General features: G+C 39.4%; 2 protein-coding genes and 1 long non-coding RNA gene across 4 annotated transcripts in view; 2 read left to right on the top strand and 1 right to left on the bottom strand.

The window, feature by feature from the left end:
- Positions 1–5,530, bottom strand: part of LOC124273550 (protein rolling stone-like) — a 5,674-nt gene extending 144 nt beyond the window's left edge. Inside the window, exons 1-4 of the mRNA XM_046708834.1 lie at positions 5,126–5,530; positions 2,710–2,941; positions 712–822; positions 1–544 (exon numbers count right to left, since the gene is read on the bottom strand). The exon at positions 1–544 is cut by the window's left edge and continues 144 nt beyond it. Coding sequence (XP_046564790.1) covers positions 138–544; positions 712–822; positions 2,710–2,941; positions 5,126–5,203 — 828 coding nt within the window. The 5' untranslated portion in view covers positions 5,204–5,530 and the 3' untranslated portion in view covers positions 1–137. The remainder of the gene's footprint in view (positions 545–711; positions 823–2,709; positions 2,942–5,125) is intronic.
- A 35,357-nt stretch (positions 5,531–40,887) lies between these two features.
- Positions 40,888–48,102, top strand: LOC124273480. The gene is made up of 4 exons (XR_006897662.1): positions 40,888–41,098; positions 42,906–43,035; positions 44,962–44,997; positions 47,893–48,102. It is a non-coding gene; the product is annotated as an uncharacterized LOC124273480 (long non-coding RNA).
- A 3,709-nt stretch (positions 48,103–51,811) lies between these two features.
- Positions 51,812–57,308, top strand: LOC124273535. 2 transcript variants are annotated; one of them, XM_046708818.1, is made up of 4 exons: positions 51,812–51,893; positions 54,127–54,254; positions 56,302–56,520; positions 57,222–57,308. In XM_046708818.1, exons 2-4 carry the CDS (start codon positions 54,197–54,199, stop codon positions 57,272–57,274), a joined length of 330 nt encoding a protein of 109 aa, XP_046564774.1. In that variant the 5' UTR covers positions 51,812–51,893; positions 54,127–54,196; the 3' UTR covers positions 57,275–57,308. The 2 variants fall into 2 exon arrangements, with proteins under 2 accessions (XP_046564774.1, XP_046564781.1); XM_046708825.1 differs by lacking the exon at positions 51,812–51,893 and having other exon boundaries at positions 53,987–54,254.
- Positions 57,309–72,089: the final 14,781 nt, after the last annotated feature.

Raw genomic sequence — 72,089 nt, 5'->3', positions numbered from 1 at the left:
ACAACTGCGATAATATAACATTAATATGTGATTTAAGTTTGTTAAAATGCAATATGTGACCTTATAAAATCATCACTAATTCAAACCGACAAATTATTGTAATTTTCCTGAGTGATTCTTTCCACGACAAGTCTTGTTCAAACACGTGCACATTCACTGTCACTTCTTTCAATCGATGAATCAAGAATCCTTGCATCCTCGTGGTTTTTCAGCCATTTTGAACGTACGTATATTCTGAGTATGTGGGTGAAATACACCACCAAGTACAAACAAGGTAGAGCCACAAAGGTGCTCAGAAACACAAGAGGTAGAGTCCGCTTCAGTTTGGACCAATCAAGAATCTTGTAGATATACGGTTCTCCCTTGTCATTGGTCCCTCCAAGTATGTGATATACGACACTGAAAACTGTGTAGATGACGCCATAGATTACTGGGTAAATCACGTGATACACACGAACCGGCATGGCGATGACGAGGAGGTTGGAGAAGACGTATATGGAGTTCATGCCGTGGAGGATGAATCTTAGTAGGGTCAAGTGTTGATCTGAAAGATGGTCGAAATATATATATCTCACACGAAGTCGTTCCCGATTATCAGGTGACTAATTGGTAGAAACACAAACACAAGTACTTGAACGATAACACGAATCAAATTCAATTAACTTAATTCACGTGAATGGACATGACATTAAGAAACAACAATGTACACACCCTTAAAAAGGAAGATCCAGTAGATGGCGCTGATGTGTAAACTCCCTTCAGTGACGACACTGTTGAGGAGCCAGGATACCTTTATGTACCACGGCAGATGTGACGTGTAACCTGAAGACGGAAATGTGTTAGTGTCGTTATTTCTTAGTTTTCCAATGTTTTAAAGTAAACTTGGACATTCCGAACTACTGCGTTGTCCGAACACCCCTCCTTTCATTTTTGGAAATGATCACGTGTTAATATATGTATTTTGCATTATGAGGACTTGTAGTCGATCTGTATGTCCATGATGATATTACCCTGTTGAATTGTTCCTCGCGTTCTATGTGGATAAGTGGCACTTGTAGCGAGGAATGTTGCCATGTAGACATTTCCTCCAGCTAGAAAATGCAATAGTGCGTTCCTCCTTCGCACTGATCGTGATCGATCATTGCCTCATTTGTCAGGACTACAGTCAGCCCAGTCGACTGAGCTGCACGGAATTGCGTCCCTTGGACACTACGGGAACATACTGCAGTTGGAAATAATCCCAAAACACCCGATTGTGGTTTTAGGTTTGTCAGATTTATACCGAGGCTTCACTAGAACATTGTTCAAAGCAATCATTCACAGGGTGGCTATTCTCGAAAGTGTCCCAGCTAAGACAGATCCTAACTAGTTAGGACAGGAGTTAGGACATCCTACCGTTAGGATAAGACCCATTCTCGAAACGATCCTATCCCTGTCCTAACTTGAGCTACCGATCCTAGTTAGGATTGCGAGCTCTTCAGTAGGTGAGATAGAAAAACATTCATTAATTTGGGGATTAACCTAAATATTACCCATGATTCATTCCATAAAAAGCACATATATACGGGCAACTACAATCTCGTTTACAAGATAAATGGTAGACTAGAAATCGAAGTAAAAAGCTTGAAAGTGGTGAAATTCAGCTTTTGGTGCATTTAGTATAACTAGAAGAAATTATAATTAATTATTGTTATAATTAAAATACACATCTTGTATCCAGAAAAATAGAGAGAATTAGTACTTGCATAGATTTAACATATTTACTGAGATTTTTTAATATCTCTTTGTTCGAATTACCATACAGTATTGTTATATGTTAATATATTCGATATTTTCATCACATTATGGTACTTTTGAGGTTTGTGAATATTCATTTATTTGACAAGGAGATAACATTTTTACTTCAGAATTTGAAAGTCTGCCAAAAAAGCAAGAAGATATGTCCAAAAAATATTTTCATTTTATTTGTTTTTTTTTAATGAAAATCATGAACTCTTATTATGTGTCATCTCACAAACTGAAAATTCACTAAGGAAATAAACAGGAGTTACTCCCCCTATCAAGTTGGCCTTGACATTGACAATTCACGGCAATGTGACAGAAAAGAGCAATGTTGTGATTAAAATGGCCGAGAAGAGGTAAGAATTGAACAAATGTCTTTCGTAGATCTAAAGAAAATGTGAATTGCAACAAGTGTGTCTATTCATGACCGATAAATTGATAATCTAAGCACAAAGAAGTCATAAAAACTATGTGCTTTTGTAAATTCAGATGTTATTTAGGTGAGTTATTTTGTTTGACAACGTCAAAACTGGTGAACAAACAAGAACCACACCTTGTTGACTTCCACTAAGATAGACTTAGGACAAGTCAGAACCTAGTATTTGTCCTAAGTTAGGATATCCTAGCGCTAGGATACTTTTTGAGAATAAGGTAGGACACCTATCCTAGACCCTAGGATCAAAGTTAGGATATCCTAGGGCTAGGATCCTTTCGAGAAAAGGGGCCCAGATTTGTCAGCATTCTCCTTCTTTTCATATATAGCCCAAGTCAACGACCTGTTTTACTGGGTGTCCTAGACCCGCATCAGATAGTCCTCCTCACTCAATCACTCTATGCTCGTAATGTTTGCAGGTCAAGCCGGACTGTAGCGTGTAATAGATACTATACAAATAGTAACACCTGATTATTACTAAGTAAACCATTTACCCTTTATAATGTCCTGCCTGTTGATCCTGACGAACACGACGATGACTGCGTCCAGGACAGCACTGATGGTCAGCAGGAGGTAGGTCCAGTTGGTGAGGTAGATGAACCACACAGTGCCACCTAGCGGTGATGACGTCACTTTGGTGGAATACACCATGCTACTGACCAGCCAGGATGTATGAAACAGAGCCCAGAATATCCTCCAGGACAGGTACAGACGGGGGTGGCCCCACTGAAACAGACGTTATACAATCATATCAATAGATTGAGTACACTCACGGCACCAGTCCAGCTGTACATATAGATCTCGACTTCCACGCACAAGGTCTTCTGCAGGTAGGGGAAGGCCTCACTACAGACCTTCCGTCATTCACGAGCATACATTCTCCATTAATTTTTGCCGTTTTCATTTTTGCAAGTATTGGATTATGTTTCAACTTGTGACAAAGAAGTATGCCATAAATATCTGAGCACTTACACGTAAATGTATATTCCAGCTGGTCGACAAAATATTCTAAACGGTACATCAATTCGTCATTTATAAGGCCTACCTGCAAGAAATGACACATACCACAGGAATTCTTTCCAAACACTAACGCATTTACCCAGCATGGAAAGCTTTATATTCTATCACCTTCAGAGGAATGTTTTCGCGTGGGTTTATTTGTTGTATTGGTTGTACAGTGTGTTCAGCCTGCAGTAGATGTAGGATCTATGTAGATGTGACATGTACACACAAACTACTGTCTTCCCTCAAGTCTGGCACACCATATACTTGACGTATAGGATCATAAACATACTAAACATACTCTGGCAGTATGGACGACTTCACGATACTTACTAATCAGTGTGCGAAATAGCCACTGGCCGCTAGCCCGTGGCTAGTAAAAATCCGGTCGGGCCAGTAAATCTCCAAGTCACTGGCACGACTGACTAGCGAATTTTCATGGGGTCACTTTGTAAATATATCACTCTCTCCGACTTACTAAGTTATAATACACTTTTAAATCATGCAAGATTATGGCCTGATAAAAATGTTCATCATACTAGCAGCCTAATGATGAAACCCGTGTCTTCATTCAAATTTCGTACTAGTGAATTATTTTGTGGGCTGGTAACTTTCAGGCATAGCTAGCCCGACTGGCTAGCAAAATTTGGAAACTATTTTGCACGCTGTTACTAATTATAGATTAGACGTTGATTGCCGGGTACCAGGACTGCAGTCCTCCATGAACTGATCACATTGACCAACCAGAACGTACATTTGGAATGTTTTAAGGCATTTTGCACCTGCTTTATCGTACGCCAATTTGAGGTGTCAGAGAGACACAGTTGAGGAGATGTTTGTTGTTTTCAGTTATCAAACTGTTTTCACGATTACATAAACAAACAGTTAGTTACCAAAAGAAGTTTAGAGTCAACAAATATTCTGGCATTATAAGAATGTTGCCGAGAAAAGGCAACGTCATAAGAATGTGTGCCTCGCGGTTGTACTTGAAGTAGACAATATCACATTATACCATCGTACCTTGTATCAGAAACAATGTCTCAGTAGAACACCGTGGTGCTGGCATTGTGGTGACAGAGGGATATATAGTTAGAAGTAGTCGGTATACATATATGCCAGGTATTTGTACGTAGTGGAGGGTTTGCCCCAATTTTCCCATTCCTTCACATAAAAATGACTATTTCCACTGACATTTACTCGAACTCCATAAAACTTTTAAAACGGTATTATTAAGTGATCTGGGCTAAATTCGTATCCTCCCTCTGATCAAGGATCAGAATGTCGTTTGTTGAGAACTTGTTGAGGACAGCACGACACATACATGTACAATTTATTCAAGTCCCTTGGACTTCTACCTTGCGATATTTCCTTAACGTGAGTTGTGGCGGTGGGGTAGCCTAGTGCTTAACGCGTTGGCTTGTCACGCCGAAGATCCGGGTTCGATTCCCCACATTTCTGGTGTCCCCGTCGTGATATTGCTGGAATATTGCTAAAAGCGGCGTAAAACCATACTCTCACTCATTGACAGGATTTTCTCACTAGGAACCTGCAGTAGAGTTTATGTCATGTCAAGAATAATTTTCAAGTAGTTCAATAAAAGCAGTAAAAGAAGAAAAAATAAGGGATGTGTATCATGTTATTATTCAACACGTGCTTTTAGAAACTAAAATATATATACTTGGGGATTCCAGGTAAGAATTTGTCCCGAGACACATATGCTTGTCGTGAGAGCTGACTCGAGTTATCGGGTGATCCCGCTCGTCACTGGATTGTCTGAGTCGGCCTTGAATATGTACCGGCAACGACCATGAAGCAAGAACGAATATTGACTAGTGCGACGTTAAAAAACAAACAAGCTTATCATTTGAGATAATGCTCACGGAGGACGATATTTAACTGAATACCTACCTGGGATGTGACAAATCTTTGAGGTTCATTGTGGCCCAGTGCAAAGTTGCACGTACGGAATTCACTTCTAATACCCATGACAAAACATCCACATCAGTATGTCACATCAGTATCCTAGATTCCAGAGTCAGATAATGACAATGAAACGACACTTGCTCAACAAACAAAGACTCTCTCCCTTTCATCAGCTACCCGATAAGACATGGCAATTTGTAACCACACCTGAAAGTACGGGTTGTCTGAGCAAGATCATCCAAGGTCTATCTCAAACACGATAAATTAACAGAAATCAACATTAATCCTGAATCAAAGAAACATCCACACGTCCAATATCCACACACATTGCCACTACGAGTTGTAGGCTGAGTGTGCTATTTCATTCATGAGCGGCCAATGTCAGGTATAGGCTGCCTCCAACCATCTGGCGCCGTGAGATGCTGGCATCATTTATATACTCCCAGAGTACTGGAGGAGCCGCCAAACAGAGGCACTCGGTGGCAGTTGGGCTGCTGAAGAAAATGTAGTGAAAAGGTTGATGAAGAGTAGTATGAGAGCGAGCGAGATAGGAAACGAGACGACTCTCGGTTTTGTCCTGTTTTTGTCATGTTGTCATGGTGTCATGATGCATGATAAAATCGTGTTTTATTACAGGTTCCGAAACATCTGAAGCCGTAGTGGTGTCGATTGTGATGCAAAAGCTTAACAAAGGAAAGAAATTACTGGCAGTTCGATTTCGTCTACAGGCCACGTATTTGCTCGAGTTGTCAAAGTTTACCAAGGCAATTCGCCTAGGAAATAACACGTTTTTGTTTGTTTGTTGTTTAACGCCACATAGCTCTATGACGCCGGTATGTAAATAATCGAGTCTGCATAGGTCAGTCCAGTAATTGACAGAGTGAACCTCGATATACACAACTGGAATACGATAACATGCATCACCTTAGTCCGCGAGTCCCATTAGTCGCCTGGACAAACGTGGGTTGTTGAATACCAGTTCTAATCCAGATATTCACTGGTCACAGCTTCAGAGATATTGCTGATTAAACATCGTTCAATAATCATCAAGACCCGTGAAGATCCGGGTTAGAATTGGTCTTCAGTAACCCATTGTCGTAAGAGACGACTGACGAGATCGGGTGGTCAGGCTCGTTGATTTGGTTGCCATATGTCATCGTATCCCAATTGCGCAGATCGATGCTCATGCTGTTGATCACTGGATTGTCTAGACTCGATTAGTGACAGACCGCCACCATATAGCTGGACTATTGCTGAATGCGGCGTAAAACAACAAACCAACCAATAATCATCAAATGGCTAACTCACTTTCAGGAGTTACCCTCCAGTCTTTGAATATAGGAGGCGAGTTACACTTGTTCATGTCTGCACTAGTCTCTTAGGTAATAATAAATAGTTTAAATGATAATTTCTATGCAGCGAGGAATACTTTCCACGAGAGAGTGTAGGGGAGGACCTCCCTTAATGACGTGCGATATTGTAATAGCTTCAACGTTTGCTTTTGGCGTACAATCAGACATGTTCTTTGTACCGGGATTTCAAAGGGCATGTAATGATTCTTGCTCCGAAGGCCAAGGTCACAACATCGATTCCTCAGTAAAGGTTCAAACGTTTTATGATAGGCGTGAGGAGGACAGTCTAAACTGGACGCATCAGTGGTGTAAGATGCAATTACCTGTTTTGACTTGAAGCAAAAGTTCCTGTCGTGTTTTAGGTGAACAGATACCTTTGCATGTGTTTATGACGTTTCAACCGAAGCAATCAGTACCCTGAGATCCAAGTCACTCACAAGAAGAGTTGCTGTTTTATGCGTTCATGTAAATATTAAATAATGTCCGTCAAGTCCGCCATGTTCAGTGAAGGTCAATAGAAATTATACACCTGGAACTGGCCATACATTTACTAACGTTATCCAGTGGTATCTATTAAACAAAATCATTGACGTGATAGATGTAATATCCTCCATACAGTCTGTTTCAAGTACTTCAAGACCATATAACCGTCTCTTGTTTGTTTCTTGTTAAACCATCATTAGCAATGGGTGTATGGGCGGCAGTTTATGTATGTATTTGAAAGTAAATGATTCAAGCTTATCCTTACTTCATATTAAGTAATTATACATCGCCCGATCATTGCGTCTATTGTAGATAAGTGATAAAATGAAATGGGGATCGCGTTTGGGATGATTACACTTACTTAACGACATGTATGCACGTGTGTGTTTGTGTGTGGCTTCTTGTTCTCATGCCGGTTTCAAAATCTGAGATAGAGTGTTGCGGCTTCATATAGGTGTCCCTGTCAGACACGAAAACATGGCAACCAATGCTTGTGTTAACCTTATTGCTGAACTTTTTAAACAAGTACTATCGTTTAGCGTCATGCGTAATAGACAGACGTGTTGTGGAAACAGACATGAATGTTACAGACAAAAGTGTGTTTGCCACGTGAAGAAGAAAGGTTTTCCTACGGTAGAATCTGTCACCATTCTCGCAAAAAATGTCTGTCAAACCTGTACTTTTTTGTTCTTATTACTATTCACTATTTTAAGTATTTCATATTTTAACGAGTTCAGATCTGCTAACCATTTCACACCCTCGAGATACGTCAGGACACATTTTTCATCTGTCATATTCAACAGCAAATTCCAAACAAGCTGAAAGCCGGCCAATAATAGAATTTGAGAAACTGATAATCCAAGTTAAACATATTCCATCAGAATGAAGACTTATGATTATTCTTTATGTAAATATTACTTAAATAATATTCAAGCTCTTTCAGCTAACCAAGTACAACTTCACACCTAAAGTGCTTAACAAAAATTCATTATATATATATTAGTTATATACCATGTAGTACTCATACGACAACGTCAACAGAGAACAGCAAAATTAACTTTGACACCCTGGTCTTTCAGTACAGTTTTGCTTGGCATTGTCTGAAACTAAAATATTTGCTCAGCGCCAATGCGATTTGCCAGTCTGCTACATCTGTGATCGAATCACATGTGTACGGGTGTATTTTCCTCAAGGGATGTCTTCCTATCACAAACATGTTTAACCATAACGTTTACATGAAACGATCAGTAAACAATGATATGTCACCTTGTTCATAGCGTGTTTCCTGTGTACTGTGTGCAACACATCATCCCATGACCTCTGGGGTGGATATATTAGCAAGCAAGCAGTAAAGCCTGTGAATCAATCACAACGTTGGTATGTCCGATCACTTGTGTCGCTGTAAACCATGGCATGCAATAGAGATAATTCTTTGCCAGAGAATAACCAGTCTTACTTTTCCGAAGAAACAGGCACCAGAAATCACAACAACGTTGACAGGTGAATGGACGAACCACTGAAAGTGATAACACCAGATGTTCGGAAAAATGGTAAATGTGTTCTACAGATACGATAGAAGCCGCCATCTTCATCTGCATAAAAATATTAAACGTTTATGTTTACAAAATTATGGAAAGGATGAACCTAAAACGAATCTAAATCTAAACTCTAAATAGACAGACCCGTGATGGACTAGAATTCTGGGCCCAAGGTGTAGCGTTTCATTTTATTTTGCCGAAACAAAAATCAGCATATGAATTAATGGACACCACCCGAATTAAACCCATGTATTGAACAGATGAGCATCTAAGCGGTTGGACATTTTGAAGGGCGCCTTAGCGTAGTTGTTCAATGACGTAATGGCACAGTCTCATCCATTTAATTATATTCTGTCTTTCCTGAAAATGAATGACAAGATGCAGTGAATAGCATGATTTTATGCGTATATTTTCCGGTAGACTGTCTAAGGCGCCAGGCTAGTAATCCAGCGAGCTTGAAGGATGCCGGGTGTCAAAAGACCTTGGATTCAACTTTGTGTGCAGACTCTTTCAGTGTTGTCACAACTCCTAGTGTACAGTACACAACCCTGTGCACTTAAAAGAACCCACGAATCCGTTGGTAGATGACCAGATGGTGGCCACATGAATACGTGCAAACACCTTGTTGCGGGTACAGCAACGTGCAGTAAACTTGGACATAGTGCTGTGACTATGTGTCCCAGTTCACCCAGCTGTGAATGGGTACCTCGTAAGGGTGGAAAACACACATTAACTCGATGCGCCTAGTAGGCAGCAAGAGTTGTATGATCCCCAGGGAGTTGAGATTGAAAAATACGATATGCCGTTGTGATGGATATCCAATGATCGAGGGAAAACAAAGCGCCTTTGAGCAGTTGTACTGGATATCGGCGCTATACAAATGTATGTATGTATGTATGTATGTATGTATGTATGTATGTATGTATGTATGTATGTATGTATGTATGTATGTATGTATGTATGTAAATATGTATGTATGTATGTATGTATGTAATTGAGATTGAATGTTTTACTGTGTAGCTGAATTGAGATTGGTTCATCGTATGTGAATGAATACTCATGGTCTGACGAGCTGATACCAAGTTGTTAACATAGTTGTTAACATATGCCAGAACACCTAGCTCTGTCGAGATAAATACGTATACCCAATTATGTGAATTTTACATCAAGATGTAATTATGAAGTGTAAACAAGGCAATGGATTTATACAATGTCCATGGGTGCTCAGCGCTGACACAGACACAATATCTTATGCGATATGTTCGCAGGGCTCAGTCCTTCTGTAACCATTCTGGTTTTAGTCCATCCATGAGTGAGTGAGTTAAAATTTAACGTCACATCGGCAATATTGCAGCAATATCGTGACGAGAACAGTTGATATCAATATTCAAATCAATAAATGTTTGGTCCATCCATGATACAACCCAGAATATGTGGAGGATGTCACTGAATATTATGATTAAATAATCCTTTGGATTTGGCACATAAAAACCATAGACAAACCTAGTCATTTTGTGTATCATACCATTGTTGTCCCTATTGACATCAATGGGATTGACAAGGTCCAGAGAAAACACTGCTTCCGAGATGTCGCGCTTGCATCCCAAGTCCTAATTACCAAGTTGTCCTATTCCCCATTGTTAAATTGTGCCTTAGTTTGGGCATTTAACTGGCCATTATAGAGTACCCGGCCTTGCTGCTTGGAACATACCAGTTCTGACACTGCAGAGGTCACAGTGTTGAGCGGGGGAGTCTCCATATTGTCCAAAGAGGGTTGTATAAGACTCTGTAGACTCTCATACTGCCAGACATAACTTAGAGGACCAACTTCAGCTAACATACCACTTGAGCCAAATGTGAATGAGCCGGATGTGCATTCTGATGAGTCTCGGCAAACATGTCTTTGAGAATTATAAGCATCTCGTGTTGTTCAGCACGACCCCATGTACGTGTGTGCTCAAGGCACTATGCTGGAGAGACATTATACCAATTATCGTCTCGTGCTCCTTCACATATTCGATCATAGTGAGTAGTATGTACCCAGTGCATCAGACTGGGGTTGAATGTTTGATGGAATCTCAACAGAAATGAACCTTTGCTGAGGTCAAGTGTGTATATTTGTGTATGTTGATTCAGCAGACGGTTGGTTAAAATATCAGGACCAACTGATTAATGTATCTATATCCATGTGACATTAATGTGAGTGTACGAGTACACGGCCGTCCCTGTTCTCACATCTTGACCAACACTGTGGGCAACTGTTGTACCACTATTCCTCTCATGTCTGTAGAAACTGATGCATCATAGGATATATCTTTCAGTTGAAATCTGTCTAATTGGCTGACAATAGATTGAGAAGGTCTTCAGTAATTGTTGCATTATTGCTCGAAGCATCATGTTTATAAATATAAATACCATTTCCGCACTCCAGTGTTGATAATCTGTCTGACAGACATTGTTCGAGAAAATAATAGTATATATGTAAAACTGTTAAAACTGTCAGCAAAACACACGTTTTACATCTGGTGTCATTGAGAGTTGTTTTTCCATTTCATATCATCTCGGAGGATATTGCTGATGCAGCGGTATAAAAAGCAAAGCAAAACAGAAACATGTATGTTTATGTAATTGACGAGCGGATATTGCCTACTATTCATCTTGCACATAAGGTAACAGAAAATGGTTTTATTAACGATTCATGACCTTGTACCACTCCTGGCACATGTTACCATACTATTTGTACGGTACCTGTTACAGCAGTGTTTGACACTGTGCAACTCAAAAGGAAAGTCAAACACTGAAGCTTATACATAATTAACTTGATCATTCCTAGTGTCAGTTTACCGCTGTGACATCAGTATATCTAACTGTACGTCGCATGCAGGCAAGGTTACAGTCCGTCCTGGATGATATATGAGCATGAACTACAATGGTAATAGGTAACAGTGCACAAAGTAAGAAGATACCGAAGTATATTATGTCCCAGATCCATGTCATTAATTGACTTTAAGTGATCAATTCGAATAATTGTCATCATTATTTTCCTTGAAGAGGTTGGATACCGTGGTTTGTGGGCATACCGTATGCGACGGGATGTTACAGTAGGAGCGCGTGTTTATGTTACGCAGTTATTTCCCTTTATCTTGCTTCTAATCATACTTCATGATATTTTGGCCACACACGCATTTATCCAGACTGACTGACTGAGTTTGGTTTTACGCCGCTTTTAGCAATATTCCAGCAACATCACGGCGGGGGACACCAGAAATGGGCTTCACACATTGTGCCCATGTGGGGATTCGAACCCGGGTCTTCGGCGTGACGAGCCAACGCTTTTAACCATTAGGCTACCCCACCGCCCCGCATTTATCCAGAGGTAACCTGGGCAAGAGTGAACTCCCCTTATCAAATTTAATTTTGATATGCTGTTTTAATTGGAGATAATGTTGATACCCTCTGGTAACATATATATATTTTTTTAATATTAATCTAGTGTGAATTTACTATATAAAAAACTCTTCTTATTATAAAATCTTATTTTCATTGATGAATCAATATTTCTTTATAAATTCCTGTTCTTTTTAGAAGTTAATTAATGTGTCAAATCCTACATACGGCCTTGAAAATTGATTTTCCAGCTTTATTTCATATCAATACTGAAATACCTTTATAGAAAAACCACATATTGAATAATAAAAGTAAATAATTTACTTTTAAGAGAACTTTTATTGACATATTACTTTTTTACAGACGGTGCCACAAGGGGGCGCCACTTGTCAAACAAATGCTGTGGTGACTTGCTATATTTATTACATAATTAGATTCGGGACACATTTTTCTACAAAATGATACCAAATTTAGCAATTTCTTGACAGTTTGATATTTAGTATGCAACCTCCTTAATGGAATCTATTTTGACAGATAACCGAGTACGATTTTGTACAATATAAACAACAACAACCAACAACACTGAGAGAACAGCTGCACATGTCAAGTCGACTTATCGTGATGCAGGGTCAGTCTGACCCAGACAGTGCAACATGTAGGTGTACTGGGAACGGGCAGGTGCATCTTCGTCAGAGCATGAATTCCGTTTTCAGAAACCGCAGATATTTACACGGTAGAAACGGTCTCTTGTCCGTTTCATTTGCAAAATGACCTCCAACTGTGACTGGGTTAGGGTTTATCCTGCTTCATTTAAACATTTTCACTTATAATGGACTATGCTATTTGTGTTCTCATGAAAACAGAGACCAACATGGAACTCCATCTAAATATAGAGACAAAACAAACAGAAGAAAGCAGCAAAACGAACGCAGTTATTATCAAATGCAGATTAAAACACTTTATTGTGTTATGAAACTACTTTATTGCTTTTTGTAAGAAGAGCAAACTTCAAAACACTCGTGTGTGAATATAAAAATGAAAGAAAAAAGATATGATTCATATATATTCGGCTTCTATATTACCGTTGAATACCAGCTGTGTAATATGATTTACACACACGACGAGAGAACCTTACAGTATAAAGTATAAAACTCATGCTTTAAACATTGTAATCACGTTTCCCATCTGTGTTGTCTTCTTTCTGACTGTCAGTCCAGGTACGAGGTGATCATAATCGACTTACAAAACAAATGTCGGTTGTCAATATCTATAGTATCTGCATTGTAGTATAACGAATTGTTAGCTGTTTACACACAAGGGGTTGTCCATCTATAACAGGTCATCTGACCCTTCTGGAATTCATCTTCATCTTGTATCTAACGAAAAGGAGCCGAAAGATGGGTGACGTGATCATTATTTCATGCTATGGTATTGAATGGACAAGGATGATGTTATAAATGTACCCTTCCCTTCGATTGTGAATTTTTCAGATACAAGAATGAAACTGTCCTTTGAGAGTTGACTATTTCACAGGGTGAACAATAAGGAAAGATGGTTTAGCAAGTCCTCATAATCATTAATCAGTGGAAAGTACCATTTTGTACAAACGTCTACTTTTCTTTAATTCAGCGTTTGTTTAATTATACTTCCACCTCAAACCTAATCTGTCTAAACGTGACTCACATCGGTTACGTTTCATCGTCCGTAGCCGCTGAAGTAGTTGTTAACAGATGAATGCCTGCGACGCGAGAGACAATGTTTGTACGTAACGCGTGTGAACGCTGTAGTATGTAACAGAATGAGCTAACTGATGTTCATGAATCAGAATCAACCATTGATCAGTGTCATGGTTATTGTTAGCAACCTCACCCGATGTAAAACCTTCTATCTCTGAAGTGGATAACACCTGCCTATAGTAGCTTCAGTGTTTGTGATATGTGTTATCCGGTTCTGTTTCTAGTACAAAGGTATGTGGCACTGCTTTGTCTGGAGATTGTCCAGGAATCAGTGAGAAGACTTTGTGCGGGGCTGATGCACCTGTTTCCATCATGGCAGGGTTCGTTGTCTCTGCAAAAACTTTAAACAAATTATTTTCCATTTCGTACAATTTCTAACAGGTTACAGATCCCAAAACGTTCTAATTTTGTGGAATGTTTTGTATAATGGCTGTTTACGCGTGATCGGTATGAAACATGTATTGTACTCTGGTGGACTTTGGTTTATTACTGGCACCGAGGAAGGTATTGGTACCTACCGGTATGTCAACACCAGAGACAATCAGTTTCCATGGTCTATAGAAACTCATTCCATTCTGCGTAAAAAGCAAAACGTAGTAAAATTATAAATGGGTAGCTGAACATTAGTGAAGTCACAAGGTGTTCGTGGAGAAGAAAAGAACAGAAAGAAGCCAAAAGATTATTATCAAAATATTCCACCGCATCCGGTGGGTCCTTGTGTTAATTAGGAATGCTTAGGTAATACACATAACACACGTGCTCAAAAGACAAAATAACGGTGAAAATTATATGAAAGGATTGCCCCCAAATCAGTGGTGACAACAGGTTTCAGATAAACACATGTAGTTCATCAACATTACGCGTGGATCTGGCGCTGTTCACGACGGGTGGTGAGACTACTACCAGACACAATGACTATCTGTCACGAGTGACTATATATAACTAGTTGGAAAAGAATGACTATGTGGAAATAATCTATCATGAGCTGACTTTTTTACTTAACACTGATAAATGATATCTGGACAGAAAAAGTGTTTCACAGCAGTCATAATGCATCCATTTACACAAAACAACGCTTACAACGCCGCTGTGTTGTAAGAAAAATGTAAATTTAGCTCCCGTGATGAGAGAGCACACATTACAGTATGAACGAAGAGCTTCATGACAGGTGCGTCCAGGAACTCATCAGGTTATGTCAGACAAACACTGGTTGGACAGGTAAGCAAGTGTTTGTGATTTTACCAAACCAATAAGGCCAACAAATGCTGAGAAAAAAACTTACAGGCAAGTTCATGTTGGTGTATAATGAACTAAACTAAAACGCATAAGAAGTAGTTTAAGCTTGACGTTTATTAATATCGTCCTGTCGTCACTACACCTGTGTTCGAGACAATAGGGGTTCAGCTGGACATACATTCCAAACGAATATTCATGCCTTAGTTTGATACTTCAGATGAGGATATTATGCCTATTATAGAAAAAGCTATTGTCCTTGTCGGAATCAGCCATGATTATGGTACAGGTATATGGTGATTTTCGTCGAAAATAGAATCTTAGGTTTTGTTGCTACTATCTATATATCATGAGTGAGTGAGTGAGTTTAGTTTTACGCCGCACTCAGAAATATTCCAGCTATATGGCGGCGAGTCTGGACCAGAGTCTGGACTGTGATCAACAGCATGAGCATCGATCTACGCAACAGGGAACCGATGACATGTGTCAACCAAGTCAGCGAGCCTGACCACCCGATCCCGTTAGTCGCCTTTTACGACAAGCATAGTCGCCTTTTATGACAAGAATGGGTTGCTGAAGACCTATTCTACCCCGGATCTTCACGGGTCTATATATCATGAAAGAATCCAAACTTGCTGGATAATTTCATTTGTAGAAGAGTTAAGACTGGTATAGTATGGGTACGTCATGATATTATTGTTCTGAAAACAACTGCCTAACATATAACCATACTGACTCTACACAGAACATACATGCATGTACCTCAGTAGAAGTGTAACACCTCTTCGACCTTATCATATGTATTCATCACTTTCAGCTATCATGCAGTAACGTGTATAATATACCTCGTGGGGTGGATGATAGCACTGAGGACAGTCTGATGACATTCTGATGGCGACGTCATCGGTTGCTGATATGACGTCATTCGAATTGTACAAACTCACAACCATGGCCATGTGACCATGCCAGCCATGTGGGCACCTTAACAAGCATGTCACAGACTGGTTAGGTCACTGCATTACTGGTGACCCCTTGCCTCCAGTGGCTGCACTGAAACACAGGATACACGGTCCTAACATGTTCTACACGATTCCACCATCACAAATTGCTGTATATTTATCAGTCTAACGCCAGTTGTGGTAATCTTCAGCCCAACACAGCAGCTGCTATGGGTGGAGGTCATGGTTTAGTGGTTTCTGGAAACAAGGCTATGGCGGCTTAAACTGTCAAGGAAAGTGGTATCCGCGCCATATTATCCCTGCAATTAAATAATTAACAAATTGCAGGACACCAACGTTTCATGTGTTTTCATGATCATCCTTTTCCATCTGTCACCTCTTGGGGAGTGAAGGTCATGAGTGTTAATCATCGTGATATCCGGACTGATTTTCCAAATAGCAAAACTTTGAGTCTTTGAGCGGCATATAGATGTGCTACACATCAACTGCTTTATCGTTATGGAAGGCATTATCAGTAGCTTCATTAGTCTTCATTTGATCCTTATTGACACCTAACGTACAACACAAACAGCGACGGCAGAATGTGTATAGCGAGTAATTGTTCTTGTATGCCGCGGTGTCCTTACGTATATAGTACACGTGTCTAGTCAATTGTAATATAATGGTTATTGTTGTTGATGTGATAATTTAAACTATTAATCAGTTCGATGAATATACAAGTTATATCTATCAATGTCACCACATGTCATCATCATTTTAGGAGTGAAATTATGTCGTAACTACTTTGCGAATGTTTCATAGTTTCCTATCGTATGTATCATGTGTATCATACATCCTGAACAGTAAAGGATCACAGAGTGCAGTTGTGTCCTGACATGTGATACATTCATGCAATGTGGGGTCCGCCCATTCTACATCATCATCACGCGTCGCTTTCACCACCACAATCTTCCCCTCGACGGTAATGACCGATGTATGCTGAAAGAGTTCAAGAAAATGAGTCTTTTTCTGTCCATTATCAGTTTTACTTACATTTCACAGATTGGAAGGTGCAGTGGGGTTTCACGCTCTTTGCAAGATACTAGCCCACTAGGATACCATGCCGCTGTCTAACATCCAAGGCACATTATACTGAGTACAGGTTGTCACCCTTTTCATCATTTAACGTCCTTTGACATGACATGGGATCAGAACATACCGGGCAGGTACTCTATTGACGGTGCACTGACTGCATCATTGACATTAAAACTGATGGTTGTAGTCATATCAATGGAACTGACATGTAAATGCTGAACAGTGTACTAAAGTCTCTGAGAGGATGTCCTCTGTGTGAATGTCCTTTCTGTATAATTGGATGTGATATAAACCTGAAGAAACAGAGGAAAGAAAAATATAAACAAATTCACCTTTCTACAAGACACTGTAACCTGACACCAGTCATAGTCGGACCTGCATGTGACTGTCACCAGGCGATCTACCTCCGGAAGCGCACACAGACAGAGGAGAGCTAAATTTGGTGCTTTCACATTTTCTGTTTTTAAATAATAATGCAATGAATATATATGTTTTCAAAATAAAACTCATTTGGACTTTGTACTTAAAATGTTTATGAATGCAGACTTGATCTCGTCACTATATGGCTGGAATTAGGCCGATGTGACGTGAAGCCCAACTCAACAAGAACAGACAGAGGAGAGAGGTGTGGGGAGACTGTCTCGTGCGACAGCTGCACGGCTTGTGTGAAGTGAATGGAGCACTCAGGGGAACTAGATGATGTTGAACTGCGTTTGTGTATGAAAATGAGCGCGGAGAGGAAGTTGGGATATTACGGCATAACTTATAGCTGGTCTTACCACGTGTGGTATATGATGAATGTACGGGAACACACCTCAAAAACCATTTGTAAAGTAAGGAATTTAAACCTCATTAGTCCAAATATCTGTTGGAACGTAAGTGCTGAAATCTTAATGACGATATTTTACTGTGATCAAATGATTGGTTAATATGTTATTGGAATGATGCTTTTTTCAGAAATCGTCGATTGGTTTTTAAATTATCTCATTTCTCATCATCAAGTAATTTTTTTACAAGAACTGATAAGCGTGTTTATCAAATATATTTTTTAAAATTTAATCACATAAATGCAATAAAATATAGTACTCAGACCACACACAGCATATCGGTATATGCTCACTTACAAACTTGAATTTTCAAGTAATATATCATATGGAATATGTTTTCATTCAAACAGGTTGCTTAAGTTGGGCGTAAGTAAATACGCAGGATGATAATTTAGTTATAAATTTACATTCAATGTACATATACTCCTCAAAAAGTGAAACGCAAAGGTTATACTGATATACTTATCTGAAAGACAGCACACAGGCGAAAAGTATAGGTACAGTTAAACATTGGAATCCCGACACATTATAGACAAAATACCCTTTCCGCAGCCATAAGGATCTCTGCTAAAAGCAGGTGGATTGTACGAGTCCAACCTTTTCATGATCATTTGCTTTTATAAATCGTTATCAAATAATGGTGATGGTGCCCGTAAAATGGTGACACTCTCCTGTACTGTCATTCACTGTAACCTTGTTTATTCAATACATAATTGAATATTATACACTCGTCTGTGCTTTATTTTGCTGGTTAAAAAGGGACTCACCAACCTTTTATCTCAGTAATTTCTATGCCGTTGCAACACTTCCGACTATATTATGAGCATGTGTTTAACGGCACACTCAGAATTATTACAGTTAAACAATCTTATGAAGAAGGCTGTGATCTGTTTACACAAACATGCGTGACGTGTCGCGTTAAAAGAAATGTAACACTATGTTTACTTAGCGACCTCCCACCATCAGATTATTGTGTTTCCTAAAGTCAATAGAGCCCCATTGGTTGCATTTTCAGATTTACATAAAAAGAACTGCAGATAAAAACTTCATAAAAAATTGGATGCTGTGGAAAGCGATTTGTGATATCGAACCAAGTTACATGTACTATACCAAGGAACATAGATCATGAACATACGAAGGAAGGAAATAGTTTAAGGGGAACAGATTTTAACAAAGATTATATATTTCCTTTTCAGGCTTGAATGTTCAGTTCCTAACTGCTGCGAAAAGAGACAGATTCATTCCACCAGCACCGCTTGTTCGCTGAATAAAAATACCTGCCGCTGCTATTCAATTTTAGCTTAAGAGATTCGTAAAACAAAAACGAAAAAACAAAACAAGCAGGACCTATAGACTTTACAAGGAAAGTTTAGCTCGTAGTGAGTTACATTTACTTTACACAAAGGGTTCACTACGCCCGCACGTATTAATTATAAGCGACAGCTCTTTCTCATTAACAAACAAGTATGTGACTGTATCATAAGGGAGTGTATATGAATCAAAGCTTTATGGAGGAATTTGATTTTGCGTACATGACAATAGGCTTGAGTATAAGGAACCAGAACGCCACAATATTCAATCACTTTGCATTATTAAGTGAGAGCCTTGAGCTGGACATGCTTGGGGACAGCTGTCTCGGGCTTCTCATTGTGACCCAAGCTTCTTTACAGCTGTACATCTTGGACATAACTAGAGTTGAAGGACAACTAAGTTCTATGGATAGTCAACTTCTTTATTGCAATGAGTGCATCGTTTCGGTGTAGGTACTAACACCGTTATCAAGCAAGTACCTACACCGAAACGTCGCACTCATTGCAATAAAGAAGTTGACTATCCATAGAACTTAGTTGTCCTTCATCTTCACAACTTCTAAAATGCCTCTCAAAGAAAAGAAAAATAATTAGAGTTGTCTCCTGACCTCGCCTTCGTTTGTCTCTGTTAGATTGATGTATTGAGTGAGCATCATCAGTACATCATTAATAATAGACATGGACTGTGTGATCTCACCTAATATTCTCATTAAAGCTTGTACAATTCATATCATCAACACTGGGTGGAGACGGCTGGTAGTGTTCCACTGACACGACGTTCTGGTTTCTTTCAATGAAGGTTTGACATTGGTGTCAGCTTCATCCGTTATTCCGATCCCCCTCATCCATAATTAAATCGTGTTCTGACAATTTCTGTTGTAAGGTTATTGATCAATGTAATTAGTGACAGTATTATCAATAAATAACGAGATTCTGACTGTCAGTCATGCCAAACTGGAAATGAAAAGATGGACGTCGAATTAACAAAACGCCACTCTGATTTGTATGGGTTCGTGTTGGAGGCGCTGCAAGGAATATATGCGATGTTTAGTATGGAGGTGATTTGAAGACATGGGAAGTTACTGTCTGAGTGAATGAGTTTAGTTTTACGCCGCTTTTAGCAATATTCCAGCAATATCACGGTGATGACTCCAGAAACGTGCTTCACACATTGTACCCATGTGGGGAATCGAACCCGTGTTTTCGGTGTGATGAGTAAACGCTTTAACCACTAGGCTACCCCACCGTCCCTGTTACTGTCTGGAGAAGCATACCCTTTTCTATTCTTGATCGCATATAAATAACGATGTATCTTGAGGATGAATACACCCAGAACGTGGCGATTGGAACATTATTAGAGAAAGTACCTAGTTATGTCTACTTACATATTCGTGGCATAAACCAACTGTTATACAAGTACAGGTAACGTATAAGCAGTGAACATATTTGTTTTATTTTGGGGCTACCTTCGGGTAAAACAAAACTTTCTCCAAACGATTGGCTTCAAGTTGAAATATGGTAACGCATGCAGCATGTAAGTGTCAGTATTGTACAGAATGGATGAATGCACAGTAATGAAAATCCATTCTCGGTAGCTTTGTACATGTCTTGTCTCTCCACCTCCTGAGTAGATAAGGTCTATGAGAACCATTCGAGTATAAAGTATTGCATCTCATCTTGATATGGCCTCTCGCTATCAGTCACTGGGCTGGCCTCTGTATGAATGTGTACCCAACAGATGTCATTAAGGATGTAGGCTTGTGACGTAACGCCAGAGGTGGGTCTGACACTGATGCATATTGACACAAGCTGTTCGGGAAGATGGTGAGCATGTCCTGTCTTATCGATAGCACCAGACCCGTATACATTCGTCACTGAAAAACGTGTCCTGGGGTACGAGGTTTGTTAAGTCGATGTGATGAGCAAGTCTGGGATAGCACAGAGCATCACTTTGGAGAACTCGTACCATTTTTGGTCGAACTGGACCCAAATTTTGGACGCCCCGTACCGCACTCTTTGTTCTATACTTTCATAAGGTCATTTCTGCAGTGTAGAAGATAAACAATCCCAAGTCCTATATATTTCCATTGGGAAATTCGCATTTTGGCTCACCAGTCGTCCGTGTGATATCCAATATTAGGGTACGAGTTCTCCAAAAAAGATTGGGTACGAATCTCAGTGGTTACGAATTGTTCTGTTCCCCTTCCATTGCATGTGAGTATAGAAACCTCGATGTGGACATATCTGATGGTTCCAGTCATGTGTGTATTCCTCCTGGTATAAAGCTATGTAAGTACCTATAATAAATGGATTAACAGATGGTCTTTTGCACAGTTCTCGTCAAAAATTCATTTCTATCTACCCACGTCTTTCAGCATTTTCACTTTATGTCTGACATAAACTACATTAGTTATCTACCATGGACGTATTAAATTTGAAAACCAGCAATGTGATATATTCACCAAGTGTATTTGGAATCAACTACCGACGGCACACACAACCAAGGACCGTATATCTCACCAAGGCACTGACAGCCTACAGATATAAGGAGTGAATAACGAGGTGAACAGACACATCCTTTACACTATAATACTGGCAGTTTATCAGAACCTAGGTTTAGGTTAGCCAATGCATCAAATACCTAATTAGATTCTTACATTTCTGCCACTTCCACGTACGTATATATAACAAGATCCTTCAACATACCTCGAGTGCCTTAAGACTTCCGAAACATACAGAAATATTGAGTGCATGACTGAAATATATCGAATGACACGTGCAAGTGTACTTAATCGCAAACATGGAAAATAGTATTGATAATCTATACTCAGCAGCAAAACAAACGTCAGTACGAATTCAAAATTAGATAGGCACTGTAATCAAATCATTACAGAAATGGACATAATAAGCGGATCCAAAACATTTTTGTGTACAATATCTTGACACATCAATGAATAACTCAGCACAATTTCAAGACATTACGTGAACGTTTGCAGTCCATTCAGACTCTTGACTTGAGTATCTAGTGTGACCACCACGAGCGGCAATAACTGCAGCACAGCGTCTATGCATGGAGTGCACCAATCGATTGATGAAGGTCATTGGCACCTGGAACCACACTCTGAGAAAGGCCTGGCGCAATAAATCGGCTGTGTTCGGCCTTGGTAGGACATTATTCAGTCTCCTCTGAATTTCATCCCAAAGATGTTCAACTGGGTTTAAATCAGAACTAAGGGCTGGCCACTGCATAATGTTGACACCGTTCTGCTGTAGGAAGTCCCGTGTAGCTCTGGCAGTATGGGCCCGGGCGTTATGATGCTGGAAAATGTTGTTTCGGTGACGTGCGAAATGTGGTATGACGTGGGGTCTAAAAGCTTGGTCGATGTAGCGCACCGCTGTGATGCCGCCTCCTCTCCCTGGACCAAGGTTCTGGAACACAACAGGACCCACTCTCTGGTTCAGGCCTATTCCACCCTTTACCATGATACTTGCACCTCCCAATGAGTCTCTTTCCATAACACATTGGTCTGAGTAACGCTGGCCACGTCGTCGCCATGTTCCTGTTCTGCCATCTGCAGCTGATACTCAGTACCGACTCTCATCTGTGAACAGAACAGTCTCCATTGCCTGCATCGCCGGTTTTGGTATTGTAGGGCAAACTGTAAACGTTCACGCCGATGACGAGGGGTGAGGATAGGTCCACGATAAGGTCTACGGCAATGGAGGTTCCCGCACTTAAGACGTCGGCGTACTGTATCAGTACTGATTGGTCTTCCGTGTGTTCCCACTGTCTGGTGTGCTGCTTCGGATGCCTGCACGAAGGGATTCTGTACATGCTGTCGCACAACATGGCGGTCATGTCGTCTTGTGGTCACCCTTGGTCTGCCAGTACGGGGGCGATCATTTGTAGTGTTGGTGGCCCGGAAACGTTGCTGCAGCCTGTAGATGGTCCGAACGTTGACCTGGAAGTGATTGGCAAGGGCTTGTGCAGTGTTACCAGCTTCAAGTCTTCCTTGCGCCTCTTCCCTCTGAACTGTCGTGAGAAGATGCATCCTGCTGACGTTGTAATGTGAATGTGTCAACCAGGTTTGGGGGTGCATTTTATAGGGCTGGTCCTTGTGAACAGCACGTGCAACATGAGTTGCATGAAAAATACGGAGAACACTGTACCAGCCCCGAGATCAGGTTGCGTTTTTGAGACCATTTCCTGGGTTCCATTCTGAGTTTGGGAAGGAATGTCTTTGCTCAGGTAAAGTTGGAGATGTAGTCAAAAATATACAATAAAAAAACCACATTAAATGAGTTTACAGTTATGCATTCTGCGAAGGAAATTTCCAAACTGACGTTTCTTTTGCTGCCTAGTATATATCATTTCAATATAATCATACAAGAAAAATTAAATCATATTTTTACAAACCATCGATACTGATGCTGATACTTTGTACAGACCCTCGATACTGATGCAGATACTTTGTACAGACCCTCGATACTGAAGCAGATCCTGTGTACAGAAACTCGATACTGATGTCGACACTTTGTACAGACCTTCAATACCTCCTCAATCCACTCGGCTAATGCACAAATCTGGAGTAGCGTGTATGTTACACAGATGCTCCACAGGTTAGGTTCCACAAGGAAGGATGTTTACAGGGCTGTGGTTTGATTTACGAACCAGGTCAAACACCACACGCTACTCCAGACACACGGAGTTTAACATCCCACACTAACGCCCACATACATTGCCTGGGTACCGTCAATAAGTGTATCGGTGTAAAGGCCAAGAAAGTAATACGAAAGGAACCATCTGCACTTTTTTCAAGATTTGCAAGAATGCTACCTGGCATCAAGATACTGTTGTATGGCAGAGAATAGGTTATACCCCTTACCACCTTTACACAGAAAATACGTACACTCCTTAGGGTCGTGTGTGTGTGTGTGTGTGTGTGTGTGTGTGTGTGTGTGTGTGTGTGTGTGTGTGTGTGTGTGTGTGTGTGTGTGTGTGTGTGTGTGTGTGATATGATGTTTTTGGAGGAGCATGTACAATGTGAATGCTTTATTTTTTAATATTCAAATGTACAAAATTATCTCTAAAAGATCTTATTGATTTGACACAGTCTGTCGAAAATAGCTCTATAGTGAGGTATGTCATACGCAAGTCATCCCACCAAGCCAGGTATAGTAACCGCTAACGCTAAATGGGTCGCTGTCTTCAGGTGGAGTATGTAACACAATACAAACTTACCATTTGGATGACATGGGTATTCTGCCCTCGAGCGTAACTTAATATCAGACAACAAATGCTCTCAACAACGTTTAACGATCAACTGACTGACTGTAGGGCACAACCCAAACAGTAGCTTATAGACAGATTACTATTATTAGCTATTCTCCAAGCTATTCCGTTGACAATGTATTGTTGTATCTAATACCACCAGAAGATAAATAAGTGACCGGCTCCTTTAGCTGAAAATTGTGTTGTTGTTTGTTCTCAGTTCATCCACATATATTTATAGATACACATGTTGTATTTTGCGGACATATTGCTGTCCAAATTATCATGATAGATTGTCGTTTCTTAAAAAATGAAACACATATTTTACACAACTGGTAACAAAAGAGCTGTTATTGTCAGAAGTGCTGACAAGATGTGTTCTCTGGTGATGGACAGCAGCTGTAACAAATTATAATATCGGCTTGTAAAGTAAGATGAGTTCATTTGTTGAAAGAACTTTTTATATGACTAATGTGGTTTCTGCGTAAAACACCAAGATAAATTGGTGAGTTCCCTCAAGATAAGGGCTTGACATAAGATATGAGAAGTATCTAAAACTAAGCATCCAAAACATACAACGATGGATTAACGCTACAATCTTCTGCATTATGCTGACTGACCAATGCATGTACGTACGTCCCATCATACCCATTGAACCCGTGTTTCACTACTTCCTCTCGTGTTTCCTTGTTGTATTACAAGGTACTACAGAGGAACAAGTACAGCGACCTAATGTGTTACTGTCCCCACATAAATCTGACAAGCTTAGCTATCACATGCCCTCTATCTCTACAGTGCCGTGAGAAAGTACGCTTATATCTCCTGTAGTAAACATCCTCTCTTATATACTCCACCTACGTCGGAGTAATGAGAATTTCCCTCGTTTTATCTTCACGTAATATGCTATACATTCAACAGCTTATCGATGGAGAAGTCCATTTGTCGCCAGTCAACAACCGTTCTTCTACTTTATGAAGACTAAGGTTATCATGCTAACAAAGCCATGTTTAGTGATGTTCGCCAAGGAGAATACACATTTGGTATATATGTAACATCAAATCGTCATCGCCGGATAATTATAATTCTAGTTTATCTGCCGAAAGAGATTCCGTAGCCGCCACAGCTACAAATATATCAGTGATTACAAGAAGTGTTCGAGAAGACAGTACACATCTCCTCCTATACCTAACACTCGAACTATTTTCATAAAAATATAAGTGTTTGTATTTCATGTTTAATGACGCATCCTGCATTGCTGTTGCTGTACGACGGTGGTCTGTAATCGACCAGACAATCCAATGATCAGTATCTTATACTATGAGTTATCGTCGTGCTACAACGCAGTGGAGCTGAAAGTATATTGCTGGAGGTCGAGGGGACATTCGAGATGACGAAATCTCAGTCTTATATCTTGTCATTCAGAACAGAATGAAGAACCGACATGATCTTCATATGATCCGCGAGAATCCCGGGTAAAACTGGCCTTCAGCAATCCAAGGCGATCGGATGATTAGACTGGCCGACTTGTTTGATGAATCATGTCATCCCGTTGCATCCGATGATCACTGTTATCACTGGATTGTCTGGTACAGACCCCACTGTTTACAGGCATAAAGTAGATGGAATATTGTTGGTTATACAAATGTGTTAATACAACCGAACTGATTTACAACATATCATGTTGAAATGGTGCTCATTCAGCATGGTTATGTGATCCTCCTGGGTCAGATAAGAATTGGACTTGTCTAAATATATAGCAGGGTTAAGGATAAAGAAGCGATAACAAATGCTGATGTTGCACACGATGTTTACGCAGGTGTTCAATAGCATGTATCCATTGTCACGTTTGTTAGGTTTTTTAAATGCTGAATATGTTTTTTGCCAAATGCTGCCTTCTTTGGAAGTTTTATAGACATTTCTTTTGAAACCAACATTTTTAGATATAAAATACATAGCTTTCTTTCGTGTTAAAACAACACATTATATCTTCCGTTGCCTTGCCATGATGCCTTCGCTTGCAATGTTATCGGACACATTTAAGAGTGTCTTCACGTGTTATGGTTCCCACTGAACTCAATGTCTGAACTTTCAAAATATTTTTGCAAATTCACTTCCATCCGTCAACCCGATATCATTCTTTGAAATAGGTTTTGATTTGATCTTGACACGTTACCTGATCTATGATTCGTATCTTGGGCGATAGTAAGTCTCGTGTTGCCACTGTTGGTGTTCATGGAAGACATAGTCACGCCTTGTTATGGCGTGTATCTGCTGGTTGCCACTGTTGGTGTTCATGGAAGACATAGTCACGTTCCCCAGTTGCATTGTATCTCCACATGGAAGACATAATCACGTTCCCCAGTTGCATTGCTCATCGCAATGTACATGTGTAGATCACAGTGATATATCAAGCTCCCTTTTTATCAAGGTTGTCCCGTGTTGCCCTCAAACAATGGCGTACCCATGGATGCTTGTTCCAGGCACCTAATTTCAATTATTGGTATTATTTATTGTCCACAAATGACCCAGGACACTTTGAGAACATGCCCATCGAAAGGGAGGAGAGCTGTCAGTGGAAGCTCTTTGAAATATGCACTTAAGAACGAGGCTTGTGAAATCGCAGCTCTTCTCGTCCGCAAACATTTGTCGCATATAACATTTTAAGAGGATTAAATAATATGATCCTCTATCGATAATATTATATGAATCTCCCATCTTAAAATTACTGGATAACTTCACGTTGTTTCAATCCAACATCTGCTGTAGCCAGTAAATCAGGACCTTTAAATGACAACGCCATCCATATTTCAAAGGGTTAGCACTACATTGACATGCTGGCGATATTAATCAGGCTTTTTGTCACAGTTCAATATGGTGTGTGTGTGTGTGTGAGAAATACAGGACAATATGAGAAGGGATGTAAAATATTCTCATCTTATCTTACCTAACTAGTGCTTCAGCGTATATCATCTGCCATCAAATGTCATAGACCACCACAGTTTATTGCCTTCACTTCCTGTAAACGCGTGAAGCCCTTGAGAAATATTACTCTCAAACTACTGATGCCAGAACTGATTCCAGTTGATATACGTCAAGAACGTCTTCAGGAACTACTTCAACACAAATATATACTAGGCACATAAAGAAAGTGTGCATACAAAATTTTAAATCTAAATTTATCAAACATAAGGATGTAAACTCAGAGATTAGTGACACGTATCCAACATGCATGCACGTGCCACGTTCCGTGACGTCAGTGGGTTCGTCCTTGAGACGTGCAATACGTTGTTGCACGTGCATTCCGGGAAAGAGAAACAGAGCAAATGAATGCCACACAATACTGTCACTTTGGAAAGCTCAACCCCTGCCCTTGCGATCGTTCAAAAAATTAAACGGCTATTGAAACGCATAGCATGCCAAGGCTCACGTCTGCACAACGTCATGAGGCCATAGGATGGTCCGTGGGGGGAATGTCTCAACGACAAGTGGCTGCACATTTCCACTGCCACCGGAACACCATTTCTGCACTAGTGAGACGCTACCAGAACACAAATGACGTCATCGATCATCCACGTTCTGGACGTCCACGTGTAACAACGCTAAGCTAAGACAGGACAGATGGATAAGGGTGACCCATCTTCGCCACAGGTTTCAGACTGCAGTGATGACTGCCCGAACCATCCCAGGACTTCGCCGTATCCACCCCAACACCGTTCGACGACGTTTACGTCATCACGGGATCAGACCACGACGTCCCACCATACGGCCTATCCTGACACAACGCCATCGACAAACTCGCCGAATGTGGTGCCGAAATCATGTCCGCAGACCCTTGTTTTGGTGGAGAAATGTTGTTTTTACAGATGAGTCCAGGTTTAACATTTCCCATAGTGATGGACGTCAACGTGCCTATAGACGTGTAGGAGAACGTTATGCACAGGCCTGTGTTTTGGAGAGGAATCGCTTTGGTGGTGGTTCCGTGATGATTTGGGGTGGAATAACAGCACGCCGAAGAACTCCTTTGGTGATTGTTCAGGGCAACTTAACTGGTGTGGGCTACACTGATCAGATTCTTCGACCTGTGGCAATTCCTTTTCTGCAACGTCATGGCCCTGGGTTAACATTCCAACAGGACAATGCCCGCCCTCATACGGCAAGGGTTGCTATGGATTTCTTGCAACACCACAACGTTGACTTACTGCCTTGGCCTGCAAATTCACCGGATCTCTCCCCGATAGAGCATGTTTGGGACGAGATGGATCGACGTCTACGCCGTCTTCCTCATCCGCCAGATAACGTCCTTGACCTTGCAACAGAACTTGAGAGAATCTGGCGTGTCATCCCACAAGCCTTTCTTGCACGTTTGATAGGCTCTATGCGTCGTCGATGCACTGCTGTTCTCAATGCCGATGGTGGACATACCCGTTATTGAGCTTGTGACATGGTCGTTTGAACCCTGTCCCGCTTGTGGACTCGTGACGTCATTGTGATTGACTTTTCAATTAAAATTCTCCCGACTAAGTCTTGTTATGGTCTCATGATCCCTCCATTAAAGATTATATGTACCTTTGACATTGTTATCGTACTTATCAACTGGGATAATATTTTGACAATGCACAGTTGCTTTATGTGGCTAGTATAGTTATAAATGAACTACTATGGTTAATTGTGGAGTAAATGACCGTCTTAAATTCCAGATGTTCATACTAGGAACACCAAATGAAATATCAAAGTTGCCTCTAGATGTGAATAATGCAATAACAAATACACGAGACACATTATGTACGTCAACACCGATAGTGTCATACCATGGTTTCAACCAACAGTACATAAATAGGTTGATCTTGTATGATTCTCGACTAAGGAAAATAAAGTGGACAACCGTATTTTGGCAACATCTTGCATGGAAGACACATATAGCTTACAAATAAGTGTTCAATCACATTCCACCATCAACGAACCAGTTTAATCATTTCAGAAATCTCTCTCAATCTTACTCTCACTCTCTCACTCAGTCTCACAAACAACAAAAACCTGAAATAGAAAAATGTGCTACAGTTAAGTGACTTAGATCATCTGGGATTATGGGTGGATAATAATTAACCCAAGAAGCTACAAGACGATGACTACAAATCCAGCTGAACAAATGATGTCCAAGTATCGACCAAAAACACCGTAGATTTATGAGCGTTAAGTCTGTCATAACCATTGTCTTTGTAATGAACTTGTACACAACCATGAAGTCCCAGAACCCGAAATGATCACGATCCACTGAAGTTAGTGATCGACAGGAAGCCTATGATTTATTTTCATTTGGGAACATGATCTAAACTCAGTCGCTTGAGTTAAAGCAGCATTACTGAAAATTACGTCAACAAAAGATACACGGTAAATATCGCTGTTTTATAATTTATTAAATCACTTTTAACAGCTCCTATCGCATGTTCTATGTAACATAGTAAAATAATTCTTTCCATTGTTGACCAGGCAACATCTCTCTTGTCTCTGAATAGAAACAATTGTTCCCATATTTGTATGCATGAATGATAATGCAGTCAAGCACCGTTATCTCGATATTCATGGGCCCAAGAAAAAATATCGAGTTATCCGAACTTCGAGACATCCGACCAGGGAATATCATCACATATCACTATGAAAGAAAAAAAACGCTTTTCGGTATGTTTTGATTCGAAACTGTAATCCGTTATCAGTAGTGTTTAGTTGAAACAGTGAGTACTTCCTAATTACATCCTTCTTAATTAATCCTGAATTAAATAACAAACAAGTGACCTTCAACTCAATTAGCCCTAATTAGTTTACACTACCGCATCCCTTAGATTCATGCCGCGCCGTGTGTAAACGTGTGGAAACAACCTCAGTGCAGAGGGATACTTGCCAATGAAAGGTAGGTGGATATCGAGTTTCTTTGCAAATTTCGAGTTAAAAGGGTAATTTTGCTTGTTGGGACCATGAAATTATATCGAGATATCCGAAATATCGAGACATCCATATCGAGTTAAAAGAGCTTGAATACTGATTAATTATGAAGGATTTTGCTGGGACCGAGATGTTATATCGCGTCACAACGGTGCCCGACTGTATATTCATATAAAAATGGAGGAGCAGCCGATTGGCTTTATCGTATACTATTCAAAATCGACGTTTATCAAACTAAACATGGAATGACAGGCAACCAGACGTTATAAAAAGTGTCGTCCTTTACCTGTGTTTAGTGTACACGTTCATGGATGGAGTGGGAAGTCCTCCCATATACAGTATACGGAAGTAGCTTCTGACTATACTACATTAAGTTGGAGTAAATATACCAACAAAGCAAGTTTTACATCCATACGAAATTTCAGCTAAAAGTGCACCAAACGTTATGAATTAAATGTAGCCCTAATATAACTTCTAGACTATCTATAACATACCTAAACAACGGTATGTAACGTATGTTCAACAAATCACAGAAACGCACCCTGTTCCACCTGAAATATACACATGCGTTATAAGTACCATTCCAGAACACCCTACCTGGAGGCGTGGAGTTATTTCTGGTAGTATAAACATCTCATAGACTTTATATATAAAACAGAAGATCACATGGACCGAGATGGTGCACATGCTGGTGTTTATTTACACTCGAACGTAGTAAGGTCAAAGAATCAGCATGTCATTGCCGTGCAAAGTCGACATCAAAGGGAAAAGTAGGAATATATTTATGTGTAACACCTGACCCGGATTTCACGGTACCGTTTTATACTTCAAGAGATTTACTAATATATGCAATTGCGGTGTAAACATTTCCTTGTGTGGTCTAGTTTGGTAACTAGCACTCGGTTACTCGGTTATAAAATGATTAAACAAGGCATTTTTTTTGTCTGTCGGGTTTTTTTTCAAAAAAAGAGTATTTATTGTTTTAAATGGATTAAACAAACAAAAATCATTGGCCATCTAATTCATGTTGCAGTCAGCGATTATCACGTTTTGCAACGGCAATGTACATATGGCCGTCAATGCATACATACGTTTGCCCCTTTACATTTCTCCACACCATATATGTAATCTTCATCATATACCAGCCCACTGGAGGCACTAAGAAAAGCACCCATGTAGTCAGTGTCTGAAAGTGTTTTTAACTAATTACAAAGTAACGAAGCATGAATTTTGCTAATCGTTTCCTGTGATAAACTTACACAGACGGATAAAACATTACATGTTGTGAAAAGATACGGGCAAGCGTAACATTAGTTTGCCGACATATATGTTCAATTTATTGATGTATAATTACAAACATGTGTCATTTATAGCATGAAACGACCGGGCGGCGCCACATTTACAGGGGTCATCTCACGAGGGTGACGAGGGGGTTTTGGTCAGGTGGACGATTATTTGTAATTCGAAAACATATAGCTGTATCTTATTAAACTAATCAATTAAACGATCGTTGAATGCCCGTCATAAATGCTAGAAACATTGTCTCTACGTTTGGAAACAGCTGTTTACGTTTGCTTTCGAAGATCTTGAGATAATGGGTCAAATCCAACATAGCACAATGATCCAGGAAAACTATACTAACGAATGTTATGGATTCTAAAAAGCAGTGTGTAAATCGTTCACTGTGCTAGATTAGCCTATTCAACCAGCTTTACTATTTACAGTACATTTACTATCAAAGGGATTAAGAAGTTGTCTGGACATTTGGAAAAACATGTATACATCTCAACATCTTTCTGGTTTTAAATTCTCGTCGTGGGAATGTACTTTAGATTCAGACGGAAAAAATAATATTACCAAAGCGTCTTGGAGGTGTCTGAAGGCAGTCTTAATGATTATATTCCTTGTACATCACTGTCAGGATTGTCACTCGTGTTGGAGTCTCTAGGTAATCAAGGCACTCAGCCGTTGAAGCATATATGTTTCGGTAATCAAGCAAACTGTTTCTGGGTAATTAGTATATTACTTGGGGTGTTATTATCATTTCTCATGTTCCGTGAGAGTATTTGCATGTCACGTGGTATGACAATAGCACTACGATATGACCGTCATGGTATACCTTATCACTGGGTTTCCATGCCATTAAGCATGAAGATCTCTGTGAAGAAAAGCATTTGATGGCTCTATTCAGCACGATGTAATTGGCTAGGAAACATTACTTTGTAAGTACTTCATTACTGGTATGGCGTTTCAAATTTAAACGTTTCAGCTATTCAGTAACAACCGCCAGGTTCAAAGCATACTGTTTACTGACGTTACAAGTAATAATCACTCTAGTTTCTATTTATTTTCTATTACATTTATGACACAACATAAACCCGATGGAAGTGTGTGACGTAATGATTCCATTGATGACGTCAAGACTATACTGCCTGATTAGAATAATGCCTCAGATGAGATAAGATAATGAGAAAAAAAATCACGACAAGTAAAACTGGATTGCATCCTAGCTAAATAATAGTAACTTAATATAAATTGAATGTCGGCTAAACATGTCTCTATGATAACTGTTATTGTCAAAATCGTTTTTGGAGTAATGAAACACATAGTGGCATCAATATCGATTCATGCTGTACAAAAAGTAAGGTAAGATTAGAACTTTCCTTTAAAACCTTTCTTTTGCTTACATAATTGTAAAGCAGGTGCTGCCCATTTTTTGCATCAGAACAATTAATTTCTTAATATGAAAGGTGAAGTTCACTTTTAATCATGTACATATACTCATGGAAACAAGGGAACACGTGAAAGTATAAGTGTTCCTTTATTATTTTCCCGGTTTCTTCACAAGATATGTATTGTACTGTGAGTGAAATTCTGGATATAAATAAAGGAACACTTGTACTTTCATGTTTCCCCTATTCATTTCCATGAGTGTATAGCTTGCATACGTACTCATTTGGGACATAATGTCTGTGACGTAGTAATATATGTATATATTTCTGTGCATGGTCAGGTGCGCTCCTCCAGGCTATGCCGGTGCCCTCTTACACAACCATTCCTCCTATACTTGTATCCTTCAATCAAGGTGTGAGATATGGCCTGTCGGCTTTCTTTTGATCCTAGCTATTCTCACAGGACCACATTTGTTGTTGCTGCGTCTATTTTGGTAACACATGCCTGTATACTTCAAGCCCCAATAGTGTTGGGAGAAGGCCAATGTCATCGGTCACACTGCGCGAATACAATTACACTCAGTCCTAAGAAACAAGTAATCGCTTTTGGACAAATCTGACTAATTATACATTTTGACTCTTTTAGTCTGCGCCTTGACCAGGTGAACCTCGGACAGGTCATTCAATGCTTTGCTTGCTTGTTTGCTGCCTAATGCCGTAAATACTCGCGTCTGGGCCAGCCAATCAAGTGATCAACATCATCAGCAGCATTCTACGCAATTTGAACATTCAATGCTCCTGTGCTCGCGGCTGAAGTGAGCTGGACTGTTTTACTTCGGCACTATTCCTGCTATTTACAAGAAATATCCACCTCTGTTTTCCTCTTGTCCTAAGCTGTTACCATACGGCTGTCCTGAAACTCACACACATACATTGGTCTGGTTCCTAAACACAGGATAAAAACTGATTCTTGGCATTTTGTGTCTTCCAGTCTCTAGCATTCTTCCCATTAATATGGTATAAATAGTTCAAGCATTTTACATATTTTAAATATTGTAAATTGTCTTGCTTTCAAATGTTGTCAGTGCAGGGTATCTCCGCAGTAGCGAGCCCAGAGGCTTTCAGCATCTTGCTTTAACATATTAGCAATGATTTGCTGCCAATCGCATCACCGCCCCCTGTGCAACTACCTCGTACGCCTCATCATTGCCCCCGGAGTCTCGTTATAACATAGATATAAACAGACAGAAATCATAAATACCAGCAAGTCAGTAGAACCTCATTAAACCACTTGTGTCAACTGCCTGAAGTCGTAGATACAGCCGTGTCATTTAGTTTAGATTTTTTACAGTTAAATACTGAAATCTCTTTAAGGAGACGCCATTAGCTCAATATATCGCTGAACTCCCTTGGATGCCGGACGAACATATATTTCCCTCTTCTAATTCCTACTTTGAAGTTGAGTTAAACTCAAAATACATCAAGCACAAACATACACTTCACAGTTTTAAATTTCCTCTAATAAGTAGTAATGATGGTTTTACTTTAATATCATCCCCAGTCGCTTCAGGTAAAACAGCATTACTGAAAATGACTTCAGCAAAATATCGCTGTTCTTATCGTTTGTTAAATCATTTAAACAGTGTTATTTCGTGTTAGTTTTGAAAACTAGATATCCTCTATTTACATTGAAAATTCAATTACAAAAATACATAGTGGGCACGGCTATGTGTGACTTATCAAGACACAACCAATCGTTCTGGAATGTCGCTAATGACCCAAGAAACCATTTAGTAACTCATATAAGGAAACACGAACGCCGAGTCTTACTCAAGTCTGAATCAGATACAAACAAGTGAACATGTTCCCATCCACTACATAACCAGGTCACATCCGATCAGGTTTGTCGCCACATAAGACATTCGGCAGAAATATAATACAGTGGAGCTGTCGTGTTCTAAGCCGCAATCATCAACACGGCTACTAGTGAAAAATCAAGTGATGTTCACCAAAGGTCGGTCTGTACATGTTCCGGGGCGGTAGGTTAGCCTAGTGGTTAAAGTGTTGGCTCGTCACGCCGAAGATCGTCATACATGGGTACATTGTGTGAAGCCTAATTCTGGAGTCCCCCGCCGTGATGTTGCTGGAATATTGCTAAAAGCGGCATAAAACCAAACTCAGTCAGTCAGCCATACATGTCCCGAGTCAAATGTTTGTGCAGTACAGAAGCTGTGAATATCTCCAGTTGGATTACGTATAGTCCACAGTAGTGTCGATTATGTACACACCTGGCCAACTAGCTGGAATTGGAATTAGCCACAGTCATGTCAGGTTGGGAAACATACGTAAAATCACTGAAGTAAAGCAAACACAATCCCAAACGTTTTCATACCAATGCCGACAATGTCCCTGGCCTGGCCGTATACAATCAGAACCTTAGTCATAGCTGCTGTTAAGATCATATGAGGGTTGATTCATCTTAAAAGTCAAACTGAAGAAATGAAACGAGACTTAAAGTTATTCATTGTTGAGTCAAACTGAGAATGGTCTTCCACATGTCTACTATAACACAATTTGAAAGCTTTGCTGGTGCTTGAGTGAGTGAGTGACTTAGTTTTACGCCACACTCAGCAATATTCCAGCTATATGGAGGCGGTCTGTAAATAATCGAGTCTGAACCAGACAATCCAGTGATCAACAGCATGACCATCGATCTACGCAATTGGGATACGATGACATGTGTCAACCAAGTCAGCGAGCCTGACCACCCGATCCCGTTAGTCGCCTCTTAGGACAAGCATGGGTTACTGAAGACCAATTCTAACCCGGATCTTCACTGGTCTGCTGGTTCTTGAATGTTAAGACGCTGATCAAACAGCTTTTACGTAAGAATCGAATGATGAGGTGTAAAACTCTTCGTCAAACTAGCATGCCTGATAATACGTATGTGAATTACGTCACACTTCTTGTTATGCAATCGAATAGACACTTTAATGCTAGCACAGAAATGCGTAAAACAAATTTCAGTATGTCATGTTTGAGTCATGGAGTATTAATTGACAGATAATTCGGCGTGTCCTGTAACACTCTCGCACTAAAACAGTTTCAAGCCACATCAAGTGGCCATTCTGATGAACAGCAGAACTTCAGTACTTCAGTATAGTAGTGTGTAGTTTTCATTTCTACGTCGTCTTGAAAGTTTTTCTTCTGTTTGTTTAATTTGCTTCACAATGTGTGATCTGTGTGTAACAGCGTTTTGAAATATAGCATTCTCACCGCTGGGAACGTTCGAGTTGTAGTAACTCCAGTCACCAGCGTGGTGGCGACAGACCAAGGATCATAACAACACTGGATTCGAACCCACGACCAGTGGACCAAGGACGACCTAGACCACCGGACCACACTTGAAACACGGAGGAAGACATACAAAGTGTCCTGGTATTCTTCATGAGAATAACCCACGTAAATACCTACAGTGAAAGTGAATGATGTCCCAAGGCCATAGGTTTGAAGCGTATTTGGCATCTGTAAGATCACACATGATTCTTGATGCCGCTCTGGTTACATTCATATAACATACAGATATTTATAGTCATTAACATTTACAGATAAAATACATGAGCCAAAACTGACACTTATAATATAAGCTTTAAGTGCAAATGACTAGAGGTTGATGTTAGAGCATAGATCTTGAATCAAAGGGCAATAACAAGGAGGTTCATATACAGCCCGACTGATGTTTAATAACTCACACCCCGCCTTGAGGATAACGGACCTTTGAGGGTTGTTACCACTTTCTACATCAAAGTTGTCAGACACTACATTATGTGTTTTACTACAAATTTATGGTGCGAACTTTATCCCTGAGATAACTCAAGGCATCTATCCTCCGATCTTTCACAGCTTCTTTCAGGATGTAATATAAGATGAGTGGTAACCCTCATCTTCATACACTATATTTCATACATAAACACACGACATGTGGAGTTAGCGCACACTGGGTCTGTAGATGGCCAATCTTTATCAAATAAAGTGTTTCCTCCAAAGCTAAGCAAAATCGGAATGATTCAAACTAATATCAAAGAGACCATTTGAATAATCAAGTCAGTGTTATCCATGACAGTATTTCCGACTTTACGGGTGTAATACATTTGTATGTGATTGTACGTTTATTTCAGATGAACTTCACAAAAGCATATCTGTAGTCGGTGTTATTCATTAATGAAATACAAAATGTAGTTTTATTAACTGCTGATACATTTGATTATAAATATTTTTTAATCTATGAATTTTCAAATTTCTTATCAATGTTTCATCATTACAACCTTATCGGTTATGGTGTATTCTCATTAGCGGATGCAAGAATTGTCAGTAATATCGCAGGGTCGACCGGGCTACATGCATCTTCAAATTAATAACCTCTAGGCGACATATATGATGATGGCATGAGCACATTTCCACCACATAACAATGACACACAACGAACCGATCAAGCAAGTGTAACTTCAAAATTCCAAAATCGAGAGATATAAGGAGACATTACTTCTAGTAAGAAAGAATTAAGAACAGCAATCGCTGGTGACGTATGAAAGCAAATGGTATGACCGCCAACCATCTTGGAGGACCATAGGGGTAAGGTGGAAATCTCAGTTCACGTTTTGGGATCAGTTAAGGGTAATGCCTCCACGATATGTCCAACTTTCATTCACCCCACTAGGCCTATTGCACATGAGTCTCCCAATGGCGATTTGAGTCTGGGAATCTGTCTTACTGCTTTTGTTGCGTCGTGAGCTTCGGCGGCCAACGAGGTTCCGCTTTCTGTTGTCCCTCACTTAGGTTGTTTTCGGTTATAGAAAGGGCAGATCTGACCTCATTCCTTCTATGTTGTATTGATGGAGGTGAGTACTGACGACGAGCAAACGGTGAGCTCAGTCTTGGTGACGTGGTTGACCCACGCTCCTTGCATATTAACAAAGCGTGTCCCTATGTTGCCCCGATAGTACTGTCCACTGACCCTTCCTTGGAGTAATTGCCCGGCCACAACTGATCCACTGCCAATCGTTCGTGAGACAAAGTTTGACACTGGTTTCATGTTCATTTCCACGTCGCCATAGCACGACGACGCTTGTCAAGGAAGTGCAATATGGATTGGGATACGAGACCAGAAAGGATTACTCCAGTTTCAGCTTTGTGTACACCGCTGACGTCGGTTGTCAGGAGCGGCACAACGGAGATGAGCTGCATGTAGACGATTTCTTCTGACCCGTAACGCGTACTGCTGTAGCCTGTTGAAAGCTTACACCGGGTTGTTTCGCCGTTCTAGATCTATAATATCCTATCAAGTCGTGTAGCGCTACTGCGTGCTTCACATGCAAATCAACGGATGATTTGGTATAATTTTACTTTTTTAGCGACAAAAGAGATGTGACGTAGCTAGAGATTGTCGTAAGAGACGACTAACGGGATCGGGTGGTCAGGCTCGCTGGCTTGGTTGACACATGTCATCGGTTCCCAATTGCGCAGATCGATGCTCAAGCTGTTGATCACTGGATTGTCTGGTCCAGATTCGATTATTTACAGACCGCCGCCATACAGCTGGAATATTGCTGAGTGCGGCGTACTACTAAACTCACTCACTCGCACTATGACATTTGACCTGTATTAACATGAAGTGATGGCATCGGTTGAGCCTGTCTCGTCTGTTAATTGTTAACGCCCTTTATCATATTCATCATATTTAATTGATGGTCCCTTTCTTCGCGCCTTTGTCTTTCTTCAGATTCCATCTTTGCTTTTTCCATATCTGCTGTTTCCTCTAAATATCAAAGATCTTATCCTCTTCTTTTTCATTTGATTCACGAAATCCTTCCATTACTAGTTTCAAAACAATTTCTAGTTTTGATTTCCGCCTTTTCTTTTCACTCGGCTTGTCCTTTTCAGCTGTTTCTCTGTTCTCGTTACCAATACCTTTTGTGTTCTCAAGTTCTTTTTCTTTTGTTTTCCCGTCATCTTTTCCATGTACTTGTTTTCTTTTCAGATTTGAGTTATCATTCTTTTTCTGTTTTTCCTGTGCTACTGCATCAATTGCGTCATCCTTTTGATTAGTTTCATCATCTTCATTTCAACGGTAACGAGGCTGGGCGGTTTCCCAGAATCGTGTCAAGTTCTTTATAGAATTTGCTGGTTTTTCGACCCTATCCACTCTTTCTTATGTTTGATTTGCATTCTCTGTATGATCTTACGACGGTTTTCACATTCAGAGACAGAAAATACTCACCCAAAAAACTTTTACTTATACCATGTAGCAAATTTGCACCTAGTGCTGGCTAGGTGAAAATTTACATATGTGTGTAAAACTTGCATATAAGCAAATGCGTTCATACGACCAAAATTGCTCACATAAGTATATTTACATATGTGTAAAGTATACTTATGTGAGCAAACGTGGTCGTGTGAATGGGGTCTTTGCTTTAAGAGTCTGTGAGCAACTGGTATACAGCTATACGAAGGGCGTTACCCAGGTGAGGTGTGCAGGAATCCAGGCACACTCTTGGAGTCTAAGGGCTGCTGCTTTGTGCTGTGGTCCTATAAGGTCAAGAATAAGATGATCCGGATGAGGTACCACTAGTCTGTCTCACGGTCCATGAACTCCTTTACTTTCCCTTCCGCCCAGTCCTTTCCGCAGAGCTAAATGAAGCAAGTCTAGATTTCCTCATGTTCAGGCCTGAATCTCCCATCTCACTGGGGCTCCTTTTCAGTTTACATGGTACTGTTTGTTTCTGTCAAATGTATATAATCAGAGACTAAGCGTTAGTCTAAAGTACCGATTGAGTCTTGCCATATTGGCTTTTTAGGAAAAGAAAAACATTTTAGTACACTGTCATTGAATGTCTATATCTTCCAATTTTACGTTTCTAAGTCTTTCATCCAGATTTACCAAAATCAATGTTTGTTCTTCTCAGATAGTACAGTTATAAACATATTTTTATTGAATTTTCAAGTTTTATCAACTCTCTTCATTATGTAACTGTATAGAATCCGCACGTGGGTGTAATTAAGACATGTTAATCGTTTGTTCTGTTATTTTGTGCCCTGTTCTGTTATAAATCCTTTGTGTTAATCATTGAACCTTTTCTAAGACTCCGCTTTGCAAGTCACTTAAATGTCAATATTTACCGTTTTTAAGGTTTTGTGCCTGCCACCATCCTTAACTGACGCCTATACTATAGTGATGTCTTGTCTACAGAGGCACAACTCGTCACAAGGAATAGAGACAGTTAGGCTACACACGTTTATCTCTCTAGGACACTTGCAGCCTTGCAGATGCTAAGGTACTTGGTCGTCACGACATAGACCCGGGTTCGATTCCCCTCACAAATACAATTCGTGCCGCCAATTTCCGGTGTGCCCCACCCTGATGTTAAATGCTGCTAACAGCGGCGTAAAACATCCTCACTCACTTGACATCACTTTCACATGTCAACGTAAATACCATTCATTGGAGTGTAACGTGAAATCTCATCTGCCGACCACACATTCCAAATGAGGTTTCTTCGCTCCACCAAGGCAGTGAAACATTACTTGATATGCATGTCGGCTGCCACATGTTGGAGGACGTTTCATGAAGTATTTGTATTTAGAAAGCGTTAAAAACCTTCCCCCAAGACATTCTGTAAACTGTACATTCGTTGTGTTTCTAAACCTTCACCGGAATGGCGCTCCCAGCTGCAGCCGTCTGTGGACAAAGTCAAAACGTCTTTGTTTCAGTTTATGAATAGAGAGGAACGAGGGAACTAGTATTTCATATACAGATAGCAAATGTACTCCTGGTCTAGTTTCCTGAACATGTGTGTGCCAGCACCGTGTAAACTTGTGTTGTGAGTAAACAATATCTCTACTCTCAGATTGAGAGTGTGTCGATGTGACCTGCTGGCTGTTGCACTTTTTTGGAGATAAAACTTCTATAGCTTAACACCGCTAACTTGCTTGCAACCTGCAGAGCGTCCTCCTGGCATGTGTTGCAATTCCACTCTGCGAGGGGATTCCCCAGTCTTGTTGTGCTTGGCTGAAATTTCCTCAAATCTCGGGAAGAGACCTTGAAACGAGGCTGCTGCTGGTTCCAGAAACTGCGCAACTCCTATAGTGGAAGGGGACGAACTGCCATCAGTCGATACAAACGTAAGTACTGCGTTACTGGAGTCTGTGGGGGGGAAGTGGTACAGCTGCTTGACAACTAGAAACACTGAGCATCCGAGGTATTCGTGTAGATAAACGTTCACATTCGACATTGATAGCTTACACCTGGGCATGTGGGGTTAGAATCCTTCTGCAAAGGTGTCGTAATAGGTTGAAGCGAGACTTTATATTTAAGCTTGCCGATATGTGTTCCATTGTTTAGAAGGCTACAGGTAATGTCAATCACTGGATTGTTCTTACTCATATATGAATATTGATACTGCGTGGTTAAACAGCCAACAAATAAAATAGTTCAGTGTATGAGTTTGATTCCAAGCCCTAGAAGGTAGGTCCTACAACAGAAGATTACGAAATTCATCCAAAACAGATTGGAAGTGTTAATAGTTTCTGTTTCATAACTTCCGCTGAAATCAGTTTATTACCTGCATTGGTTCCTGTTCCGTTGTTTGCTGATTCACCTACAGTTTCACAATGAGCATTGATCTCTGTAATGCTTGTTAATTCAGTCAGGACCCTATCTGTCATAGATTCGTCCTTGCCGGCGATCTACGGCCTTCATTTTACGACTGTTTTATAGTTTATTTGTCTCATGTCTCAACTAGTTTCTATCTAAATCTGTTATGCATGCCTGTTACTGGTTATATTGATATCTATTGTCGACGGGAATGTATAACGTGTACATATAGCAAATAATCTTAACACAGTATGGCTGAAATGCCGTGGACAAGGCCTCGGGAAAGCATTAACGTCTCTCGACCTCCATGCTCCTGGTCTAACTAAACTAAAGTTATGAACGTCTGTATTTAAGCAAGAGTTCCACTCATCATCAGTAGCTGGGGTTAGATCCTGCCCATACAGGTGGTTTTATCGCTGAGTTGCCAGTGTCACATGCCTGTTCTGTTCTAAATACCCTGGAACAATTCGACATTCTACCATGACTTCAGTAAATACTGGATTGTGAGGATTAATCAAAGGACATTCAACGAACCAGATATATATAGTTATATACCTTGGTGATGCTGTCAAAACATAACCATGTATTTTTTAAAATCATAATAACGCGGTCATGATGCTGTCAGAATGGAGATATATAGATTAAACGTTGGTGATGCTGTCAAAACATCACCAGAGTATATAGATTAAACGTATGGTGATGCTCTAACAATTTTATAGATTAAAAACCTCACGCTACGCGTTCGGTATTAAATCAAATGCTGTCAAACATAACCAGAGTTAGATGCTAAACATAACCAGAGTTATAATTTCGGTGATGCTGTCGAAACATAACCAGAGTATATAGATTAAACGTTGGTGATGCTGTCAAAACATCTCCAGAGTATATAGATTATTCTTGAGTAAGTTTAGAACATTTCCACCCATTCATGATTAACCAGGTAAGGACGACGTAACGAACCTATGCAAAACATAACCAGAGTATATAGATTAAACGTTGCTGTCAAGTGGATAAGGTTAATCTACCAGTGATTGAAAAGAATGTTGCAGTTGCGAAACTGCTGATGGGTAATGTCCTTCGTTTTAAGAATAGGCTTCTATAACTGTAACGCTTATTGCGGTAATGCGTACTTCATAGACTTTTAATTAATCAGTAACACATATAAAACTGCAGGCAACAAATACAAATAATGTAATACAAGTGCCGCTGGTTTAGTTATCAGCCAATCAGGATATAGTGCTTTGCTTGTTGCCGAGACCTATGAAATCTGGCAAAATTCAAAACGCTTAGTTTGCCGATCAAATGCGATGGAAATATTCACTCTCTTACTTAAAGGTGGTGTATTGTGGACCGTCGAATCACTACGAGAGACTCCATTTGAAAAAAACAGCGATGGGCATACGTGAAAGTCATCCGGCAGACCTTTCAAGTGCAGGGCAGGCGATGGATTCGTCAGGGCAACCTTGTCGGTACCTTCCAAACTACTACTACTACCACTACTACTACTACTACTACTACTACTACTACTACTACTACTACTACTACTACTACTACTACTACTACTACTACTAATAATAATAATAATCTGTGCCAATCAACTCAGGAGGACGGGGTTTGATTAATGTGGAGGCTCTTCATGTTATTATGAATGTTATTGTGTTCTTTTGCACATACATGTGTATTTATTTATCGGAGGATCCTCTGGTGATGCATATCAAGACTCATGATGAAAGCAAGGAATTCCACAGCTATTTAAGCGTGCCAAGGTTGTTGGACAGAATCTGAAATTTGAGGTAGATTTTGTTGATGGCGATGTACTGCTGGACGGTACAGCGATGGGAGTAAACCAGGTGAAGTCCTTCACCAAGTCTGCCCAAAGTCGGTTATGTTGGAGAAGCTTTCTGAGAAGCCATTGCGTCGTGTGTACACGCAGTGTGTGGAACAGAACAGTCGGCTGGTCTTAAATGTGAAATAGAGGGCTTCCTTATTGCTGCCCAGGACCAGTCACTTCCCACTCGCAATCGCCAAAATGTGATTCTTAAACAAATTATCAATACGAAATGCCGATGTTGTAATGAATTTACATAGACTGCCCAACACCTTGTCAGTGGATGCCCTTCCTTGGTTCCCATAGGTCGTTGCTTCTACTACCGTCTGCGCTATGTCTGTGGCTTTGACTCCGAGGTCCATCCATGGTACGACCCTGAACATATCTAGGCGTCATGGAAAGTGATTCTTTTAAACTTCTTTGGAATAAGCCCATAAACAGCCTCAGATGTATTCCAGCCAACACACCTGATCTTGTCCTTTTTTGATAAAGCCAGTATATTTATTCATATCATTGGATTTTCTTTCCCTTTCACAACAGCGTGATTGGTAAGATTCAGGAAAAGCATGCTAAATATGCTGACCTCGCCTTTGAAATGTCTTGTTTGCATCCCAAGTACACTGTCGTCAGACTCCCCATTGTTCTTGGTGCCCTTGGTTTGGTACCTCCTGATCTCTTGGCGCAGATTATCAGAGTGCACGGGTTCCCCATCGGGAGCACAGCCCTTCTGACACTCTGGGTAATGCAGAAGGCTGCGGTGTTGGGTAGCCTACATATTCTCCGGAGAGTCCTTGGTGGGTTCGGCTATGCAGCGTTTCTTGGGAGAAGTCCCATTCGCTGTCTGGGCTGCGTGTAGAGGGGGCAAGGGCCCTGAGCTGATGATGAACCTTACCAGCGGGACTGTGACAGGATGCTACATACAATTTTTAATCTGTAAAATATAATTCAATAACAATAATTATAATAATTATTCCACAGTTTCTGGGCTTCATACATTGTATCCATGGAGAGAATCGAACCTGTGTCGTAGGCGTGACGAGCGAACGCTTCAACAAGGCTACACCATTCGAGCCAAGGATAAAGGACATAATCTCTTGTTGGTTTTGTTGATGGTTCCGTACTGCTGAGTGTCAGCCAAGCGAGGTGCCATATCAAATGGGCGCAGGTTCCGTTTTTCTTTACCACTGTACCAAGTTTCTTGAACGGTGTGTTGGGAAGTAGTTCGCTTCAATACATACAGTCGGCTGGCTGGCGCCATGTCCACGATTGGAGTAGTTTTATTCACTGTATTCTTTAAAATATCGCATTTTTTCTGGTGACAATATTTATCATAATTCAACATTTCTACCTATTCACTTCCGATAAAACATGCTTCAGCAAGGTTTATAATCGATTATGTTTGATTTTCGACTTGTTTCATGACTCCAATACTCAATTCACAAACACTGTTGGAAGGTATGTCCGAATTTGTCTCGGTTTTCGGTTGTCTCTTTAAAGCTTGGGGGATAAATATAAAACGCAATGTGTCTATACATGGAGAGTGAATGGTCCTGCTTGTTTCAGGTTGTGCTGAGGATGACAGATATCCACCACTCGAAGGTACGTGTGGTCCTGACATCCATGAAACGTATGTTTTGTGTACGCATATACATATATGTCAAGTAACATGTATATATATACTGTAAGCCATTAAAAACGCAATTTGACATTCATACTTTCTTTACTCACACCAATTTCAACATATATAAACCTAACTGGCAGATATGTTTTAAGTGAACATCTGTGAATAATTTCATCTGAAAATGTCCAGTCAACAACAACATCAGTGACGCAACAACGACATCAAACAACGGAGGGGTCACTTGCAGTCAATATCGTGTGTGTCCACCGTGCGCTGCAAGACATGCTCGCAGTCTTTGGGGCATTGAAAGACACACATTTCTCAGGAACAGCTGTTGGATGGTCTGCAGCCTCTGATGGTCTATGGTCTGATCATGACACCACCCCTTCCAAAACGATCATGTTCAAGGACACAGTTTGGCGTAAGTCATTCTCCTTTTTACGTCGATAAATCTGTGGACGTCCATTTGCAAAGGATAAGTTAAACCTGGATTCATCTGACAAAATGACATCTGGCCATGTCCTGTTGCCAAGATTGGCCCCATTTGCTGCCCATCGCTGTCTGGCAAGTCTGTGGCGATGCAATAAGGTTGGACCACGGTACGGGTGACGACACCGGATGTTGAAGGCAGCAAGGCGTCCTTGCACCTTTTGGGCGCTGAAATGACGTTGACTTGTCCCAATTGTCCTCCTTGCCTCATCATCAGCTGTTTGGAACCGATTTCGCAAGTGTGAAACTTGAAGCGGTGGCATTTTCTCAAAGTGATTGAGTTCCACAATTCCTTGTGCTTTTACAGGGCCTGGGTATAGGTAATGCATGTGCACAACGTGTTTCATGAATGTGGTTGTGTTTACGAGAAATGTCAAAGGTTCAGTTTTAAGTATCAAAGTTCATGTGAGACGTATGCTCCGGGACTCGAATTCGAAATGGGCCAGAATAACAGCCTTTTATCCCTACATCCTCTGTATCGCAGGCAAAAATCTTCAATAGAACTTTTGTGAGTTTCAGGACAACAAATACCAATTGCGTTTTTAATGGCTTACAGTATATAACGTTTGTAAATAGTCAGTAGCTTGTACCATCCGGGATTCGAACCCACACTATGAGAGTCAGGCTCCTCATCGAAAGGACACAAAGTCAGTGATCTAACCCTCTGAGACATCGCAGATTCCGCACTGAAAAAGTGTAATCTCAAATATAATTTAGGGTACATTCTGTATTCTGTCAGTATCTGATGCAACCCAGCTTCTTCCGACTGCGCTTCTTTGCGCTCGTGCCACTGACCAGCTTCATAATCACAGCCTGGGGTATGGCGTTCCACACCCGGAGTAGAGCTGCTAGTACAGAGGAGAGTGACACCAGTAAACACGGTGCCCTAGTTCATCCCAGATATGTTCTGTCGGGGTAATGTGAAGAGGGCAGGATGATGGCACTGATAACTGCTGATGTCGTCTTCATCATTGAGTTTCATAATCATATGTTCATGTAGTTTCAGCTTTACGCGCTGTGGGATCTTAAAACGACGGTCTTGAACAATTTCGTAATTTGATCTTACTATTTACAAACACGAACAAGTGTGAATTCCATCGTGAATGCTACAATCAAGTCAGTGTTTCAGATCCGTCCCTCTCTCTAGTAACTTTATTACGGTTAGTGGTTTGCGTGTTTCAGATCCGTCCCTCTCTCTAGTAACTTTATCACGGTTAGTGGTTTGCGTGTTTCAGATCCGTCCCTCTCTCTAGTAACTTTATTACGGTTAGTGGTTTGCGTGTTTCAGATCCGTCCCTCTCTCTAGTAACTTTATTACGGTTAGTGGTTGGCGTGTTTCAGATCCGTCCCTCTCTCTAGTAACTTTATTACGGTTAGTGGTTTGCGTGTTTCAGATCCGTCCCTCCTCTCTAGTAACTAGTAACTTTATTACGGTTAGTGGTTTGCGTGTTTCAGATCCGTCCCTCTCTAGTAACTTTATTACGGTTAGTGGTTTGCGTGTTTCAGATCCGTCCCTCTCTCTAGTAACTTTATCACGGTTAGTGGTTGGCGTGTTTCAGATCCGTCCCTCTCTCTAGTAACTTTATTACGGTTAGTGGTTGGCGTGTTTCAGATCCGTCCCTCTCTAGTAACTTTATTACGGTTAGTGGTTTGCGTGTTTCAGATCCGTCCCTCTCTCTAGTAACTTTATTACGGTTAGTGGTTTGCGTGTTTCAGATCCGTCCCTCTCTCTAGTAACTTTATCACGGTTAGTGGTTGGCGTGTTTCAGATCCGTCCCTCTCTCTAGTAACTTTATTACGGTTAGTGGTTGGCGTGTTTCAGATCCGTCCCTCTCTCTAGTAACTTTATCACGGTTAGTGGTTGGCGTGTTTCAGATCCGTCCCTCTCTCTAGTAACTTTATCACGGTTAGTGGTTTGCGTGTTTCAGATCCGTCCCTCTCTCTAGTAACTTTATTACGGTTAGTGGTTTGGCGTGTTTCAGATCCGTCCCTCTCTCTAGTAACTTTATTACGGTTAGTGGTTGGCGTGTTTCAGATCCGTCCCTCTCTCTAGTAACTTTATCGCGGTTAGTGGTTGGCGTGTTTCAGATCCGTCCCTCTCTCTAGTAACTTTATTACGGTTACGTGTTTCAGATGGTCCCTCTCTCTAGTAACTTTATTGCGGTTAGTGGTTTGCGTGTTTCAGATCCGTCCCTCTCTCTAGTAACTTTATTACGGTTAGTGGTTGGCATTGATGTTCAGGAAGACTCCTTCCAATTTGGCAGCAGATATTCGATGGGTGTATTTTCAGGACTAAACACATATGCATTCGGTGAGGCTTTCAGTCACATGTACCTGTACCATGCCACACGGATTGTCATAGCCCTCTGTTTTTAATGTTTCAGTCAATGAAGGACCAGTCGAAGAGGGAGGTCGAACAGTGCGAATTGAACCCCGTATGCACCCCGCAGCGATGCTCGACTGAACCCACTGTTCATAATGAATCAATGTCATTTCGTTGATAGCATGAAACTTTCGTACAACAAACTGTAAGCAGTATAGCCAACTATGGTAGCACACGTTCTGAAAGCTTCAATAAACATCATTCTGTAACTCGTATCTGGCTTAGTTGTCTTACATTGTATACAATACAGGAACTGTATCAGATATGTGATTCTGTTACATACACTCGGTTATGATAATCATTTTATTGTATCGCGGAATGATAAACATATCCTTATCTCTACCTGAAACAGCTATATATTCACTGTCTTCCGTCTCGAACCTCTTTTCACGATGCACACGCTGAACTGTTTCGTATATCTTCAAAGCGATTTTCCAAAAGTTCAGCGCGAAATGTCAATGTTTTACAACTAAGGGCCATATTTGAGTTTGGTTTCTTGATGTGACCACGTGGAGTTCATAATGTGTAGCTGGACCGCAGATGGACCCATGTGGAGATAACTAGCTGCCTGGTTAGGTTTATGATGTGTTGGGTAATTACCGTAATGATAAGCTGATAAAATTGCCATCAGGTCAGGGCTTATAAGCTACATGTGCTTCAACCTGTAGGTGTATGTAAATATATCAGACGATTCCTCCATTGATAAAAAGTGGGATCTATGACATACACACACGCACGCACACACGCACGCGTGTACACACACACATATACACACACACACATACACACAAACACATAGTCAATTTCACAGATGCATCACACTTACGGTCACTCAAGTACCCGTGTATTATGTCAGTGAAGCCATCAGTCGAATGTCAGATGCACGGACACAATTGTTATGAACAGGCACAGTTCATATAGTGCCGACAATCAAGGATACTTTAAAGTTTGTGGTTTGGATTTGACGCCACATTCGAGCAATAATCCAGCGATCTTTAGATAATCTGGACCTGACAACTCGTCATCTCTATCCACGGAATACGATCCCGCCACATGACCCGTTTGGTCCACGTATTGCCACCAGTAATGTTAATGTGGTGCTATCCTTCCCAGGGTCGCCGTGGGTATATGTTTAGGGATTTGGTCCAGGTTCAATGTACGTAGATGTATCACATTTGTGGGAACAAACAACAGACAGTGAGCTAGCAGGAACATTATCGTCATGTAACATACGAGAATGACGGTATCTCTTTTTTTGCAAAGGAGGCAATCGGGGAGACGGCATGGTAGTAAAGAGAAACTCCACACACAGACCATGAATTCCTCAGATAACACACCTATCTTTGAGGAACAGACTCAGATAATTTCATACTTTACACAAACACTGCCTTCAGGACGTTTACCCATGGGCTGATAAGCGGATGCTGCATTGTGGATTCTTTTAAAGAATTACGTGAGCACGGAGATACATGTCCACAGCCTGGAATGTATGGGTAATGTTTCATTGATGGCGTGGGTTTGCATCCTCTATAGCTGAACTCATCCACCTGCACAGGCCATGAAGGCAGATTTGATTTCAGACTTCCAGCTTTTCCATTCTCCAACAACACATTTCCCACAGATGCTTTTATCTAGCTAATGGTGGAGCTACTGGTTTAAGTATCGAAACACAGCACTGAAAGAATTAATAGGTGGAATATATAACTCTGTTCTGACGTCATTGGTACTTCAGCATTTAAAATGCCACTTAACTACCTTATCTAGATAACGGATTTTCTTGGGTGTTCGTTTCTGTAGTTAAGTCTTGAGACGGGCGGGATGGTGACCTCTTCCAAATCCATTTTACTCGAACTGTGTCTTGCAGTTCGTCAGCAGTGCTTCGCGTGGTAGTGTTGTTGCTATTGATATCAATCAGTGGTTTGTCTTGGTTATTCACAGGACGTCGTGGGTGGGATATTCCTGACCGTAGAGTTGATTATGTACATCATCTGCAACTCAGCACCACTGTATCTTGGGGAATCGTGTGTGTTTCAAGTATGTTTTATGATATAATGACAACTATTCACTTTTACGGGAAGGGTTCCATGTATCGCATGTATCCGTCAAGGATCACCACTTCATCTTGCGAGTGGATGAATGTTATATTACTCCTACATCCATCAGCGATTATGCAAACGCTATGAACGCTACGTTTCAGAGATTTCCGTGTGGGAAATCGTCCCACAATCGCATAATCAAATGTGACTGATTTGATGTCAAGTATGAGGCCCGAGTGACCGTGCAGACTTGCTCGGGAAAATTAGAAGTCAACTGGGTTGAATCAAGATTCGCCAAGATTATAGTTACCTGTTTGTCTGCACCATGCTCGCTCACCACAGCCGTGAACGTTCTCTGGGTCTTTTCCCCCGTATTAAGCTGACACACTAATATGATAGTAACAATGTCAGCACCATGCTCGCTCACCACAGCCGTGAACGTTCCCTGGGTCTTTTCCCCCGTATTAAGCTGACACACTAATATGATAGTAACAATGTCAGCACCCTGCTCGCTCACCACAGCCGTGAACGTTCTCTGGGTCTTTTCCCCCGTATTAAGCTGACACACTAATATGATAGTAACAATGTCAGCACCCTGCTCGCTCACCACAGCCGTGAACGTTCTCTGGGTCTTTTCCCCCGTATTAAGCTGACACACTAATATGATAGTAACAATGTCAGCACCCTGCTCGCTCACCACAGCCGTGAACGTTCTCTGGTTCTCTTCCCCGTATTAAGCTGACACATAGTAATATGATAATAACGATGCTAAGGAAGTAACAATGAGCACCCGCTCCGCACCACAGCCGTGAACGTTCTCTGGGTCTTTTCCCCCGTATTAAGCTGACACACTAATATGATAGTAACAATGTCAGCACCATGCTCGCTCACCACAGCCGTGAACGTTCTCTGGTCTTTCCCCGTATTAAGCTGACACACTAATATGATAATAACGATGCAAAAGGAAAGACAAAGAATCCCAACTGTGTACGATGCAATCAACTAACGTTAGACTGGACTGTCCACAAGACCTCAGTCTTTGCCTTGTACTACATTCTACAGTGGTGGTGGGATTGTCGATCTCAAAACATTATGCCATGAATTCCCTTTTGCATCAAATTGGTACAAAAATATACCCACGTACCTTTTAATATTATCAACAGCCACTGCAATATTTATCCCCGGACGGCAAACTTCTTTTTTGTCTTCATTTGCTTTCATTTAAAATCATATATATTCGAAAGGCTCCTGAATATATTTGCATAACTAGACAAAACGATTGACTAATGTGTATGATACATCAATTTGGAGGTGGAAAACAGAAACAACCTCCACGTCAGCCTAATGTCCACCGTGGACCGTCCACCGTATCTCGCAGTGCAGCGCTCGATCGCAGGAAAGAGGTCTTTATAATGAAAAGCTAAACATAATGGCTATTTTCTCTGTCAAGTAACATTACATTGTCACTTCACCTAGCAAGAAAAAATGTGCATAATCATGTTCATGACGTAAATAGCTTTGTACTTGGCATGTGTGAGACAGTGTACGTGTATCCCATGACGTGCCTATGGTGGCTGTGGGATACTTCCCAGGTTTTCTCAAGAATCTGCCATAAATTACTGTATTCTGAGACTTCATCTTAATGCACGGAACAGTGTAATACATATCGTAAGTCTCAATCTGTGTTGATAATCACACATCATGTTTTCACAGACATTTCGGAAACCCAATCCTGCTCCTCCGCTATCAAAATACTGCCTGGGTCGCCTTGCCCTCGCCTGATGTATTCTTGGAATGTTAATCAGCAACAACTGCTAAACCAGTATCTAATCGACTGAGCTGTACAATGAAACGTGGGAACAATTCCTACAAACTATTTGTTAAGTTGCCCCAACAGTTACTATGATGAGCCATTAAAATCCCAGTGCAACAGATCAGAGCAATCGAGAACTCTGTTACCACGAAGGTGAGTGGCCATTCCACGAACTAATAGCAGATAATATCCATCTCCAAGATCTGGGTGGACTAAGTCTCTGAATATATATAATTCTGATAGAATTAAACAATTCCTTTTACACTGAAAGGGAGCCCCAGTGAGAAGTGTGATTCAGAACCTGAATCTAGACTTGCTTCATTTAGGGCTTTAGCGTTGCAGAAAGGGTTAAGCAGAAGAAAACATAATGCGCTACAGGGACTGTGAAACTGACTGAGGACTGGGATGCTGTACTCAATACCTTTGCTGAGGAGGGTGCGTCATCCACCTCCGACTGGTTCTATCGTTGGTTATATGTCTTGTCAGACCCTCAAATTACCAGCTGCCTGCGGTGATGGTTGAATGTTACTGAGTGTTTCGGCATACCAATGACCCCGAGCTGTGTTGGTTGAATATTTCTGAGTGTTTTGACATAACAATGACTCAGAGCTGTGTCGGTTCATGTCATGTCTCGTTGCACCCAATAAATCAACTATAAAGCCCCAAAATCTTAAGGTAATGTGAAAAACTCATTCATGTATGACAAGATATACTTTGTTGGTTATATACGGCAGAATGGAATATACTTCATATATAGACACAAATGGATGTGCAAATATGTTTTCTCAGATATCTACAGTTTGCAAAAAAATAGACCTAGTGCATATCGTTGTTTGTTTACTCTATGACGCCGCAGTCATCAGTTTTCCAGCTTTATGACGGCGGCCTGTAAATACTCGAATCTAACAAGACAACCCAGTGATGGACATCAGGAACCTCTATCTAACATGCATTAAACATGTAAGCGAGCCTGATCACCCGATCCCGTTAGTCGCCTCTTTCAAGTATGGGTTACTGAAGACCAGTTCTAACCCGGATCTTCACTGGTCAGTGAGTGAGTATGGTTTTACGCCGCTCTTAGCAATAATACAGTCATATCACGGCAGGGGACACCAGAAAAAAGTCTTCACACATTGCATCCATGTGGGAAATCTAACCCGGCCTTTGGCATGACGAGCGACCGCTTTATCCACTAGGCTACCCCACCGCCCCTCACTGGTAAGACGGACTGTACATGTAATATGTGAAGTGAAAATTGTACATGTAGCCTCATGCTAAAGTTGTTTTCCCTGTAACCGTGTTACCACAGGTCAATTCTCCATTGTTGACAAATGGGGCACGTATTATCCCATGTGCCGAGTTGCGTCCCTTTGTCCCGCGAGAAACCCGTGATGTAACGAAAAACGTGGGGTGGGTTTATTTTTGCTAGTCCGGAAGTGAGTTCACATCTTTCCCTCAGTGATGTGTTCCTGATGTATTCCAGTATATCATGCAAAGGTCATTTTTCATCATTCAATACACAATGACATACTGCTTACAGCCTTGGATGTTGTTTACTTGGAGGAGTTGTATTACACTGTTTTGAATCTTTGTCGAAAGATCATGAAAGATTGTGCCTCAAATGTTCTAAAATGCAGATACCAATGGTTGATTCTGCTTTAGTGTAGTTCGATGAAGAAAAATAATATTCTAAGGTCACCACTCTCAATTATTCATTCAGTTGTGAAGGGAGATTTTCGTAACTCAGTCTTTCTGCATAAATCTAAGGATTAAATAGCTAAAACGATTACACCGGACATTATGCAGACATTGCTAGATTGTGTTGCAATTGCAATTGGCAAATCAGTGGAAGGTGACAGTCTATCAGTCATGTTGCCAGGGATGAAACACATACTGAAAGACGCATTGAAAGATGCATCGGTGTATGAACATATCATACAGGTCTCAAAGCAGCGGGTGTTTAAACACAGGAAACTAAAACTACCTCGAAATCGGGGAAACGGTGTAATAATGTTAAAATTGCTGTATCTAATTAACTGTCCAGGCATGAAACTGGAAGGTTACAAGACCACATTCATAATGAGGCATTATAATTCATTTACAGTCGATTCCGACATGTCTACTGTAACAATTATCACCATGTGTGATGTTCGACAGTGAAATATGTCCTACAGCTCTAAGCACCACCAACAGAGAAGGAAGTTCGCTCAGCAGTGCTCCGTATTATGATATTTGATAAAACTGGATAATTATACATGCATCCCATACAAATGATCGGATATTGGTGATCAATAGCACGGGCAAGCCGAAGCACCATGTAGGTTGCAGTGATTGCTGTCATTACGGTACATGACCTTACTGTTATGCCAGTTACTGTCGTTCTCAGATAAGGGTATATAAGCTAGGCTGAATGAAGAATACACAGTGGGACTGCTGACGTTTGTGAAGGAACAGACATGGGAATGAACAAGGCAACAATCATCCTCAGCATTGCTCTCTGCTGGAATGTCATTGGTGAGTGAATGTTGTATTTCTGTGCTCGTACGTAGATGTATATAATTAATTTAAAATATTACCCTGTAAAAGTTATTATCGTGAGCTGCGTACACAATACTGATGAAAAGAAATGAAAAAACAAAGCAAACATTCAGAGCATTAGTATAGAAATTCATATTGACGGAGTGAATTCACTTCATCCATTTCGCTGTATGATCATCATCATGTACATACGTGATTGGGTACCAGCGCATGCTTCATTTCTTTACCTATTTGTCATATTATGACAATAGATTTTCCCGAGGAGCAAATCAGAAAATAATGGTATTAATGTCGCAATTTAGACATTATCAGACATGAGATTCGTGATTCTTGTGACAAAGGTGATATGTCTGTCTGACTGGATTTATGTGGTGCCTTTGACCATATTGACGACATACTGTTTATTCATCAATACAAAACTAGAAAATGAGGTTGGATTATGCAGTACTGTTTTACATCTTACTTATTCCAAAAGCCACTGTTGGTTCAGATTGTCAAAGTTTTATCATAAAGCCCAGTAATCATTAAGTGCGGTGTCCGCCAAGGCTCGGTACTGGGGCCGATTCTGTTCACGCTGTACACACGACCACTGGGACATTTCCTCACAGATCAGCAAGTCGCTCAACGTTTCTATGCCGATGTTTCACAGCTAATGGAACACTTCAATGCTTCATAAGAAATCATCTTGCGGTCCAAACTGCCATGGAATCATGTGTAGATCATGACAAATCCTAGATGGATTCTGATCTGCTGACACTCAATGGTGAAAATACAAAAGCTTTTATTTTGGATCCTCGTCAAAATTTAAAAAATGTCACATCGATCTGCTAAATCGATCTGTCCGTTTTCCATTTTTCAACTTCACTGTAGAACCTTGATGTATATATTGACTCGAACCTCAACATAGAATTTCATATATCTATATCTGTGAAAACCATGCAGTTTGCATATCCGGAACATAAGGTTCTTACTTAGCAGCCTTTCTCAGATCAGGCATTCTTTCTCAGATCCTCTAGATCTCTTATCACAGTTTCCTAGAGGGAGCTGACCCGTATGAAGATCCTCTAGATCTCTTATCACAGTTTCCTAGAGGGAGCTGACCCATGAAGATCCGGGCCCGTAAGAACCGGGTAAGAATTGGTCTTCAGCAACCCATGCTTGTCGTAAGAGGCGACTAACGGGATCGGCTGGTCAGAATCGCTGACTTGGTTGACAAATGTCATCGTACCCCAACTGCGTAGATCGATGCTCATGCTGTTGATCACTGGATTGTCTAGTCCTGACTCGATTATTACAGACCGCCGCCATATAGCTGGGATATTGCTGAGTGCGGCGTTAAACAACAAACCAACTAACCAGCCGACCAACCTAGAGGGAGCTATAAACAACTGATGCAGACTCCAACATATCCAAATAACGCTACCAGGATAACAACTAGGACTAAAAAGCTTTCACACATTATATACTAAGAGTTAATATCACTCCACTGACTTAAAGTAAAAGAAAGAATTGTCTTCCTCTTCACTGGTTTATCAGTCTTCACAAAACTGCTCCACCCTATCTACAAGACCAGCAGAAACCCTAGATTAACAACTAGTCTCTGAAATGAACATATTTTACTGAAAAAAGTTCATAGTAAAAAAATATATATATAATGAAAAGGAGACCCCTGCTTCAATGAAAAGTTGCTCTTGGGCGTCCCTACGTACAAACTCAAATCGTTGGGCGTCAGTAGTTTGTTTTCCTGCCGCAGAATAGCGCTCGCTCCTTCTTGGCCTCAAACTATCCCCTTCCTTACCAGTCTTTAAATCAAGACCTATCTATTTCTTTCTTGGACTTAATTATCTAGTCTTGTGTATACATGTACACCCCTGCCCCCTCCCATCATGTGAGCGTTCCCTTTTGTGGTGAGGAATTCAGTGCAATATAAATGTCCACATTATTATCATGGAATGAAATATCACCTGTAACGACATCAAACGTCATGCAAGAATTTGCAACTTTCACGTGTTTTCTTCAACAGTATTCGGTGCCACAGTACCGCATCTGCCGGGTACCATGTTGGGAGCCACTGGACAGAGCGTCTTCGACTTTGACAAGAACGAAGACGGTGTTGTGGACGGCATGGAGTTGTACAGCGTTTTGACCTACCTCGACGGCAGACTAGGCTACACGCCAAGAGAGGCCCGAGTCATTCTCAGTATTGCTGACATCAATGGCGATAATCAACTCGACATTTCAGGTTGGTGCACTATTCTATACTGGCTTTCCATGCTATGGTGTTTTAATAGTGTATGTCTGTCAACAGTGTTCAAGGATAGTTATACCTTTTTCATAACATTATTTTTCAAAATATCCTGAATGATATTCATTTATAACGTCTTTACGTATTCCTGTCCAAAGGAGAGCATTTCACATACTGTTTCAACATTAACCCTCAGAAGATATCGGGGCCGTGGGGTTGAATAGTGGTTAAGCGTTCGCTCGTTCAGCCGAAGACCCGGGTTTCGATTCCCCACATGGGCACAATGTGTGAAGCCCATTTCTGGTGTCCCCGCCGTGATATTGCTGGAATATTGCTAAAAGCTGCGTAAAACCTCACTCACTCTCTCACTCACTCAGATGATTTATGTGTCAACATTTGATGATTTGCCTTAAACCTTGCACAGTAAATATATGTCAGAACATGGTACTTGTTGTTGCCCTGACTGATGCAGTTTTTGGTTATTGTGGTATGTTATTGGGCAAGCGATGAAAAGTAGTACCTTAAGTTGATTTCACTTTTAACATTATACATGTGTTAAATCTATAAAGGACGTTGCAGAATGTATGATATTTTGTGTTAATGTAGTGACATATTTCCTGACTGATGAATATCAGTCAGTATTATAAACACTTAGTGGATGGGGGAGATGTTTATAAATACTTGTTATTTCCTTTCAGAACTTCTGCAGTTGACGCTGCTTGTTGAGACAGAATCACTTCAGCACAAGTGACATGCTAATAACGTTATTTGTTTGTAATTATCATGTTTTTTTCACATTTGTATAGCAAAACAATACACTTTGTAATAAACAGTATTATCCTACACAGCTGCCTCTATTGCGATTCAAATCACGTTGAATGATACACCAGCAGGTGTTGGTTGAATGATACACCAGCAGGTGTTGGTTGACTGATACACCAGCAGGTGTTGGTTGAATGAGACACCAGCAGGTGTTGGTTGAGTGATACACCAGCAGGTGTTGGTTGAATGATACACCAGCAGGTGTTGGTTGAATGATACACCAGCAGGTGTTGGTGGACAGACTGGAGGGTTTGTTAGATGGGTAATTGTTCATACTTTCAGTCACTGGTTTGCTTTACCCTCTAGTCTTATTAATGTTAAAATGTCGAGGTGACACAGATGTTATATCGCTCAGATGTGTACGATTGCTTTGATTTTAACTCTATGGACATATTCCGGATCTCAGGGAGACATTTCACATTTTACTTGATACTTTAAACGATACCGTCAGAGTATCACGCCAGTCAATTTTAGGATTATAAATATTCTGCATTAACACATTTTACTAGATACATTAAAGTATATTATATACAGACTTTATTATACGAGCCTATTGTGGGGATTATAAATATCCTGTAAATGAAAAACAAAATATCACTGTATTTTGCGACATTATTCTATCCTCAATTTTAAAACAGTATTCTCAACTCTCACCACTGGTACTTAAACACTCCTGGCGGTTTGATATTACGAGAAATGTTGAGGGTGGACAAACCATGTCCATGGAATCCAGGATCCAAAGACAACACTGAGCAACCTGGGCACCATATTCTTGTTGGTACTGTTTATCATAGACATCATAACACAAGGAGTACCTTGGAGTGTTCATTATTAGGGTATCGCCGTAATTAACAGTTGAACTGAACTAAGTTCTGATCATAAACCCCAACATCGTAACGTTAAGTGGCGGCTTCATTAAATGGACTTCGGACGATTGTTTTATTATTCCAATATCGATATGCTGGAAAGTCATGCGTAGTTCTGATCAAGGCATTCTGGAGTTTTTTTCTGTTTTGTAACAGTATTGGTCTCCAATTAATACCAGGAACTGTGAACTGAAGGTCGAAGGATTTTCACAAACACAGATGCCTTGGGAGAAGCGTTCTTAAAATATAGTTTACAGTTCGTAGACCGAAAGGAGGAACCGAACATTTTTTCGCACGATCGGCTTGTGCAGTAAACCTACCCATGAGACAACCCTTGTTTTCGAAAAAAAAATACATCACAAAAGATTTGTCATCTTGATTTACCATGAAATATTGGCTATATCATAACAGTGGAAGTGCATCACAATGCTTCGCAGGACACTGTGACGTTATTGGTTACCATTAACCAGCTTTTTGTGGAATTCGGCGGTGTAACACATATCAATAGTGCGTCAATATTATGTTGAATATGTCTATTAATGATGTTCTAAACGTTTATAATACCCACGTGCTTGTATTATTAGGATTCAGGCGTGTGTAAATGGAATCTCTCTGTCAAGTGTTCGCTCGTCATGGATGGGAATATGGGAACAATGTGTGAAGCATGATTCTGGTGTTCCCCGCCATGATATTGATTGAATATTGACAATGCTTTATACTAAACTCACTTCAACGCAAGTTCAAATGCATGTGTATGCACACCCTGAGCTAAGCCAGGCATCAACGTATATCGGGAGTATCGTGGAACTTGGAAGTGTGTCTGTGTGGTAGTGTGGTAGATAATCTTGGAGTACACTTTACAGTTTACAGTAGCACAGTGCTCCCAGCTCCTCCATCTGGATGATCACCTAATGTCATAGACCCGAAACAAACAGGTGTTAATATACCTCCATTTATTCTTATATCTGCGGTAGATAAAAGCCTAAATTCCTATGAAGTATTCAAGCATATAGCAATCTGTTCCCTATTGAAGCAGTGGTGTATGTCATGGTAAGATCTGCTTCACAATCATCCTGCTCCTGTTACCGTGTTTCCGAAGTCCTACAGTCGTCCACGAAACAATGACCCTTCCAGACATAACATTTACAAGAAGCCTTTGTCTCAGATAACTTGTTTGGGATGTTGGACAGCCAACGATGGGTGCGGTGACTTGCCTCACATGTTTTTTTCTCAAATAGAAGTCCCTCTATGTGAACAAAAAATGTCACCTCATAAGATGTGTTATGACATATTCTGTAAGAAATAGAGATTAATCATACATATTATTTCGACATACGGCACATACGGATTGCAAACGACCAGTGTGTTATAACTAAAGGTTATTAGTTCATGTCATATAGAAAATATCATGAAATTGGGGCCATGTTGTTTTGCGATTCATGGACGCATGTCTGTTTATGACCATGAGAGGCATGTATAAGTTCGGGAAGTATGTAATGACTATTTCATAATGTATAGATTCCAATTATGATTATAAGTACCAAGGACGTTTCAGTTAAAGTTGTAACACGTTTGATAACGGTGTAGGAACCAGCACTGTAACACCCCTCCGTAAGTGTAATACTGTTCTTGTCCATCTGTACATCTTATCCTTACTGTGTGTATCTGTTCATTTTGTATTGTGAAAGCAAAGATACTTATACTTTATGACCCGTGAAGGTCCGGGTTAGAATACTGATCTTCAGTAACCCATGCTTGTCGTAAGAGGCGACTTACGGGATCGGTTGGTCAGAATCGCTGACTTGGTTGACACATGTCATCGGTTCCCAATTGCGCAGATCGATGCTCATGCTGTTGATCACTGGATTGTCTGGTCCAGACTCGATTATTTACAGACCGCCGCCATATAGTTGAAATATTGTTGAGTGCGACGTAAATCCATCACTCACTCACTACTTATACTTTATACTGCGTGGTAACACTGACTGTTTAACAAGCGTTTGCCTTATTTTAGAGTCGACATGTTTGGGACATTTCATAATTGACGTGAGAGAAGTTGGTATGATGGACAAAGGAGATAGTTGCATGGATGTACAGCCGTTTTATTGCAATAAATGCGACTTGTCAGTTGTGATACCAACACTGATATCACTTGATGCAGGTTACGGTACGGTAAGGTGACCTTTCCTAACGCGAAGACATACACGATACATTAAAGTCGGAATTATACGATGGACTGAGTTGAGATATAACTGTAGTCAGTACAGGTAACAGCAACAAAGAAAGCACCGACTTGCCCTTTTCACTTTTATTATCAAACAACAGATCAAAACGGTTTGTATAGAATAACGGTATAGACACGACATGAAGACACTTATCTGGTACAGATCTAGCAATATGCCATAGGGTCAGTATAGCATTACACCACCCGACACTTGCAGTCACATACAGACCTGGATGGTTGTCCGTGTGTGTTATGGTGTACCACTGACATTTGGCATTGCAAACCTGCAACACGTCATAGCACAGCAATAATGAGATGTCACGTGTATCTCCGATCTAGGTTCAGCTATTCCATACGTATAACCATATAGATTCATCAAGAAATGTCATCTGTTCGCCGGCAGCATTTGTTTTTCTAAACGTGTCACGTCTAAATCTGCAAACGAACGTACGGTCGAACACTTTTATATCCGCCACATGGTAAAGGTTGGGGAGTTAGCGAACAATGGCTAACACATTTATGTCGACTTTTAAGGTTAATTTGAAATGAATTCGCGTCGATCGGAATCAAAGAAATCTCTGACAGTTTGAACTAAAGATACCAGACAGTCTCTCCCACCACACCCTGTGGGATACTTGTCCGATGATGCCCCACAGGCTGATGGGTTTAGTGGTAGTCTAGTCATATCATGTACTTTACACAGACTTTCTGATGATGCCCCACAGGCTGATGGGTTTAGTGGTAGTCTAGTCATATCATGTACTTTACACAGACTTTCTGATGATGCCCCACAGGCTGATGGGTTTTAGTGGTAGTCTAGTCATATCATGTACTTTACACAGACTTTCTGATGATGCCCCACAGGCTGATGGGTTTAGTGGTAGTCTAGTCATATCATGTACTTTACACAGACTTTCTGATGATGCCCCACAGGCTGATGGGTTTAGTGGTAGTCTAGTCATATCATGTACTTTACACAGACTTTCTGATGATGCCCCACAGGCTGATGGGTTTAGTGGTAGTCTAGTCATATCATGTACTTTACACAGACTTTCTGATGATGCCCCACAGGCTGATGGGTTTAGTGGTAGTCTAGTCATATCATGTACTTTACACAGACTTTCTGATGATGCCCCACAGGCTGATGGGTTTAGTGGTAGTCTAGTCATATCATGTACTTTACACAGACTTTCTGATGATGCCCCACAGGCTGATGGGTTTAGTGGTAGTCTAGTCATATCATGTACTTTACACAGACTTTCTGATGATGCCCACAGGCTGATGGGTTTAGTGGTAGTCTAGTCATATCATGTACTTTACACAGACTTTCTGATGATGCCCCACAGGCTGATGGGTTTAGTGGTAGTCTAGTCATATCATGTACTTTACACAGACTTTCTGATGATGCCCACAGCTGATGGGTTTAGTGGTAGTCTAGTCATATCATGTACTTTACACAGACTTTCTGATGATGCCCCACAGGCTGATGGGTTTAGTGGTAGTCTAGTCATATCATGTACTTTACAAAGATTTTCACAACAGGTATGCCTATTACAATGTACAAGACCATTCAAATGAATCTAATATAGAACGTCAGTGCAAAAGAATACCCGGTCTTGACTATCATCTGAAACAAATTACATTTGGTGTAAAAGGACAAATAGTTATGATATATGTATGGATTACTAAACACCAGTGCAATACGCAATACCATGTAAATGCTCACTAACATTTTAGTCAGTATTGAGGACACGCAGATCAGCTCCTGCAATATATTGTTCAGCTGCCAACTATTAAACAAAAACTCTAAATGAATATATCTTCTTTATTATTATTTCAGGTAAATGATGTATCCACATTTCTTGTATTGAAAAAGAAAAAGAAAAGACTTATTTCTTTTGTCATAATTTTGAAAAATTCTTTCTTTATGAATGGTCTGATCTATGTGATCTACGTAGCTAAAACCAGTTTTCAAGAAGTGACCTAAACATATGATCATTGAAACATCATTCATACACATTGTATTATCCTTGTTTTTCTCAATAATGAGATAATCCACTTCGCCCGGGATCCGTTGATATGAATGAAAAGACATTTAAAACAAGAAGAAGAAGAACAACAACAACAAAAGAAACAAGAAACAAAGAGACTATTACACTGGACTGGTTCCACGAAAGCCCATATTAATGTCGACCTTGCCTAAAGTGTTATGCCGTTTTGTGTATCATTGTTTTCTTCTATGAAACTACCAGGGCATATAAAATAAATCCGGTATTGTCAGAATGATTCATCAAGCACAGGCCATAATGTAACTGTTGGGTCCAATAAAGTACATATATCGCACATGATTCATTTCACATTTTCGGATGTGTGAGAGAGTTGAGGTTCCTAGTCAACACTTTTTAACCCACATGGCTACTGAAAAACATGATAAACAACATAATGGCGCAGTTTCAGTGCCTGTGATTTACAATGTTAAATACCTGTCAGTACCTCCAATCTTGTTTTCCAAGTGAAAGTTGAAATCTGTTGTATATGTACAAGGAAACGCACTGGAAACTTTCAAGTGAATTCAGCTTTTGTTTTCATGCTTTGACCGAACGAACACCACACAATCAGATAAGACGTAAATATCTTGAGTATGTGGCTGTACCATATATTATTCACAGAAAATGTTCAAAGCAATAAACTACTCAACCTTTGCCCATTTCACCTAAGAACGCACAGGTTCTTTATGTCGACCCTAAGAACGCACTGGGATAACTAATATGGAGAATTATACTTTATGTCGACGACAAACAATTATTAAGATCAAAATCAGCTGCACAACTCGTGTTCTTTATTTTAACTACTGATCGCAAAAATGCCAATGGTAGCGCTCCATAGTCGATGTCCGCCATAATAGCTAAATATAGCAGCGCAGAAAATGTAGAAACGTGAAACTGAAACGAAATAGAATTCATTTTCATACGCTTTACTGTAATTACTCTACTAGCTTAAAATAAGTGAGCGACCAATTAATGTTCTTGGTTGTGGATGCTGAATTTAGGTGTCAGGTGTTTTCATTCATTTTATTCATAATGATTCATTCATTCCCAGAAATGGTTACTGCTCAACTTGAAATATGACTTTCTTGCAATATCTAATGATATTTTAAAATATAGCTAATTATTCCTTTTAACAATATATGTTTATGCCTTACAAATAGAACCAGAAAATATATGATGTGAATGGTATTGATTTTGATTTTATAGTTTAATAATTCTGCTAATATGTGTAAAAATATAGTAAGTTGTCTCTAAATATCGGCAAGCCTGGCCATTTTTGCAGTGTTTTATGTAATAATACAGTAAATAGTTTCTTTTTAAAAAGAACGGGGAATAAAAGAAAATTTAATTATGTCATAATTATTTTTTTAATGATGTTACATCCATTCTTGATGGGTATGTATGTATAACAATTCAAGTTTGTTTTGGGGATTTAAGTTATTTGTGTTATGCCATTTGTGAGAGTATATAAGAGATTGGTATGTTGCTTGGTCATACTTTTCAGAGAATATTTCTTATGAAATACTCGAAAAATATACAGGTTCATGTACACATTCATGACACAGTAAAAAGAGTGGTGATCTATTATTTATAATGGTAGGGTGTATTCAGTAACACGCCATCACACATAATACTATGCTGATAATGCTGAGTGAAAGGTCAGTTAAAGTTCTCATCCCCAAATGTTCACATGGCCCCTAAGCAGTTAGTGGCTCCCTATTTTTTATAACATGTTTAGCCTCCATGTAATGTTGTGTTAATATTACTGCTATTAGCATATAAGATTTGCCAGTAATGATCATTTATAGCTTTCATCATTATTGTGTACATGGAAGCTGTTTGTAACAGACACCTGACATACAAGGCATAATTACTCAGAATGAAAAAAAAAGTGGGAGAGTTTGTGCCCCATCTCAGAGGCTATAGTTATAACTTTGAAGAAAAATGATGGTGTAGAAATTATCCAAAAAATGTTTCTTTAATGTTCCTTTGAAAATCCCCTTCCTGGTCAGCTTGATATAAATGGGAAATTCACTGAGCCCTTCATAGCTTGAACTTGTTATTCCATGCATTGTCATCAATAACATTATATTTGCTGAACTAATTAGCAGTTAGAGTTGTCCCCCCTTCACAATTTGCTTGAAAGGGTCATCTGCTCATTGTGTTAGAAGGCCAAGCAGCTGAAGCTTCTTTGATGACATATTGTTACTGAGATGAAACTGTCAAGGTAAATGATGCCTTCATATTTACCTTTTTGTGTGTAATTTTCCCCAGAAACCAATGCTACCTGATGTGGATATAGTTGTCAGGCTCAATGACTTAGTCATTGTTTAGAATCAAGTCTGAATGATTGCATGTGTGGCTGCTTATGATCTCAATAACTGGATTGTCTGGTACAAACTCAGTTATTTACAGATATCATGTAGCTAGAATATTGTGTAGCAACAAACAACAAACAAGCAAAAACAATTTATGCCAGCTTTGGATTGGGGAATTTGTGTGATAAATGTAGTCAAGGAAATTAAAACATGCAATATTGCCCCACTGCTTTTAGATTTTGCCCATAAGTATGAAGTATAAGAACCCAAAAGAAAATAATAAATTCCCTTAAAATATAGATTTTAAACTTGTTCCACTTCAAATACATTTGGTTGAAGGAATATAAGTAATACTATTAAACAAATCTCTTAAAATTAGTACTGTAGATCAGCCCAGTGTGCTCATAAATATGTAGTGTGATTTGCTATGAGCAGCCAAAATGAAATCAGAAGATTCCATTGATTGTAATTTTATGGTGTTATCCCTCTTCTGGTTGAATCTGTATGTATTATACTAATATTGTACAGATTCTCTGAAAATAAGAGATATTGTCCTGTTCAAGATTCAGCCCACAATTTTAAATGTCAGATTATTCTGTTAGTATTAGACTTAGGAGACATTATCCCTCTCCTGGTCAAAGGCATACCAGGATTAAATCAAGTTAACTCTCTTAAAGTTGTACTAATTAATGGCCTATTTGCTTTCATAGTCTGCTTTCTACATGTCTGAAATATGATCTACTATCATCATATTTTAAAGTTGTTTTCCTTTTATCTAATTAAGGGCATATGAATAGTATAAAATAGTTATAAAAATCTCTAAACATTGGCAATATTGACCTGTTGCATGTAGACTCTGTTTCACAAGTTTCACTTATGACTAAATACTATCAACAGCCATGAGGAATCTTTAGATTCGATAACTGTAATTTTCAACTTTACTCAAGCAGATATTGTCACAAGGAATAAGAACGCCATAATAACTTTACCAGATAGATATAACATGAACCTAACAGTTTACACACTCACACCCATTCAGCTTGAGTCAAATAACTATCACCCTTCAGTTTACACACTCACACCCATTCAGCTTGAGTCAAATAACTATCGCCCTTCAAGGGCATCACGCACAGCACACAGTTTAGACACAAATCAAACATTGCACAATCACTGTTTCCCTCAAAATACTAAAGGTTACTACATGCAAATCACTAATACATTAATAGTGTGCTAACAATCAACCCTTCTCATACAATACATCCAACTGTAGATTTTTAAGGCATATTCCCACACTTGGTTAAGGACATGTGAGTATCATTATTACTATTTCATTATTAATGCTATACTATTATTTCATTCAGAATTTGCTGACAAGTTGGAATTGTTATTTACCACTATAAGCTCAGAGGAAATCTTGAAATTCCATAAACTGTAAGTTTTAAAGGCTTTATCCCACTTCAAAGCAAAGGGCATGTCATTCATGATAACAGTTAAAAGTCTCTGAAAATAAGAACTATTGACCAAGTACATTCATAATTTGCTCACAGGTTTGAAATGTTATTCAATATCATCAGCCAAGATAAAATTTTGAAATTGTATAAACTGTAGGTTTTAAAGACATTATCCTACTTCTGGTCAAAGGCACGTGATTAATAATAATAGTTAAAAATCTCTGAAAATTTGAATTATTGACCAAGTACATTAATAGTTGACTTGTAGGTTTGAAATGCTATTTACTATTATCAGCCAAGATAACTTCTTGAAATTCCATAAACTGTAGGTTTCAAAGGCATTATCCCACTTCTGGTCAAAGGCATGTGATTAATAATAATAGTTAAAAATCTCTGTAAAATAGAATTATAGACCCAGTACATTCATAATTTGCTCAGAGGTTTGTAATGCTAATCTATATCATCATCCCACACAGCTTCTTGAAATTCCATAAACTGTAGGTTTTAAAGGCATTATCCCACTTCTGGTCAAATGCATATGATAACTAATAATAGTTAAAAATCTCTGAAAATTTGAATTATAGACCTAGTACATTAATAATGTACTTGTAGGTTTGGAATTCTCTGTCCTATCATCAGCCAAGATAACTTCTTAAAATTCCATAAACTGTAGGTTTTAAAGGCATTATCCTACTTCTGCTCAAATGCATATGATAACTAATAATAGTTAAATATCTCTGAAAATTTGAATAATTGACCCAGTTCATTCATAACTTACTTGTAGGTTTGAAATGCTATTTGCTATCATCAGCCAAGATAAATTCTTGAAATTCCATAAACTGTAGGTTTTAAAGACATTATCCCACTTCTGGTCAAAGGCATGTGATTAATAATAACAGTTAAAAATCTCTGTAAAATAGAATTATTGACCTAGTACATTCATAATTTGCTCAGAGGTTCGTAATGCTAATCTATATCATCAGCCAAGACAGCTTCTTGAAATTTCATAAACTGTAGGTTTTAAAGGCATTATCCCACTTCTGGTCAAATTCATATGATAACTAATAATAGTTAAAAATCTCTGAAAATTTGAATTATTGACCTAGTACATTCATAACTTACTTGTAGGTTTGAAATGCTATTTGCTATCATCAGCCAAGACAACTTCTTGAAATTCCATAAACTGTAGGTTTTAAAGACATTATCCCACTTCTGGTCAAAGGCACGTGATTAATAATAATAGTTAAAAATCTCTGTAAAATAGAATTATTGACCTAGTACATTCATAATTTGCTCAGAGGTTTGCAATGCTAATCTATATCATCAGCCCAGACAGCTTCTGGAAATTCCATAAACTGGAGGTTTTAAAGGCATTATCCCACTTCTGGTCAAAGGCACGTGATTAATAATAATAGTTAAAAATCTCTGTAAAATAGAATTATTGACCTAGTACATTCATAATTTGCTCAGAGGTTTGTAATGCTAATCTATATCATCAGCCAAGACAGCTTCTGGAAATTCCATAAAGTGTAGGTTTTAAAGGCATTATCCTACTTCTGCTCAAATGCATATGATAACTAATAATAGTTAAATATCTCTGAAAATTTGAATTATTGACCAAGTTCATTCATAACTTACTTGTAGGTTTGAAATGCTATTTGCTATCATCAGCCAAGAAAACTTCTTGAAATTCCATAAACTGTAGGTTTTAAAGACATTATCCCACTTCTGGTCAAAGGCACGTGATTAATAATAATAGTTAAAAATCTCTGTAAAATAGAATTATTGACCTAGTACATTCATAATTTGCTCAGGGGTTTGCAATGCTAATCTATATCATCAGCCCAGACAGCTTCTGGAAATTCCATAAACTGGAGGTTTTAAAGGCATTATCCCACTTCTGGTCAAAGGCACGTGATTAATAATAATAGTTAAAAATCTCTGTAAAATAGAATTATTGACCTAGTACATTCATAATTTGCTCAGAGGTTTGCAATGCTAATCTATATCATCAGCCAAGACAGCTTCTTGAAATTCCATAAACTGTAGGTTTTAAAGGCATTATCCCACTTCTGGTCAAATGCATATGATAACTAATAATAGTTAAAAATCTCTGAAAATATGAATTATTGACCCAGTACATTAATAATTTACTTGTAGGTTTGGAATGCTATTTCCTATCATCAGCTATAAAAACTTTTTGAAATTCCATAAACCGTAGGTATTAAAGGCATTATCCCACTTCTGCTCAAATGCATATGATAACTAATAATAGTTAAAAATCTCTGAAAATTTGAATTATTGACCAAGTACATTAATAGTTTGCTTGTAGGTTTAGAATGCTATTTCCTATTATCAGCCATGAAAACTTCTTAAAATTCCATAAACTGTAGGTTTAAAAAGCATTATCCCACTTCTGGTCAAATGCATATGATAACTAATAATAGTTAAATATCTCTGAAAATTTGAATTATTGACCTAGTACATTAATAATTTACTTGTAGGTTTGGAATGCTATGTCCTATTATCAGCCAAGACAGCTGCTTGAAATTCCATAAACTGGAGGTTTTAAAGGCATTATCTCACTTCTGGTCAAAGGCACGTGATTAATAATAATAGTTAAAAATCTCTGTAAAATAGAATTATTGACCTAGTACATTCATAATTTGTTCAGAGGTTTGTAATGCTAATCTATATCATCAGCCGAGACAGCTTCTGGAAATTCCATAAACTGTAGGTTTTAAAGGCATTATCCCACTTCTGGTCAAATGCATATGATAACTAATAATAGTTAAAAATCTCTGAAAATTTGAATTATAGACCTAGTACATTAATAATTTACTTGTAGGTTTGGAATTCTCTGTCCTATCATCAGCCAAAATAACTTCTTAAAATTCCATAAACTGTAGGTTTTAAAGGCATTATCCTACTTCTGCTCAAATGCATATGATAACTAATAATAGTTAAATATCTCTGAAAATTTGAATAATTGACCCAGTTCATTCATAACTTACTTGTAGGTTTGAAATGCTATTTGCTATCATCAGCCAAGATAACTTCTTGAAATTCCATAAACTGTAGGTTTTAAAGACATTATCTCACTTCTGGTCAAAGGCACGTGATTAATAATAATAGTTAAAAATCTCTGTAAAATAGAATTATTGACCTAGTACATTCATAATTTGCTCAGAGGTTCGTAATGCTAATCTATATCATCAGCCAAGACAGCTTCTGCAAATTCCATAAAGTGTAGGTTTTAAAGGCATTATCCTACTTCTGCTCAAATGCATATGATAACTAATAATAGTTAAATATCTCTGAAAATTTGAATTATTGACCAAGTTCATTCATAACTTACTTGTAGGTTTGAAATGCTATTTGCTATCATCAGCCAAGATAACTTCTTGAAATTCCATAAACTGTAGGTTTTAAAGACATTATCCCACTTCTGGTCAAAGGCACGTGATTAATAATAATAGTTAAAAATCTCTGTAAAATAGAATTATTGACCTAGTACATTCATAATTTGCTCAGAGGTTTGCAATGCTAATCTATATCATCAGCCCAGACAGCTTCTGGAAATTCCATAAACTGGAGGTTTTAAAGGCATTATCCCACTTCTGGTCAAAGGCACGTGATTAATAATAATAGTTAAAAATCTCTGTAAAATAGAATTATTAACCTAGTACATTCATAATTTGCTCAGAGGTTTGCAATGCTAATCTATATCATCAGCCCAGACAGCTTCTGGAAATTCCATAAACTGTAGGTTTTAAAGGCATTATCCCACTTCTGGTCAAATGCATATGATAACTAATAATAGTTAAAAATCTCTGAAAATTTGAATTATTGACCCAGTACATTAATAATTTACTTGTAGGTTTGAAATGCTATTTTAAAGGCATTATCATCAGCTAAGAAAACTTCTTGAAATTCCATAAACTGTAGGTATTAAAGGCATTATCCCACTTCTGCTCAAATGCATATGATTAACTAATAATAGTTAAAAATCTCTGAAAATTTGAATTATTGACCCAGTACATTAATAGTTTACTTGTATGTTTAGAATGCTATTTCCTATTATCAGCCATGAAAACTTCTTGAAATTCCATAAACTGTAGGTTTTAAAGGCATTATCCCACTTCTGGTCAAATGCATATGATAACTAATAATAGTTAAAAATCTCTGAAAATTTGAATTATTGACCTAGTACATTAATAATTTACTTGTAGAGGTTTGGAATGCTAATCTCTATTATCAGCCAAGACAGCTTCTTGAAATTCCATAAACTGGAGGTTTTAAAGGCATTATCTCACTTCTGGTCAAATGCACGTGATTAATAATAATAGTTAAAAATCTCTGAAAATAGAATTATTGACCTAGTACATTCATAATTTGTTCAGAGGTTTGTAATGCTAATCTATATCATCAGCCGAGACAAACTTCTGGAAATCCATAAACTGTAGGTTTTAAAGGCATTATCCCACTTCTGGTCAAATGCATATGATAACTAATAATAGTTAAAAATCTCTGAAAATTTGAATTATAGACCTAGTACATTAATAATTTACTTGTAGGTTTGGAATTCTCTGTCCTATCATCAGCCAAGATAACTTCTTAAAATTCCATAAACTGTAGGTTTTAAAGGCATTATCCTACTTCTGCTCAAATGCATATGATAACTAATAATAGTTAAATATCTCTGAAAATTTGAATAATTGACCCAGTTCATTCATAACTTACTTGTAGGTTTGAAATGCTATTTGCTATCATCAGCCAAGATAACTTCTTGAAATTCCATAAACTGTAGGTTTTAAAGACATTATCTCACTTCTGGTCAAAGGCACGTGATTAATAATAATAGTTAAAAATCTCTGTAAAATAGAATTATTGACCTAGTACATTCATAATTTGCTCAGAGGTTCGTAATGCTAATCTATATCATCAGCCAAGACAGCTTCTGGAAATTCCATAAAGTGTAGGTTTTAAAGGCATTATCCTACTTCTGCTCAAATGCATATGATAACTAATAATAGTTAAATATCTCTGAAAATTTGAATAATTGACCCAGTTCATTCATAACTTACTTGTAGGTTTGAAATGCTATTTGCTATCATCAGCCAAGATAACTTCTTGAAATTCCATAAACTGTAGGTTTTAAAGACATTATCCCACTTCTGGTCAAAGGCACGTGATTAATAATAATAGTTAAAAATCTCTGTAAAATAGAATTATTGACCTAGTACATTCATAATTTGCTCAGAGGTTTGCAATGCTAATCTATATCATCAGCCAAGACAGCTTCTGGAAATTCCATAAACTGGAGGTTTTAAAGGCATTATCCCACTTCTGGTCAAAGGCACGTGATTAATAATAATAGTTAAAAATCTCTGTAAAATAGAATTATTGACCTAGTACATTCATAATTTGCTCAGAGGTTTGTAATGCTAATCTATATCATCAGCCAAGACAGCTTCTGGAAATTCCATAAAGTGTAGGTTTTAAAGGCATTATCCCACTTCTGGTCAAATGCACGTGATTACTAATAATAGTTAAAAATCTCTGAAAATTTGAATTATTGACCCAGTACATTAATAACTTACTTGTAGGTTTGAAATGCTATTTCCTATCATCAGCCAAGAAAACTTCTTGAAATTCCATAAACTGTAGGTTTTAAAGACATTATCCACTTCTGGTCAAATGCATGTGATTAATAATAATAGTTAAAAATTAAGAATTTCAGCTTAGTGTATTTTCCATTTCTTACATGTATATCTGCACATGGCAACTTTTGAAATATAATGAAGATATGGCATCTGCAAAGCTTTTAAAAGTCA

This window comes from Haliotis rubra, unplaced genomic scaffold (genome assembly GCF_003918875.1).
Source record: "Haliotis rubra isolate DU_JTF1 unplaced genomic scaffold, ASM391887v1 Scf1034, whole genome shotgun sequence".
NCBI lineage: Eukaryota > Metazoa > Mollusca > Gastropoda > Lepetellida > Haliotidae > Haliotis > Haliotis rubra.
This window is presented reverse-complemented; position numbering and strand designations above follow the sequence as displayed.

Excerpts from the sequence above, each read along its gene's own strand:
- LOC124273535 (XM_046708818.1), top strand. The coding sequence starts at position 54,197 with ATGGGAATGAACAAGGCAACAATCATCCTCAGCATTGCTCTCTGCTGG. Across the intron at positions 54,255-56,301 it reads TCTCTGCTGGAATGTCATTG|TATTCGGTGCCACAGTACCG; the intron begins GTGAGTGAATGT and ends TTTCTTCAACAG. Across the intron at positions 56,521-57,221 it reads TAATCAACTCGACATTTCAG|AACTTCTGCAGTTGACGCTG; the intron begins GTTGGTGCACTA and ends ATTTCCTTTCAG.